Genomic DNA, 71,372 nt, shown 5'->3' on the forward strand with positions numbered 1-71,372 from the left:
TAGCCACTTCGTTCATGAGCTCATTGTCATTGGTCAGTGACAGGGGAGGCTAGAGAAAGAAGCTGACTGGTGGATCCAGAGTGGGTCATCCTATCTACTTGATTATTGCAATCCTCCTCTGCTGAGGTCCCCCTTTGGTGAGCATTCACATGGGGCACACATATCTTCCTGTATTTTTTACCCATTCAGTTGAGGTCCATCTATATACCGCTCTCCCAAATTTCCTTGTCACCAATTTTCCAATAATGATCTTCCAAGTCTCTGTTATCAGCCAAACCATTGTCCACAGCCCATGAATTGGTATATAATTACATGTTTGGCCATTTCTCCTTCTAAGCAAAGTGGACCACTAGGTGTACTGTTTGATATTCTACATACTGGGAGGATTTCCCTTCACTACTGTCCAGGGATGTCCCAGGAAAGGGCTTTAGTGCTACAGCTCTCTACTTTCAGGTGCAGAACCATCTGTAAACTAAGCCCAATCTTCTCTTTCTCTGTCAGCTGATCATGGGGAACCCCCCATGAGACCACAAGTGCAAGCTGGGAAAGAGAAGGCAGCACAGGGACAGTGGGCACTATGCGCATTTGGGCCACTTCTTCATGTAACTTACTTGTGCCTTCAGGGCCGACTTAACCTGTCATATATATACAACTTCTGTTCGATGATGGAATACAGCTGTGCACACCCATCTTTACGGCTTGTGGGTCAGATAACACCCACTAGATCATGATGGGCAGCTCAGGTCACATGGTAGCTTGGTGGCCCATGGTTAAATGTTTAGACTTTTCTAAGGCCCAGTAGCAGACCAAGAGTCATTCCTTTTTAATATATTTTTTATTGCCCTGGCTGGTTTGGCTCAGCAGATGGAGCATCGGCCTGCAGACCAGAGAGTCCTGGGTTTGGTTCCCGCTAGGGACAGGTACCAAAATAAAATAAAATAAAATAAAAATAAATAAATAAAATATATTTTTTATTTATTGATTTTAGAGGGAGAGAGAGAGAGACATAGAAACATCGATCAGAGAGAACATCGATGGGCTGCCTCCTGCATGCCCCCTACTGGGTATTGGGCCCACAACCTGGGCATGTGCCCGGGAATCGAACCAGCGACCTCTTGTGCATAGGTTGATGGTCAACCAGTGAGCCACACCAGCTGGGCCCAAGAGCCATTTCTTAATAGGAGAATGGTCATCTGCAGAGAATGGCAGGGATTGGCCCCCAAATCCTAATGCCCTGCACGGTGATTCACCTAGAGGTTCCGAACAGCATCCCTGTCTGCTGGTGACACTTCAAGCACCACCGGATCTGCTGGATCGCATGGCCCATGTCAGAGCAGCTTACACAGCAGCCTAGACCTGCTGGGAAGCCTTCTTTTGTTCTAGGCCTCACTCAAAGCCAGCAGCTCTTCGGGTCACTTGCTGGGCTAGAGTAACACACCCAAATGAAGAACATGTTGACTCCAAAACTCAAAGAGGCTCACTTGGTGTTATGCCTCTTTTTTGGTTGTAGTAGGAGCTGGATGCAACAGTGTATTCTTCACCTTAGAAGGGCTATTTCTCCTGTCTGATCTTTTATTTATTTCCTTCCCCAGTACCATGGACTCCTCCATCTTTTTACCCCACACCCTTCCCTCAAAGTCCTAATTCTTTCTCAGCTTAGCCTCGAGCTTCAGCTGTCGGTGATCACACTGCTGTAGAAGATGAAGGAAGACTGCCCTTCCCATGACTCTCTGGACCTTAACTTTCTCAAATGAAAAAAAGAGCCCTGGCTGGTTTTCTCAGTGGTTAGAGCATCGGCCTGTGGACCACTTGATGTGTTTCTCTCACACATCGAAGTTTCTCTCTCTCCCTCTCTCCCTCCCGCTCTATCTGAAGATAAATGCAAAAATGTCCTCTGGGTGAGGATAAAAAAAAAAAGGTTGTATGGTTTTTCATAGTGAGGAGTAGTGAATACTAACTGGTAGCTCAGAGCGATGACCAAACTGAGGCCCACAGTCATTTTGTATCATGGTAGGAGAGTCAAGATTTTGTAAAACATTTCACTGTGAAACAGAGACTCCTTCCTCATCCTGCCACCATCCTGGGCCATGAGATTGAGGTCAAACACGGAGGAGTGACCAAGTAGAAGGACCTTGACTTTGCACCAATCCCGGATTGCCTACCTAGACTTTAATTTGTGAAATAAATAAACTTTTTTTTTTATCCTCACCCGAGGACATTTTTTTTTTTCATTTATCTCAGAGCAGGAGGGAGAGAGGGAGAAAGAGAGAGAGAAAAATATTGATGTGAGAGAGACACATTGACTTGTTGCCACCCACATGACACCAACCGGTGCTGGGGACAAACTGCAACCGAGGTACGTGCCCTTAGCGGGAACTGAACCCAGGACTCTCTGGTCCATGGGCCGACACTCTAACCACTGAACCAAACCAGCCAGGGCGAAATAATTTTTTTTTATCCTCACCTGAGGACATTTTTCCACTTTTTGTTCAGATAGAGTGGGAGGGAGAGAGAGGAAGAGAGAGAGAAAGAGAAACATCAATGTGAAAGGGACACATCGAGTGGTTGCCACCCGCATGACCCAACCAAGGCCGGGGACAAACTGCAAGCGAGGTACGTGCCCTTAGCGGGAACCAAACCCGGGTCTCTCTGGACCGAACGCTCCAACTGCCGAACCAAACCGGCCAGGGCCAAAATAATTTTTTTTATCATATTTAAGCCACTCTTATTTTTTATCATGTCCAGCTGATCATTACCCTCATGAATACACTATGCAACAGATGAGGAAACTGAGGCCCAGAGAAGTAAAGTGACTTGTGATCTATAATGCAGGAGTGGTCTCTCCATACGTATTCTTCACTGAAGAAAAACTAAGATTAAGCAAAACAAGAGAAACAAAACCAAACCACAACTCATAACAGTAACAACAATAACAATAAGAAACACAGGTGCATAGAAAAAGGAAAATTTATAGAACACAGATTTCTCTGTTGTAAAATCACGGAGGATTGACTAATCCTTCAGACAGGCTCAGTAAAGCCCTTCCCTGGGATTCTTTTCTGGTGACACGGTAGGCAGCTCCGTTTCCTGCTTTCCCTTGCAGGCGTGTTGGTCATATGGCTAAGTTCCAACAAATGGAATTTGAATGGAAGTGATGAAGTGATCTGAACCCCTTCCAAACCTGTTCCCTTCCCACACCTCCAGTGCCTGTCCTCCATGCTCCTTACCCATCCAGCAACTGGCCATAAAGGACTCGAAGGTACTAGGCAAGGGTGGAGCCAGCTCATAAGTGAGCCTGGGTCCCTGAATCACCCTATGGAAAGCCACCGGCTGCCCAGAGCACCCCCACTGGACTGTTATGTGGGTGAGAAATAGGCTCAGGGTTTGGAACTTGCTTGTTAATGACTACTTAATGTAGTCTCTTTTCCTGCTCTTAGCCTCTGCTCCATCTGGGTTAGAAGCTGGACTGTGCTGGGTAGACTTTGAGCCAAAGGCACACTTTCATTGAACAGCTACCTGGTATAGTGGTATTTTCAGTCTTTTCTGGGCTCAAGTTTGGTGCCCAACACATCCCAGTTGCCTGTGGGGGATGTGGCACTACCTGTTTATGGCTCCTGGCCCCTTTTTGTTCCTGGTCACAGGGAAGGTGGCACTGCTCACTGACCTGTTTAACCCCTGAAACTATGTCTTGGCTCCAGCCATTCTGAACATTTAACCTTTCTCTGAAGTCTTGTCTTCATTCCTACCCTAGTCCTCATTTCTTCCTATTTAGTATTATCTGTCTTCAGGGTGACTGCTCAGCTTACTCCTTTAGAGAATAATAAGTAAATGATAAAGTGAATCTTGACTTCTTCATCTGCATCTCTGAACTGACAGCAGGGTCTAGCCTTTCAGAGTAAGCAGAAGTCTTGAGTTTCTTCCCATTTCCTCCAATTAAAAAACCTACAGCCCTTTGGGGACCACCACACAATTCTTAATCACTTTCTGAGGAAGTCTCTGGCTCCAACTCATTTGCTGGGAGCCTTAATGGACTGGTTCTTAGCCCAATAAGAAAGCAAAGCTTGCCCTGGCCAGTTTGGCTCAGGGGTTGGAGCCTTGGCCCACAGACCAGAGAGACCAGGTTTTGGTTCCCGCAAAGGGCATGTACCTTGGTTGCAGTTTGTCCCCGGCCTGGTTGGAGTCATGTGGGTGGTGGCCACTGGATGTGTCTCTCTCACATCGATGTTTCTCTTTCTCTCTCCCTCCCTCTGTCCCTCCCACTATATCTGAGGATAAATGCAAAAGTGTCCTAGGGTGAGGATTAAAAAAAAGAGAGAGAGCAAATCTCTAGTTCTCAGCTCTGCCCACTTCCCCAGGCTTCCTTTGAATGGAAATGGCCTGTCTCAGCCATTCCTTTAGTGATTCCAGGGATAGGCTGTTCTGACTTTGAGCTACGTTTACTTCAAGTCTCTGCAGCAGTATCTAGATCTCCATGATGGCTGCCATCTCTCTGCAAATTTTCCCCCAACCTCAGGGGAACAATCTTTACTCTCTGGGCTGATTTGGTTTCTGTTATTACCCCAAACTCACCAAGTCACCTCAGCAATACAGTGTAGAGGAAAGAGTCTCCACTAACTCTGGGACTTCAGGAAAGTCACATATAACAACATCCTGAGTCTCACATCCTCATCTGTCAAATGGGGGAAGAATTCTCTCCTGCCTGCCCTACATAATTGTGAATATTAAGTGATAGGAGGTTTGTGAAACCATTGACTCTGCAGAGTGCCATACAAATGCTAGGAATTATGTATTTCATTATGTATTTTGCTTTTAAGAAGTTGTTCAGCTTCAGCTTTCCTGTTTCTAATTCCCTCCAGCCCCCAGCTCCCTTCCCCTTGGGGCTGGGAGGAAAAGGGAGTGACTCACACTTCCTGGTCCGCCTCCTTAATTAAGCTTCACTTGAGCCTCCGCCCACTCAGTGGCTTATCCTTAGGCTTGGACCAGTGACGTCCCTCATGATTTCAGGTGTCTCAGGGCAGCTTCCCAGAGTTGCCAATGGCTCTGCCTCTGGACAGTAGGGCATTTCACACACCTTATCTTGAAACTGGCAGAATCAACTCGCTCAGGTGGAATCAAAGTCCTTGCACCACCACCATCTCCATGGGCAGATAAACAGACAAGCTTCCAGTGGGGCCCAAATGGGGTGTGGGGGGGGGGCGGGGGTGAGGACAGGGGTGAGGACAGGGATGGGCCCAGTTTGTTCTGGTCTTTGAAGAGCAGAGTCTGGGTTCCCCTTGCCTTATGGACCTCCTTGAACCCCAGCCACAAACTCGTGCTAGTGGAATGGTTTTAAAAGACTGGCCCTCCGCAGTCTTGTCCCTGACCGACCAGCGCAGGATTAATTGCAGGGGGCGGGGTGGGGAGGGGGGGGGACAGAAAGCATCCCACCAAGTGCTCGTCTCAGCCCTCAGAGTCCGGGGAATCATCCTCATCTTGCGAAGCAGAAAGGCGGAGATGGGGCTGGAGTAGCAGGAGGAGGGAGAAGAGGGAGACAGCAGCCGGCTGACTCCAGGGTCCCAAGGTTCCATGTTTACTCCAGAATGACCAGCATTGGTTGAAACCCCTCTGTAGTCCTCAACGGTGTGTCCTGTCAACATAGTGAGGGCAAGTGAGGACACTGGGTAATTAATTACCCCGACTCTTGAGATCACCTCCCTCACCTGACTTAAGCGTTACGGAGGCCGTGGGCTCCGCTGCGACAGCCCCTCCTGGAGCCAGTCCTCGGGCGGTGTTCTCAGGCGCGGGCGCTGCGGAGGCCGCCTCTGCGCCCGCGGACCCACGTGCGCCTGCCCCTGCCCCGGGACCCGCAGCCCTCCAATCGCCCGTAGCGCGCTCGCTGCAGTGGATTCCCTGGCAAGAACGCGCGGCGCGGACTCGCAGAGACCAGGTTCTCATGCCCGTCCTGTAATGTGTGTGGCTCTGGGCAAGCTCCTGAACCTGGAGTCTCAGTTTCATCTACCAGTAAGAATAACTTCTTTGTGTGGCCACTGTGAGAATTAAACAGATACCAGGTGTGTAAAGTGCCTGCCGCGTAGTAAGCCTTCAAGAAATGGCAGTTATGACCTGTTACTCTGGGGAGCAAGAGGTCACCATCGAGCTGCGTCTCTAGGGCCCAAAGTAATCAATTTACCGGAATAATTCTAGCAGCAATGAGCTTTTGAGCAGTGATAGCCTGGCTGGGCAGACCGGCAGGGCCCTTGGGAAAGCCCCGAAGAAAGGGAATCCAGGGCTCACGGCTCTGCGAGGTCCGCTCCTGCTGCTGCTCTGCCTTCCTGTTCGATCTGTCTTTCTCTTTCCAGGACCTCAGGTGACTCAAGTCTGGTTCCGGGGCCAGGTCGACTGAGATTGCGCCCCGCGGTGATTCTGCGGAGTCCTGGGCGTGGACCGTCGGGCCTGCTGTTCTGGACCTCAGAGGTAGAGTTCTGTTGAGCCAGGATGGCTACCGGGGATGACAGTTGCATATGGCGTTGTAGGAGCTGGTGCTTCCCAAGCATCCGGCTCCTTTCCAGCTCCTCTGTCCAGCCGCCCCGGAGCCTCATGATACCCGGAGCAGCGCAGGCTACTCGCTCCAGAAGGAGGGCCAAGCCGGCCCGTCACTGAGTGCGCGGTCAGGACTGTGGGGCTGCGGCTGCCGGCGGCAGGCGGAGCCATGGGGTTTCTCCCAGCAGCTCACCAGAGTCCGCGCCGGTCCGCTCCTCAGTGAGCGAGGGTGCGCCTGGCACTCCAGGAGGGCTGGTATTTCTCGATTCAGCCCTGGCAGGGCTAGAGCGGCTGACGTCCTAAAGAAGGCCTGTCCCTACATGCCCACCCTGCGCCAGCCTCGGGTCTGTGGGTCCGTCCAAGAAAGGGAGTCTTTGGGGCAACCAGGGACACCTGTCGGACGTTGCCAGGCGCCTTTGGGCACATTCACACGGCGTTACTGAGACTCTGGATTTCGGGCGACTGGCTCTACCTGGAGGGGGAGCAAGCCCTGCTGTTGAGACTGTAGGGAAACAGAGTGGAAAACTCACCCCGTTGGAGGGCACCCAATCTCATTCTCTCCCCTCTAATTCCACCCCGCAAACCTAGAAGACCATTCCGAGTTCCAGCCGCATAGGGACCCGCGGAGTTCCAGAAAGAGATTCGCCCCGGCGGCGAAGCAGCCCTCGAGGCCTTAACCCTGACACCAGGACTCCGGGTCTTTCCAGCCCAGGCTCCACTCCACTGCTTTGACCCCGCAGCCGCAACCCAGAGGTCCTCCTTCTCTTCTCTCTCACCCGCCCGCGGTCAGCAGAGGATCCAGGAATCAAAATCAGCTCACGCTGGGTTGTGCTCTGGCTGCGCGAGAGGAACGGCTGGTTCTCCTGCAGCCCCAGGCGCCTCTGCTTTCGAGCTGCAGCGCTCAGGACTGGCCTGACTTTTCCAGCTGCCCAGAATGCCCTGGGAGGGCACTGCCTCACCCGCTCACCTGCAGAGTCCTAAGGCGGGGACTTTCCCATCTATGCACACCGTGGCGATTTATCACCCTGTTGCCCGCACACTCTCTCCCATGCTATATCCCGGTACATCCTCACTCTCTGGTTCGCACTGGTTTGAGTCCCATTCCAGCGTCCCTAAGCAGCTTTGAACGTTCAGGGGACCGAAGCCATAGCATTGGGATGGGGACCACACACAAAAAAGAAAGGGGTCCAAGTCGTCTCTAACCCAAGTTCCTCTCGATCCTTCTCACCTGCCATTCAACACGGAAACATTTATATTTTTCCTTTCCGGGGCCCGGCGGTTTGCTGGCAAGACGTGAGCGTTGGGGAGGTCATGGAGGCTGAATTCCCAGCGTCCAGACTCTGGCGCTCCAACTCAGCGGGTCCATGCTCTTCTCAGGAGCCCAGATGGTGTTTCCTACAAGGACTGAGGAGCCCGGTGTCTCTCCTCAGATCTCCCTGGCTCTGTTTAACCTTTGCATGCGTGGCATGCCATCACTACCTGTCCCCCAGGTGGACCCCAGGAGACGCGCTTCAGGGCAGAGAAACCGGTCCCGGCCTGACCTGAGTCCTGGTGACGGCCGCCTTGCGGAGCGTGTAGCGGCTGGGAGGGGCAGGGAGGGGAGGACACTTCCGAGGAAGCAGGGAGAGCCCCCACCTTCCCTCTGCTCTCAGGAGCCCTTGGCTTTTACTCCCCAAGCAGATGAGCTGGCCAGCTGCCCGCGAAGGCTGGGTTCTGCCTTCTCCATTCGGTTTCACCTTCGAGGGTTGTGTGGGCATAGGACCTGGGAACAAAAAAGGCGAACGCGGTCACAGGAGCAGAGAAAGAAAACTCACGCTTCCAGCTGGTGCGTCCCTTCGGGTCTCCGGAGTAAAACGCCTGATTTCCGTGCTGCCACTGGAGCGCTGGGCAAAAGGGAGGGGGTGACAAGCCACTGTTTAGTGGACTGCGACGGGGAGTGGTTGTATTCACCTGGCTACATCTGTGCAAAGTTACCTCCTGAAGGTCTGGCTTGAAGAGATTTATACAGTAGGCGAGTAGCTACTTCGCTTTATTTTTAGAACGTCTGCATAGTTTCCCCATTTAAATACCTGTTTTCGGGGTTAGCTTTCCAAGGGGAATGCTGGAGGGAAGTTGCAGCAAGTATCGGGGTCTATATGCCAGAGTTGGCTTTACTGAATAAAGCTGGAGGACAGGCACCTCGCCCCCTACTGGTCAGTGAGAGCTTTGGGCAAACTCCAGAGATAGGGTGCCGGAGACCAGATGGGATCCCTGACCTTGCTGCCTGGGGCTAGAACCATCTCTATCTCTGGGGCTCAAAACCTGGTACTGAGCCCTGCCCAAAAGCTTTGCTGCAAGGCGGGCCCTGGCCCCAGCAAGTGGGTGGGCTGGGCTGGCTGCAGGCAGGGGCACCAGTGCATGGATTGTGTGCTTCTGGGGACAAGCATGATGTATCTTTGTGATTGTGTGTGTGAGCACATGTACTTGGGAGGGGCTCATTTGTGTGTGTATCTCCCGATATCAGGTGATAATGTTTTGCCTGAGAACGTTAGTGTTTGTAAAAATGGGTTGTGGGTCTGTGTGTGTTTGCTTCTCTCTGTGTATGTGTGACAGTCTGTGTGTCCCTGTGTGGCTACTGCGTGTGAGGGGGTGAGTGTTTTTGGTGCCATCCACAGTTCCTGATACATAACAAGCTCTCAATCCCAGTGAATCAAATTATAAATGTGTATGCTTGTGCCCTTGTGGAAGTTGGTACACAGCCTGTTTGCCTGTGTATCTGGAAAATAGGGGGCAGGTAGGACTGATGCGGGCTCCATGGGCTATTGTGCTCCCCCCCTTTCCAGAAGTAAGCTGGAGTCTGCCAGCTAGGCTTCCTGCATCCTGTGAGCATCTCTGTGCCCTCAGGCAGTAGCTGGCTCTTCACCCCAACAGTCAGCAGAGGTCGGGCCACTCTGGCCCTATAAGTATGAATCAGATCCCCAGAGGATGAGTGTCCCCTGACAGCAGAGCCTCCAAGAGAGGACAAGGGAATTGCCAGGGCTGGAATTCCTTTTGGAGTGCCAAGGCTTGGGAGTACTTGATGCAGCCCCAGGGGGGCGCAGTCTGAAATTCCCTGGGGATTCATTCTCTTGACCTCCAGGTCTGCACAGAGTGAAGGCAGAGGCATAGCCTCTTCACCAAGGTAGTCCACCCAGTGACCACGTCTGCTAGGGTATTGACTGCAAAAGAATACTTGATACTTAGAAAGTGCCCGAGAAACCATTTTTGGTGAGCACTGATTTCACCAGAAAGGAAAGTCCGAAGAAGTTCCCGGACTCGAGGATCACCCTGCAGGAAGAGTGCCTCATGTCGCCCTTCCCTTCCCATTCGGCAGGCAGGTTTGGCCCTAAACATCCTGGTCACTTAGGTGGGACCTGTCTGGTACTTACAGCAACTGTAAACTAAAGAGTATCTATTTCCTCCTCTAGGAGCCCTGCACACACACCCCCATGCACCCCCACCCAGTGTTGCTTAATGAGTGGCAGGGGCTCGAACCCCAGAGGGGAGGGACTGCTGCAGGTTTTTAGTCACAGAGGCACCTAGGGCACACAACACTTGGAGGTGCCCTCTAGGCTGGCCAGCCAAGACCCGGTGCCCTCTTGCTTCCATTTAGAACACACGCCCGGGAGACCAACCTCCCAGAGTCTTCTCTGACTTCTATCCCCCCACCCCGCCTTCATCTCCACTCCAAAACGGCAGATTTCTGAACTTGGAGACTTTTGCTCTACTGCCACACACACACAAGGCTGGGGCTTCCCGGCTGGAAGAGCAGCTGCCCTTGGGGCCAGCGAATCTGTTCAGTGGGTTCCGTCTGGTTCTGGGGACTTCGATCATCACTAAGGAGTACACCCTTCAGGAAACCTCCACAGCTGATTTGTTCCCCAGCCTTGGTATCTCCCAACACAGCTACCCATGCTCTGCACACAGCCTCCCATTTCCTACCGGAGTCCCCGAGGTGAAGAAAGAGGTAGTGAGGGCACTGTTGGCTGGTGGGGGAAGAGGAGCCCCCAAGAAGAGCAGGCTGCCCCCCCCCACTCCCGCCTGGAGCCTCCTGGATGAGAAAAGGAACAGAGGACTTTGGAGCAGGTTTCCGCGGTTTCGACTTAATACGTGTTATGTATGTGCAAAGGTGTCTCTGAGTTTTGGGACTCATGGGGCTCGCTGCCCAGAACGGTCCACGGGAGTGTCGAGTCCCTGTAGGGAAATCAGACACTGTTGCACTCATGGCTCACAGGCCTCGTGGTATATATCCATATATATTTATCATTTCTAATTTTATTATAAAATAAAAGCAGAAATATTTCCCGAAGAACATTCACATGAGGGCACAACAGGGAGACGGCAAGTCCGTGGCTCCGGAGACATGCTCTACCGGGAGCGCTGTGGCCACAGTCCCGGAGGAAGAGGAGAGCAAACAGCACGACAGCGGGGCCTCACGGAGAAGGAGCAGCCAGCGAAAGGGGCCTGCAGGGGCTTCTCGCCGCCACCCTTTCTCTTTCACTTGTTACTAGGGCAGAGCTGACACCTGTAGCCCCAATGACCCCGGAGGAGGGCCTCTGGAGATGGCCTGGGTTCAAGGGCTCTGTTTCTCCATTGCTTTTCCTCCTCCCGCTCCCCACCCCAGGAAAGCAAGGGACGGGCGGTGGAACGGAAGGTCAGGCAGTAGGGAAAAGACTGAGGGGCACAGACCCGGGGCCAGGATACATGAGGCTGGCAGAGAGGAGAGACAATCAGAGAGGGAGAGAGAAACAGAAACCTAGCGAGAGACGGCAAGCCAGAAATATAGAGGGAAACAGAGACAGTAAAGAAGGGGAATGCAAGAAAGGGAGAGAAAGAACAGAGAAGGAAGAGAAAGAAAAAGGAAGAGCAAGGAAGGGGAGGGAAGGGAAGCGAGAACAGGAAAGAGCAGAGAGAAGGTAAGGAGAGAGTATCAGAACGTTGTATAATTTATTCCTTTCCCTGGTTCAAAACCTGGTCCCAGGCCTCCAAAGGATCTCAAAAGCAACTTGTTGAAAAAACAAAAATTTCCAACAAAGACCAAACCAGAGGGCCGTCTGCAACGCCGGGCCGGCGGTTCTGCCGCTCACTTGCGGGTCTTTCAGTACCTGGTGGGGCCCGCCGGCCCCGGAAGCCCTCCCGACTCGGTGTCTCTCAGGTCCCCAGCGCCAAGCCCAGAAGGCCGGCGCGTCGAGGCAGGCGGGGCTCTAGGAGCCCAGGTCCACGAGGTTGGCTGACATGGGGTTGAGAATGGAGTCCTGCAGGCCGTGGTGGTGCTGCAGCGGGTCCGCGCCGCCTCCACCCGGCACGGGCACGGGCACGGGCACCGGCACGGCGCTGGGGCCCGGAGGGTGGCCCAAGCTGTGCAGGGGCGGCAGCCCAGGTGGCGGTGGCGGGCTGAGCAGCAGCGCGGGACTGGACGACGAGTGGTCTGGCGTCCCCGACGGCGTCTTCTCGTCCTCCGAGCTGCCTAGCACCGACTTGCCGCTGCCGTTCAGCGACGCCGCCAGCGGGTTGTGGCTGTTGGAGTTGGAGTTCTCGCTGTTCTCCCTGCAAGTGCAGGAGCAAAGTAGCCGGGTCAGCGGGGAAACAGAGGCCGCTCAGCGTTGCGACACCTGGAGCCTGAGCCTGTAGTCCTCCTCGGAGCAGGAGCCACCGGGCGCTGCCATGAGTGTTCAGTTTCTACCATCTTATTTTTGGCCTGGCCTGGGGCTCTCATTCTTTGCCAGTTCTCAATCTCTCACCACGGATTTCTCTCTTATCCTTCTCCCTGTATCGTCTCTATCTCCCCACCTCTCATGCTCTCAATCTCATGAAAATCTTTCCTGTTCTCTGTATGTTTCTCCCCACCCCCCTCACTGACTTGCTAACATTTCTTTCTCAGAGCAGAGGGGTAGGGAAGTGCGGCTCCCTGGAGCTGGGTGGGCAGCCAGGACACCGAGGAAGAGATGTCTGGCTTTTCTGATCACTCTTAGCTCTTCTATCAAGGGTTGGCTGGGTAGAAGTGGGGCTAGGAGAGTGAGACACCCTAGACACGAGGCACAGGGCCTCACTTAAAGTTGGGGATCTCAGAGGCCTTCATCTGCTTTTCCTTTTCTCTACTTAAGGGAAATCCCTGACTGCAGGGAAGGTTCCTGGACCTAATGGTCCTTTCCCTCTATCTTCTAACTGGCAGGCCTGGTGAGGACTCTCCTTGCTGGGCCTAGAGACAAGGCCCCACAGATGAAGGACTCCCTCTCCCTGGAAGCAAGCAAAAACTTTATCTAGGGGACTGGAAACCGGGGATTTGGAGAATGGTGAAAGGAGAATGAAGGGGCCTCCTAATCCTGGCCTAGACTTTCCAGTCACACAAGCAAAGGAGGAACTCTGCAGCCCTCACCTGGGGCCTGGCCTGAGAACCAAGTTCTTCAGGAGTCTGGACGCATGCCAGTCCGGGTGGAAGGGGACCCCAGCAGGGAGAACCCACCTCCTGCCCTTCCTTTGATTGACAACCCTGCCAGATTTGGAGATTTGAAGTCTTGGGTAGATTTTCTTCACTGGCTTCCGAAGGCCTTTTCTTCCTGTTTTCCTGGAAGGGAACTTCCACAGGGCTGGCAGCTGAGACTTCACTCTAACCTCATGGTTTCAGAGACTAGGGTCCACCTGAAGCTCTCCCCCTCCGGAGATCTGGTTCCACTGTTCAGTACCCGCACCTAACCCTAATCGTGCAAACTCTGGGTTGCATACACCGTATACCACCAACCTCAGGTATCTCTCATTTTGCTGTTGCCCTCAGTCTGGATTCTGCTTCCACAATCAGTTTTTCTCCCATTTCCCCATCCCGATTTGGGTTTCTGATGGGCAAGAGGGCTGGCAGCGACCAGGGTGTAAGGTCACCATTAGGCTAGTTCAAGAAGTTTTGGTTTTCCTGAGGACAAGTAACTCCCAGCCTTCCTGCTCCTCTCAGCTCACCCCAGACCTATCCACCTACCCACTAACTAGGGTAGGACTTGAGAAGTGAGGGCTCTTAGGCCTGGCAGACCCGGGAAGAGCTGCTGGGTCCAACAAGGTAGAAAAAGGGGCATGTGTTTCTCTTCTTCCCTCCCAGAGCTGACACTTCCTTCCCAAGCTTTTTGCCTCTTGGTCCTTTCTACGTGGGATAACAGATTCTATCAATTCCTATATCCAAACAAGGAAAATTCTTGCCCGGGCCCTTCCACATTCAGGTGATACCAAGGAAGTTCCAGTCCCAGTCCTGACCCCTAATCACACTTTGGCCTAAAACTGAGTCAGGCCGACGGCAAGTTCGGGAACTGCTAGTGAATTCGCACAGGCCGCCTGAAACCCGCAACCCCAACAGTCCTAGGCCAAACCCACTCAGTCCTTCGTAGGACTGTCAGGCTCTGCCTGCTGAGCCTCGCTTGCAGGCGATCTAGGACCACTGTCTTGCCTTTGCCCGGAAGCTCACTGCTTCTCCATTTTTTGTCCACAGGCGACCAGGGCGTTAATCAAGAACTTTGGCAACTGCTTTCCCCGCTTTAGACAAATCCCTGCCCTCAGAGTCTCCCAAAAGACCCGAGCGCCCTCTGGGTCAGACCAGGATTCACTTGGGTGGTGGCTTTGACTAGGGGCCCAGTTTAGGCTTCTCCTGGGGGGTAAAGCCGAGGCCATGCGACCCTCTCCTTGGAACCCACGGGGAGCTGGCGCCGGAGGTCTACTTACTCGTACCTTTCCTTGGCCTCGGCTGCTCGGTCACGCTGTCGCCGGTTCTTGAACCAGTTGCTGACCTGTGTAGTGGTGAGACCTGTGGCCTCAGCCAGCTCTCGCTTCTCACGGGGTGAGGGGTAGGGGTTGTGTGCGTACCACTCGCGCAGCACACTGCGACTCTTTTCCTTGAAACAGTAGCTGGTCTCCTCGCCGTCCCAGATGGAGCGCGGCAGTGGAAACTTGCGGCGCACGCGGTACTTGCCCACGGCACCCAGGGGTCGGCCGCGCAGCTTCTCTGCCTCGATGTAGTGCGCTTTGAGCCACAGTTGCTGCAGCTTTGCGTGGTTGTGCGGCGAGAACTGGTGGCTCTCCAGAATCTTGTAGAGCTCGCGGAAGTTGCCGCGGTGGAAGGCCACCACCGCCTTGGCCTTGAGCACACTTTCATTCTTGTGGAGGTGCTCGCAGGCGGGCAGCGACCACAGAAAGCGGCCCAGCCGCTCGATGTTGCCGCCCTGTTGCAGCACCTCGCACACGCACGCCACTTGCTCCTGCGTGAAGCCGAAGGTAGGCAGCATGGACATGGTGCCGGTTGCGCCCCCGCCCGCCCGCGCGCGCCCTCACCGCGCTGCGCGGTCCGGCATGGGCGCCTCCCCGCCGGGCGGTCCGGGCCGAGAGGCGGGCGGGGCGGGCTCCCTGGCCCGGCGCTGGCTCTCGGCGAACTCCGAGTCACTGCAGTAGGTCCCTGCGCCGGCCACGGCTCCCGCGCAGCTCTGCGCTCCGGTCGCCTGCACGCTTCGCCTGCGCCCTCGTCCAAGCCCGGGGGCCGCCCGGGGCGCCGCTCGGCATGCTCTGAGTCCACCCGCCTGCCGCTCCCTCGCTCGCTTCTCACTCGGTCTCCCTCCCGTCCAGCTCGCTCGCTGCTTTTTTAATAATATTATTCTAAGCGGGCATGAGGCGCGGCGGCCCGAGCCCTGATTGGTCTGGTTATCTGACCCGGGCCCTGCCCGCGCCAGACAATAGTCGGAGTCAAATTATTCGCCATGGAGACGCTGTCAGTCACTGGTAACCCGAGCCCCGGCGGGCCGGGCGGCTCCCCCCGGCTGGCTCCGCTGACAGATCGCCGGGCTCCGCGCGAAGCGGAGGGCGGCCCGAGACAGGAGCCGGAGGCGCTCCTAGAACTTGGGAGGCGGAGAAGGCAGGGCAGGGGCCCGCGGCGGCGGTGATTGACGGAGCGGACGCCCAAAGAGCAAGGGAGGAGACGGACACGGGAGGGGGGCGGAGTGGAGACGCGCTGAGAAGAAAAGGGGAGGACGGAGCGGGGGGGTGTAGGAGAGGGGAGAAGGGGAAGCGGAGGACTGTTTAAGGGGGTGCCGGGAGGAAGGGAAGAGACGGGTGGAGGAAGACTCGAGGGGGAAGAAACTTTGGGCAGCCTTTAGCAGGCTCCGCGGGATGCCTCCGCCCCACTCCGGGTCACCACGCCCCTCCTGGGGCCACTGTTTGCCGGGGTAGATTCTGCCCAGAAGACGGCCAGTGGGATGGGAAACTTTGGACTTGTTCGGACGCCCCTCAAAGATTTGGCTTTTCCTGCTGACCGCGCCCCACCCCCATCCTAGGAACTCCGGACCGGAGCGGTCCTCGAGGGAAAGGAGGAGGGAGTAGGGAGTAGGGAGAGAAGTGGGGAAGATTTGGCAGTGACCGCAAGGCGGACGCCTGAGAATCTACTTCTTGGAGGATCCCGCCTTTCTTCCCTCTCCTAACCCGGCCGGCTGCCCCGAAGCCGATACCGCCCCGGCTCGGCGCTCTCTGTCCTTGCAGGGCGGGGACTCAGACTTAACCCCACGGGTCCCACGGGTCGCGCAGCCGAGAAGCGCTCAGCACTTCCGTGTGGCTTTTACGGAAGTTAACTCTGGTCAGCAGCGCCCACAGTCTGCCCACGGGGAGGCGAGGGACTGGAGAGACTAGGACGGTGGTGCTTGCCCTGTGGCTAGTTCCGGAGGACAGAGTGGAGGCAAGAACCCCCCCACCCCCACCCCTGCCTCAACTTGGAATGGGCTCCCACCACTTCCAGCTTGGGAACCCCGTCGCTGAGCTCAGGAATTAGGGGCTTAAAAAGGGGGTCCTGTTTTTTGCTTCTTTGTCAGGACGGTGTGGAAACACGTGTTACTGGTTCTCTGGGAGAAGGGCTGCTGATGTTATCTACGTTTTGAAAAGCCAGGGCTGAGTTCCTTCCCCGACTGGTCCTTTCCACTTCGTTTCCCCTCTTGGCTATGAGTTGTTGCAGGCCTGAGCCATCTGGCTCCTGGTGCCAGGACCCAAGCCAACACAAAGCCCGGGCTCTGTCCTCAGCTTAAGATTGGAACCTGTGTACAGGCAACATTTCTTCATTCCCACCCTTGCTTTAAGCTTCCTTGGAAGTGTGTGCTAGGAGCACTGGAATGGGAATCTAGAGCCATGGGTTCGAGTTACGACTTTACTTGTCTATGAACAAGGCTCCTATTCCTCCAAGTGCCCCCCCCCCAAGTTTTCTCCCTGCTCTTGCATTCTAGAAGTCTTTGGGTGGAGGAGTGTTTGCATGCATGAAATAATGGAACCCTGGGACTGTCCCTAAGACTTTTGCCACTGGAGGCCTGCCCTGGTGTGTTGAGACCACAGGGCTATCAAAGTATGTGCTCAGCCAGTGCCAGGGACAGCTCCCTGCAGAAATCCAGGTGGCATCCAGGAGTGTGCGTCTGTGGGCTGAGAGGAGCCCTGCTATATCCAGGCCCCTCTATTCAGAGTCCTGTGTGCTACTAAACAGGGTTCACTACAGACTTGGTTTTTGAGGACTCTGGGACACATAAGAATTTACTTACCCTTGGATACACTGAGTTTCAGAGCCCACCTTGCAGACCCTCAAGAAGGGGCAACCTATGATTCTCTAGACCTCTACATTAGCCACATGGTTAATGACTGGTAGTTGGTCCCAGCTCTACCCATGTCCATTTTACATCCTGGCAACGTCAGGCCAGGGCGGTGAGGGAGCACCTCGCTGGTACAGGCGAATGGGACTAGGCAGTCACTTCCTGGTGTTAAACTTTGGGCCGGTTTGTGGTCTGCTCCACCTTATTCTCTTCCACGATTAGATGAGGCCTCAGTGATCTTTCAGGTCCCTTGCTGGTTCTGGGCTGGGGTGAGTCTAAGAATAGTAACCTTGAAAAAGCAGGTAATCTTTGAAACCTTAGCCATAGCTTCCACCGTGAATTTGCCCCTCTCTGGACCCCTGGAGTTTGAAGATTAAACTTCCACCAGAACTGGGTCCTCCCCATGTTCAGCTAAGGCAGATTTTCTGGAGCTGCAGACCATCATCCCTTCCAAGTTGCCCTCTTTGCGACCCCTGGGTGCTAAGCCTAAGAATCAGCCCTGCCAGGAGAACAGACGTGGGAACTGCCACCTTGGATAATATAATGTGTGCCATATGAAAAGTCATTACAGAGCAAGCACAGAAAACCTGTAACCCCATTTGCCCAATGTATGGGTGTGTGTCCATATGCCCTACTTCTCCCCTCCCCCCATATTTGCAGGAAACCAACCGGTTTTAGCAGGTCTGGGCTAGAACCTCTTGCCAGCAGCAGCAGCAGCCGAGTGCCTGCTAACCTAAAAAGGTTACAAGCTCAGCTAGTGTTTCTTTGCTCTGAAGCCCCTTCCCTGACAATCTTTGCTACAGGACAGAGGACTTGGGAGATGCCTAGGTGAGGATTTAATGGACTGCCAGCCTGATCCTAAGGCAATCTCAGCTCCTAGTTCCAGTGCCCAGAGCAGCTGCTGGAGAGGCCTGCGGGTGCCAGGCACCTAGGACTTTCCCCACCCCAATCTACGGAATCCCATACTCCTTCCTCCCTTAAGGCATGCTTGAGAGGCCTGCACTTACTGTTTCATCAAGCACAAATAGAAGCTCCATGGCTGGGGAGAAAAAACTTTTGTAGACCAGTGGAAATCTGGGCTTCATTGAATTGTCTCCTTTCACCTTCAGCATGTGCTGGGAGCCCTGGGATCGGACTTTCTGGAAGACAGCAGCAGGGCTGCCTTGGATGGGTGTGCTTCAATGAGCTCACACGGAGAGAATGCCTTTGCCTCTGCCTCTTGGTCAGAGATAGTCTGGGGCCTTTGGGTTTGGAACTGGGACCGAAGCTTCCCAGAGCACGCTGAATGGCCCCCACAGATGCACCATTGCCCTGCTCAGGGCGGGCACATCGTCACTCCAGGGACTTTTGGGGAAAGGAGGAAAGCATCTGCACCAGCCTCCCAAGGGCTTCCCTGACTTTGGATTGGGGCTATTTCAGAAAGAAGGGGAGATCTAAGTAGAAAGAGTTCCTTGCGGGCTATTTCCAACGCCAGCAGAGAAGGGGGAGGGGCTCGGTGCCAAACCAGAGGACCAGAAGCTTTTTAAATAAAATCTTTATTTTTCCAGTCTAAAAAGGCTGCAGAAATCCCCTAGACAGACTCTGGCCCAGGCGCTGCTCTGTTCGTCTCAGGCCCTCCCCATAGCTCCGCACTCCGGGTTCAGAGCTCTGGAGCGTCCCGGGGGTAGGGGAAGGGAGTCGTCTGCCCTCCCGGAGCCCGGGGTGGACCGGCCGCGGTCCCGGAGCCCTTTCTTCCCGCCAGGCCTCGCGCTTGGGCCTCAGAGGAGCGTTTCGTTGAAAGCGGACAAGCCGCGCCAGGCGGGTGTGCGCCGAGACTCGGCGCCTCCCCACTGCCTCCGCCTGTCCCCTTGTACCCATTGGTTTCTTTGCGGCCGGGTGGACGCAGCGGGGTATTTGCAAACCCGCACACCTCACGGGTTTCTGTGGTGCCCAACGTTTGGGGCAGGTCAAGGCGCGGGATTCCACGCGCACGAGATCTCCGTTTCGGGCGATGCCAGGTTGCAGAGCACTGGGCTGGGGTGGCCGCCCTCCAAAACGGCGCGAAACGGCGTGTCGCCCGCGTCGCACGTGGCTGGCACGGTCACAGGCCCCCAAGGGCCAAAGTAGCGGTGTCCCCCTGTGGCCACTGCTGTCCCTCCGCCTTTCGGGCCTGTTGCTTCCGACTTATGTGGCGGCCTGGAGGATCATCACGGGAAAAACGGTTTGGAGGCCGCGGGCTCACGGGGGCTCTTGTTCAAACGAAAAGAGCGAGAACGAGGGCTCCGGGGCAGCCTGGAGGCGCGCCAGGGCCGAGCGGGACTTGCGGCGCGTACCCAGGCCCAAGGCGCAGCCCGCCCTCCTGCGACGCTCGTCCCGGCCCGCGGTCACAGCCCAGACCTGGAGTCCCTGCCCCCCCGCGACGCACTCCCTTCCGGGCCGCCAGGGGATGCCTGGCCCCATCGCCCGGCGTGGGACGGGGCGCGGGCGCGGCGGGCAGAGCATCCCAGTGAAGGGCCCGGCTCTCGGCTTTGGGTTCGAGAAGCCAAGTTCTGGTCAGTTTGAGTTCATTGGAGCACACCCAAAACCCCTGCTGCCGCCTTCTAGAAAGTTCGCCGCCGGCTTTTTCCGGCGGAGCGGTAGAGGGCCTGCCGGTGCGTCCCTGACCTGCCGCCAGCCCGCTCTGCCCGCGAGCGCCCCCACGCGGCAGTCCTGGAGTCCAAGTCCGTGAGTCGGTCCAGTTCCCTAACCTCCGCCGCAGGCTTACTGCGGAGGGAACGGGCGCCGGGATGCCCCCTGGTTCCTCCCTCCTCCCCCTCCCCCACCCCCGCACTAACCGGCCTTGTGCGCGGGCCCAGGGGGCACCATAACTGGGGCGCGTCCGCGAAGCGCACTCCTCCGAGACAGACACACAGAAGGCTTGAGGGCATTAGGTTGCCAGGGTCTGATCACGCCATCCGTGTGAGACAGACACCGGCTTTTCACTCTCGCGTGTCCCCTCTGGAGAGTCTGTATCTGCCTTGCACACATTGGGTACCCAGGAAATGTCTGAACGGATGCCTGAATGACCAATGGGATTTGACTGACAGCAACACCTGGGAAGTACCAGGTCCATAGGAGAATGGCCCTCTTCCTCCTCATGCATCCTGTTCTTCCCTCCCGGTCCCCTTCTTGCCCTCCTCTTCTTTGTAGGGGAAGGCTCAGAGCCGTGATGGCTCGCCCCGGTCAGTACTGTACTGGGTGCTGGAGTCGCCACAGGGCTACGTAGGAGCTGCAGACTGACTGCGCTGCTCTCAGAAATCCCAGGGCTAACTGCCTATACCCCTATTGGATTCCCTTGGGTTGCAGGAAAGAAAGTTTTCTAAGTGAAGTTATTCTAATTTTCGTGGGGCTGCTGTTTTTAGTTGCATTTTCTTAGTTACTTTACAAAAATCCTCTGTAGGCAATGTGCAGATCAGGTTTCCTATAAGAACTGACTTTTTTCTTCTTCTTTCCATTACCTGGGAGAAATTCTATCTGGGAGTAGGGATTCCTGGCTTGGCACTTCTCTCTCCTGCAGTATCTATTTTTATTACCATTAATTACAATGCATCAGTCCCACTCATCACTGATACCCCCTCCCTTGGCTGGTGATTGCTCTTGGCTCTCTGCATTTGGGTAGTGCCTGGGCAAGAGGGCACTCCCACCCAGCCATTTGAAGGCAACCACGTAGGGGTTTCCACCCAGTTCTGCATTTTTCAAAGGAAACCTGGAAAAAGCCAGGATTGTTCTTAACTTGGAAATCCAATACTTTATTTTGTTGTCTCTGTGAGTTAAGGCTAAAATCCAGGGGTTGTTTCTTATAGAAGAATGTGCTAATTAATTTATGCACAGTGCTGTGAGAACACTTTAATCAAGTAGGTAGAAACAAGATACTGTGCTGCTGGGGAGGGCACATAGCTCAGGGAAACACGGGCATGAGTTTGCTGCAGAGGGACCAGGTCAATTTTAGCTCAAATGAATGTCCTCTGGTAGTAGCGTGGCATTCTGGTTTGTGACTCTGGCGATTACCATCTTTATTCTAACCATTCGAATACAGTTGCACTGTTAGTAATGGCTCACACATGGGGAAGGTTGGGTGGGTAGAGCAGAGGATGTGGGCTTTGGCATCAAATAGGCCTGGGTCCTTGGTCCAGACCCACCACTTTAGTAAGTCAATCTTGGAGTCTTATTTTGCTCATTTGTAAACTGAGGACAATAACCCAGTGCTTGCCACACAATAAGCATGGAACAATTGCTTATTGCATTGAATACAATTGCATTGGAGATTAGAGACAAAGTTTATGAAACATCTGGCTCACCATTGGTGCCCAATAATTAAAGCTATTGGTGTCATCAGGATATGATGGGATAGTGTGTTTACATAATTGCATATCATTATTGTTATTTCAGAAAGCACCAGACTTAAGTGTCAAAAGGCAGATTTAGTTTCCAGGTGACAAATATTACCAAGTTTCTGTTGTATGCCCAGGGCGAGGCACTGTGGGAAATGCTCAGATATGTGAATGGAGGAGCCAGAACAGTTGGAAAAATGGGAACTTGTACACATGAGGCTACCTTGGTTTCTGCCGTTCACCATCCACAGCAGCCTTGGAGAGAGTGTGGGCTTTGGACTCAGGTTATCTGGGTTAAATCCTGCCTCTGCCACTTAGTAACAGTGTGACTAAGGCCAAGCCACTTAATCTTATGGAGTCAATTTCCCAGTCTAGTAAGAGTAAAAAGCTGGTGTAATAAACACCTTGCTCCCAGGGTTTTGGGACGAGAAAATGAGCTAATGTATGTGAGAAGGCTGAGTCCCTGTTTGGAGATGAACAGGAGAACATCAGTTGCCATAATGTTTTGCCTTATCTTATGGTGTTTTGGAGATATGTCTTGTAGCCTCAGCAAGGTTCCTGTTCAAAGGGTATATGGAGGAACACACGCAGAATCAAATAGGAATGTACATATACACATATATAAATAAAATGTATATATAAGCAAATACCTGTCCCCACACATACACATGTGAACACATACAAACACAAATATACTTATATTCATAGGAAATTATGGCCTTACCCATCCATACTCACATGAGGAAATAATTCCTGAAGTCATGGAAACAATTTCACTCTCAATGCACTGCATGCTTTTCGGGTCACCCCAACCAGTCCTCTATGAGTTTAGTCGCAATTTGGGGGTGTTGGAGGGGAAGGAAACTTAGGTGGTAAGAGGAGTAGAAGTTGAAACTAGAAAATGTAAGTACATTAATTTACTCTTTCTCCCCTTCTGAATAGTAAGCATTCTTAACGGAAAAAGTTTTGATACTCAACGTGTTATAAACTTTGTGGCTACTTAGCACATGGCTGGGGATGGGGGCATTCTTTTTTTTTTTTTTTAATGTTTTTTTTTCTTTATTTTTATTAATTTCTAGAGAGAGAGGAAGGGAGAGGGAGAGAGACATAGAAATATTGATAAGAGAGAATATCGATTGGTCTCCTCCTGCATGACCCCCACTGGGGATCAGGCCCACAACCCGGGCATGTGCCCTGACTGAGAATTGAACTGGCGACCTCTTGGTGCATGGGTCGATGCTCAACCACTGAGCCACACCGGCCAGGCTGGGATGGGGGCATTCTTAAGGAATCTACAGGTTCTACTATCTTTTTCTATTTCTAGCTTGTATTTAATCTGAGGAGTTTCTAGAAGGTCAAATGTCACCCACATCAGCACTGACAATGCCCACTAGTAATTCAATTCAATCTCATTCCATTCAGGTCAATGAAACAAAGATACTTAGTTTCCTGAAGTATTGGTCTAAGGAGTATTTAAAGTGCTTCTCCTCTATGTCCAACTCTGTGCTAGGCTCTGTCAGTGGCGGAAGAGACACTATTCTGCTCTCTAGAAGTTTATAGACCAGTTGGGCAGAAGAACCAACCTGTTCAAAGCAGAACAAAACAAGTCCACACACCACTACCTATCACCGTGACTGAGGCACAGAGGTCAAGAGGAAAGAAATATTGTGTGCCTGGGTGGGCAAGGAAGGCTTCTTGGAAAAGGTGGTCTTGATCTGGACTTTGAACAACAGGAAGAGTTAGGATAGAGTGAGAGGCATGAGTGGGACTAACTGAAGTCTGGACGCGTGCAGGGCTGAGGGCTGCTTTCCTGACCTACCTTCACAACACCTGAGAAGGCCTTGTGGTCATCGCTTCTTTCCCTCGAGCTCTCCAAAGTGAGAGAGTGAGATTTCTGGGAAAAGTCAAAATATGTAGAAATAACAGAATCCGCCAATGCACATTTATTCTGGCCCTATCAGGTGACAGCCCTGGATGGTCAATGCAGTCTTGTTGCAGAGAAAGGACGGGTGTTCACAGTGTAGTCTGAGAACCGTGCAAGATGAGATTGAAGCTAATCTGAAAAGCAGTGGTTCTTTTATTTATTTATTTATTTATTTATTTATTTATTTATTTATTTATTGGGTACATGTCCCTAGCAGGAACCGAACCCGGGACTCTCTGGTCCACAGGTCGACGCTCCAACTGCTGAGCCAAACGGGCTAGGGCAGAGCAGTAGTTCCTAACTTTGGGAGTCAGAGACCCCACTGGAGAGGTGAGGAAAGTCCTCTCTGGGAGAAAATGCTCCCGGGGGCATACACACAGGCATTTAATTGCAGAGGTCCACAGATCCCGCCCCCCAGCCCTGAGCTCACCCCTGGATCTGTGGCGTGCACAGAAGCAGGCTGGAAGGGCTGCTGGGGCACAGCCAAGTGCTGGAGGCCTCGTGTTTCCTGGGAGTCTCTAGCCCCTATTTGGATCAAGGACAGGGCTTTCGTCTCCCTTCACAGCCACTAGCCTGACAAAGCACAAGAGTGGATTGAAGCATCTTTGCACTCACCTACCCCATCCAGGGGCCTCCTGTCTCATCCAGGGCGGGTACCATTTTTACCCTTTAGTCTACACAGCCAGTTTCCTCAGACACCAAATAGCTTTCCTTTCCTATAACTGTTCAGAATTAACTGGATTGAATGATTTCTCCCTTGCAGCCCTTGCCCGTCCCTGAACATGAAAACGGCCCAGCACCCAGCATGGTACCTTTTCGAGCAAGAGTTCAAAAACAGACTTTTGTTAATGTATAAATGATAGCTATTTTTTACTGAATGCTTACAATGTGCAGGATCTCATGGATTCCTCTGATTACTCCATGAGGTGGATACTATTATTAGTTCCATTTTACAGATGGTAAAGTGGATGGTCATGCACAGAAGTTAAATTAGTGAAGCGGTAGAGGAGGCAGTTAAATCAAGGTCTGCTTGCAGAGTCTGGGCATATAACCACTATCCTATATTGCTGAGCAGTATACTGTTCAGTTTATGTTGAATACACTGACCATGATTTGGCAGGGGCAAAAGAAAGGGGACCCACAGACCAGCCCAGATGCCAGGCAGGTTAATCGATGCCGGGACAACTGAGCACTGCTGCAAGGCCAGGGCCCTCTGCCCCTCCTCCAGGCAGGCCCCGGAGCAACCTGAGCTGGATGCAAGGACAAGCCAGTGCAACAACACCTCACGGGTGTTTTATTTCAGCGATTGCCCGGGCAGGAGGGAAACCACCTCATTGAAAGAATTGGCTCATTCTAGAATGGAGATTCATTTCCGACTGCCCCCTCCCACGTCTCGCGAGCTGGCTGGTGTCAGAAGGAGGATATTTTCATAAGGATGAACTGTTCTTGAACGTTTCCTGCCACTGCACAGGTCTCCCTTCAGCAGTCACAGGGCCTGTTATCTAACACCTCCCTCTGCTTCCAAACATATTCAAAGGAAAATAAAGCCTCTCTATGAAAAGCCGGGAGCTTTCGGGAATGAGCTGGTCTGAACTGGCCGCAGGAGCCGGCACGGCGTACTATCTCCACTCCCTGCCGTGGTGGGAAGGCTGAGAAGTATTTGGTTCAATTCAGTGCACATTTTCTCAAGTGTCTGGAAGTGTGCTGGGCAGTAGGTTTGGGGTAGGAAGACGTCAGGCTTGCCTAGGATCTCACCATTAAGTAAGTATCCACTTTGTGAAAATGCTTAGTTAGCATTCCAGTGGACAGCATTCAGAGTGTCTATGAACTTGAATGGGAAAAAAATCGCATCTTTATTTTCACTAACCTCTAACTGAAATGTAGCAGTTCCTTCAAGAATGTAGCCATAAACCAGAACGGTATTGGGCAATACCTATGCCTTCCTCACCAGCAAAACCACAGATATTGTCACATCACATGAGACTTGATGCACACATCTTGAAATACTTATGCTCATCACGACCTAGAAATTATGGTACTTATTAGACCCTGCTGCTAGATCTTGCAATGTCAAATGTTAATAAAGAAGCACATATATTACTACATCACTTTTAAAAATTATTTTTATACATTTATTTTTAACATAATCGGGTGTTTTTTGCAATCATGAATACTTTATTTTGTGCATTAGAAAATATTATTCTGAGAAGGATTCACCAGATGCCAAAGGTACCAAATTCGGCTGAAGACTCCTGTGAAACCGATGTCACTGAGAGGCTCCTCCTCCAGGACAGGGCTGCAGCCCCTGTGAAGGATTCATTCCTCACCTTTCACCTGCTCAGAGTGCTCTGGCCAGACATCAAGGAGAAGGAGGAACAACCTGGGGTACCCTGAAGAGGTTTTGACCTGGGTAGGCCTCATTTTTCCCATCTATAAAATGGGGTGGCCAAGCCCGTCTGTAGGAGGTGCTCTTTCCCTATTCCTGACAGGTTAGGAGGTTGGCAGAGCAGTTCAAGCTTCAGGTGCCCGGATTTGACACAGCTGGGCACCAAGCCAGGCCTGGTGGCTTCACAAAGTCAGCTGGACCCTCTGCGCCTCCTGCGTGCCAGGACGAAAACAGTTTTGTTTTGTTTTTCCACTGGGGATCCAAGATGCTGAGTCACTGACTAGCTCAGAAGAGTAGTTTTTGTTGTAAAACTGTCCAAGAGGCCCCTGCCCACTCCCTGCCCAGCACACTGCTAGGCCTCAACCCAGTTCTCATTCTGAGGGGGTGCTTCCAGGAACCCCTGGAGGAGTGGAGGGGTGGCGCTGTATGAAGCAGGGTCTAGGAGGAAAGTCCAGGTTTCTGAGTTTCCTGGGGAGAGCTCAAGCCAGATACTTGTTCTGGGGTCCTCCTCCATTTACTTTGTCCAGAGTCTGTATTATTCCTAAAGTCTCTGTTGATCATGCTGCAGTCTGTGGGGGTCCTGAAGGACGTGACAGCTTAGCTGGGGGTGGGAGAGTCTGTCTAGCTCACCAGAAATAGCACATCTCCCAGGGGAGGTTCAGCCGTCACAGGCAGGTCCCGAGGAGAGGCCTGCAGTGAGCAAGGGGTGCTAAAGAGAGGGAGAGGGGCCGGACAAAGAGGCAGAGGGCACAGGGCAGGGCATTCTAGGAAGGGGTCAACCTGAGTGCAGGAGCAGTAGAGATTTCCGTGGTGGTGGTGGCACTGTGATGAGCTTGACTGGGAGTGAAGTAAAAGGCAAGTACTGGAGCAGCATCAGCTATGGGAGGTAGGGTATACATTATGGAGGACTTCCAGGGAAGTTGTTTTGAGCAGGAGAATTGATTCTGTCTGTGTTGCAAGCTTGCAGGGATGGTAAGACTCCAGATTTCTGAGTCCAGGCCCTAACTTATTCCTGAATTATTGCTCTCCTTTCTTTCTAAATGTAGCAGCCACCATCTATTCACTTGTTGTCCATCCATTAATCACCCATCCATTCATTTATCCACCCATCTGTCTTCCTTCTCACACCTCTGCATGGGAGCTCCCTCACTAGTCCAGAGACTGTGTTCTTTGCTGTGTTCCTGGTTTCCAGTATAGTTCCTGGAACAGAGTCGGCCCTCAATAAATATTTTTGAATAAATTCTTTCCCTGAGATCTACCTAGCCATCCACACTTTACACAGGATGCTTCTCCTAGAATATTGAGTCCATTTGTCTCTGCTCATTGCTGAAGGCACACCTGGTTATTTGAAGGGACACCCTCACTATCCCAAGTGAGCCTCAGAGTCTCCTTCCCCTGTAGTTTACCCAAGCACCTGGTCCCAGATCTGCAAAGACAAGGTGTGTAGCCTTGGGCACTATATTCTGTTTCCTTGGCAGAGAGATGACAAGCTTGAGCTAGGAGACCTCGGAGATTCTTTACACTCTGATGGGCTCTGATTCTATAACCTTAAGTCATTCCACCGTAGGGCAAGTAAAACCATGTTAAAAACTGCTTGAATTCAATCAGAGGGGAGTTTCCCCAGAGTCAGTGATTTAAAGTACATTTCTCAGCAATAGACTTCCCCTAGCTGAGCAGCTAACCATTCCTTAGCCCTAGGAAGCCATTCTTTTCTGATAGTCCCATTATGAGCACATTACCCGCCTCTTAATGGGGAGGATCCAGGAGTGCCCAGAAAGGGACTTAATTGCTCAGAGATTGCGTTACTTTCCTGATTAAGTCACTTAATAAATGACCACATCAAGTAGCCTGAAGCGAGGCATTTCCTAAGAGGATCTAAATCACTTTTAATTTTCAGGGTTGTGTGTTTTCCTTTTGCAGCCTGGAGCTGCTGTGCCCAGCCTGCCATCTGAGAAACATTTCTTCAAGGTGTCAAAAGGACGTGTCATGCATTTGGAATGAGGGCTAAATTAAAAAGCCATACAACACATAGTTATATAAATAGTGAGATATTCCGGGCTGTTTCCAGTATAAACTACCCGTTTGGCAGCCTTTCCTTGAGCAGAAACAGCATGTAGCGGGACACTTGCCTGACATTTACATCCTCACAAGCGCTTACATTCACAAGAACACACACATGTACATATATGCACAAGCACACACGTGATGTCAGGAAGGGGGGTGCAGGGTTGGACATTCCCCATTAGCACAAGGATTTTGTTACTACAGGAAGGTGGGCAGATCTCACTGGAGACTTGGTGCCTCTCGTTTTCATGCCTGTTCTGAATGGCCCTGGACTCTTGTCTCCTTGCTTCTTGAGAGAGTGACTTGAGCTCTGGGATGAACACATATAACATGTTATCTTTCTTAACTCAGAGGTGAGAGGAAACCTTGAGTAGTTTTATCCAATTACCTCAATTTTAACACCAGGAAACCAGTGCCCAGAGAGGTCTGGGGACTTGCCCAAAGACACACAGCCAGAGAAAGGCAGACCGGTAAAGATCCAGGTTTCTTGGTTCTTTGTACCACACAGCCCTACCCTCTGAGGTTTAGTGGGCATCATTTATACCAGTGAGCAAAGTAGCTGTCCTGTCACTTCTGTTTCTGCTCTGCCTGGAAGCTTGTCTGATGGACAGCCCCCCCCCCCCAGATGGTATTGTCCCACCCCAGCCCCAGCCACACAGTAAGGACACAGTGTCTGCTAGTTCTCCCAAAATGCTCCCCCCCCCCCCCTCCATGAACCTTGCCTCCCACAATTCACACCCCTGTGCAGTCTCTCTGGCCCTGAATCTTGGCAGGCTCCTTTAATCATTAGAGTACAGTGGAAGTAACACTGTTTGACTTATGAGACTAGGTCAAAGAAAGCTTTGCAGCTCCGTCTTAGACTCTGGAAAACACGATCTGAAGTATTTGCTACGGTGTAAGAAGTCCACTACTGTGAGACCACCAGTAGCGAAGGCGCCGAGCTAGCCGCCTAGTGAGAATGTGCGGACGCCATCCCCCAGCTGTTCCTACCATCTGGGCCCGGGCGCCAGACACATGCATGAAGTGCTCCTGGACGGCTGGTCAAGGCTCCGCTGCCCCCAGCTCCTGCTGCCGGCCGAGTGCGCCTGCACCACAGACCCGGAGGGAGCGCTGCCCAGCTGAGCCCAGTCAACCCACAGAAACCGTGAGGACTGAAAAGAAATTGTTTTCATTTTCATGTCTGAAGCCCCTTTGTGTTTGTTACGCAGCCACGGATAACGAGCACAAACACGTCATAGTTTCTTCCAGCTCTGCCCTGCCGCTAGCCAAGGCCCCCTTTGCCCCTTGCCCTCTGTCCCCAGGCCCCCTCTCCCTCACTCTGAAAGTCATCCCACCTCAGATAAGCCACAGGCAGATAATTGAGAGCAGACCGGCTAGGCTACCGATTTTACCCGGGGAGAAAACAAACGCTTCTTGCCAGCAAAACGTCCCAGCTGCTCACAGCATGTAGTGGAGCTGCGGATGCTGGAGAAGCTGTTGGCTTGAGTTCTACTTTGAGCCATTTAAAAGACCATTTCCAGTACCTGCCAGGGGCGTTCAGGTATTTTGCCATGCTCATTTCTGCTCTTTAGCCTTGAGATTTCTTTTGCTTTTCATAGAAAAAAAAAAAAATAGTCACCTTTTCTTCCAGTTACACTCTGACTGGGTGGGATAGCCCAAGGCCAGCCCTTCCAAGACAAATGAGGGTGAATGAGCTTCTGAGCTCAACTTGGTTCAGCTCCCACCACAGGAATGAGCGAGCTTCTGGGAAGCAAACCTAAGCCCTCCTGGGTCCTTTCCCCAGACTCAGTGACATGCTGCATCAACCTCTTCCTGGCCACCTGGGGCTCAGGGACCATCTAGAGTAAATGGACCAGAACTTGTCTTCCAGAAAACCTGGGGGGGTGGGGGTGGGGGTGGGATGAGAAGGCAAGGCGGTTTTCCAGAAAACTAGACTCAAGCAAAATCTACCATTGCCAGGTACTGAGCTAGACACTTTCTCATTGGGTATTTTACTAAAACCTCCTGAGACCCAGGAGCCCCTGGCCTGGGGTTTAGCCCAGGCTGAGCTCTGGAATGTGGTAATCACTCATTATACCCTTGGGGGTCCATCACTGTCTCTCATCCATCCCTTCTAGCCCTGGCCCATGGAGAAGCTGAGGTCCAGAGAGACCACTCGGTGACAGAGCCCTGGGACTCTGGGAAGTCCATCCTGGCTCCCATTCCTGTGTGGCCTGGAGTGTGGCCAGAGTTAACAAATAGAAAGACAGGACAGCCAGTTACATTTGAATTTCAGATAAACAACAAATATTTTTTAGTGTAAGTACATCCTGTGCTCTTTGGGATATTATCTATGTTAAAAATGATTCATTGTTTATTTGAAATTCAAATTTAATTGAGTATCCAATCTTGTACCTGGGAATCCTAACCTATAGGGCTCTGGATAATTCTGCATTTGACTAAAAGAGTTTGCCATAGAGGAGAAATGTTTTCAAGTGATTCCCCCTCTCCCCCAGGGAACCAGTGCTCAGTCAGGACTGAGCTCACCTGTGGCAGGTCTTGGCGCCAATGTTACCATCTCAACGGGACTGTCCCTAATCACCCACTTAACATTGCACATCTCTCACCCCTGGGAAGCTTTCCCATTTCATTTTTCCCCATATTCTATGTTTTATTTACTTTTTTCTTTTATTGCCTCTCTCTGTCTACTAGAATGTACACTCCATGAGGGCAAGGATCTTGCTGGTGTTGTTCACATCTCTGTTCGCGGTGCCTAAAAGTCACCTGGCATTGGTTGGCTGGCAGTAAACAGCTGGTGAGTGGACGAACAGAAGCCTTCAGGACTCATGGCTCACAGTCAGGAGCTCTCTCCCCACAACCCTCTGCTTTCCCTGTCATCTCCTGACTGCCCTGCGTCTCCTGGGAGCCAGGGGGTTTATGCAACAGCTGCCTGGGGGACATGTGAGAACACACTTAGGGGTGGGCTTGGTTGGGGAGGCTGCCCTTGGAGGTTTGCCCTTAAATCCCAGCCACTCCTGCCATCCTGCTGGGTGTCAGCAGCTGCTGGTGTCAGGCAGGGGGGTGAATGGACTGCTACCAGGAGGGGAGCATGCTGGGAGTTGTGCTCAGAGCAGGGTTCCCTGCAATGAGGAGAACGTAGCTGACCACAGCTGCTTTTGCTAACAGCGCTGTCCTCTGCTAAGGGTGTAAAGGCCAAGGTGTCCTGGAAAGAGGTCTGGTTTTAGTGACTCAGTGTGGCAGAGCATCTCCATCTTCTCTATCTGTCATCACCTGCTGGGGTCAGTGGGTGGACGGGGAGCTGCCCTTTCCATCTCCTGCTGTGAGTCCCTGCTGGGCTGGCAGCCTTCTGAGCAGGCACCTGAGCACCGCACTGTGGTCCACTGCATGGAACCACGCTGAGCACTGAGCCTCAATGAGAGATCACCTCACCGAGAGACCCCACGCCACGTGGGGTGGATGGTCACGGGAAGAAGCCTGACCCAGAGACATATCAAAGCCCCAGTCCAACTGGTACAAATTTCTTCCTTTCAGAGGAATGTCAAACACCACTGCTGTGTGTTTGACTTTGTAAAAATAATCAAATGAAAGATTCTGGAGGAGATAACAACAAAAATCATATATAACGGGGGAGCACAAGGGACCTTGGAGATCCTCTAATCAGCCTCCATTTACTGATTAGGAAACTAAGGCTAGAGAAGCTGCGATGGGCCCAGTTCATTAGGTGACTCGGAGGAGGTCAGAGGTGCTGGGGCCTGAGCCAGGGTTAGGTTTCCTTCCCCTCATCTTGCCACCTACACAGATGTGGAAGTTAATGTTGTTGGGTGAATTTGAAACTGGGTCTCAAAGAGTCAGGTCTATTGTTTGGGGAGTTCAACGGCTTCTGCGGGCTCAGGGTCTGCAGAACCGGGAATCTCAAGGGTTCATGGCGAAGGTTTCTCCAGGCAGAGCCTTGTCACAAAGCTGGCTGGGGCTTGGGGATTTACATGCTCTTTTCTGTGACCTTGGGTAGACCTTGTTAAATAGATGAGATCCTTGGCTTTCAGAAGTCTCCATCACTCAACTTGGTGGGCATGAAGTCTTGGGTGAGCTCCCAGCATATGTAAAGGAGCCAAGACTAGGGGGCTAGCGCCTCACTCCGTTACAGTAGAGGAGAGGTCTGGGAGGGCCCGGTAAGCAGAGGGCCCAGGGAGCTTCATCCACAGAAGGAGCTGGAGGGCTGGAGAGGGGACGGGCTGCCCGAGCTTTCACAGCCAGAGAGGTCCCATCTCCTTCCTTTAGCCCCCCTTCCTGGACTCAATGACCATGACACCAGCTTCTCCCTTTACGGAGTCCTGACTCATGCCAGCCAGAGTGCTAAGCAGGTTCAGGTGCAATTCCAACAGCAACAGGAGGTTGATACAATATATCCCATTTAATAAGTGAGGAAACAGACTCAGAGAGATCAAGTCTCTTGCCCAGAGTCACCCAGCTAAGAAGCTGCACAGGAAGAATGAAGAATGAAAACCCTCACACCTAACTGCTTTTGTGGGAAGGGCTTGCCCTTAGGGGCAGGGGGAGAACTCCACACATTTTCTCTCTGCTCAAGGGCCCAGCTGTGCCTTTGTGCAGCCTTCCAAATGCTAGCCCCATTGACGTAGTATGAAAACAGATGCCCCCTGAGCCTTGCAAGCCAGGGGTCCTGATTTATCTTGTTAATGATTCTTTTTATCAGTAGCTTCGGTAACATGTTCTCTGAGTGTTTAGATTAGAAAGTTTATGAAGAATTGTATTCTTAATTGAAACTTGTCAGATTACAGTGAGAGTCAGTTAATTATCTTTCCTTTCTGAGTGGAAATTGACCTTAATTGTGAAATATTAATCCACACATTTTATACATTACACAAAACCCCCATTTTTTGACACAGAGAGCAAGGAAGGCAGGTCTGCGGTTACATAATTGTTTTTAATGTAAGTGCATCAGTTAATTAATACTTGTAAAAAAACCCAAGGTTTTTCAGGAAACTTACAATTACAATCAATTTAAATGTACAGCTACATTAATATGGTGACAAGTCCAATAATAAAACTTAACTGATTGCAGGCAAGTGCTGAACAGATGTGTGAATAGCATGCAGGCTTTGGGTTGCGTGTCAGATCATATTGGAAAATGGGGCAGTCAAACCCCCACACCTGAGCCCCAGCCCCAGCCCCCAGTCTTCATCCTCAGCCCCAGCCCCCAGTCTCCAGCCCCAGCCTCCCATCTTCGGCCCCAGCCCCCAGTCTTCAGCCCCAGCCCCAGCCCCAGCCCCAGCCCCAGCCCCCAGTCTTCAGCCCCAGCCCCCAGTCTCCAGCCCCAACCCCCCATCTTCAGCCCCAGCCCCCAGTCTTCATCCCCAGCCACAGCCCCAGCTCCAGCCCCCAGTCTTCAGCCCCAGCCCCAGCCCCCAGTATCCAGCCCCAGCCCCCCATCTTCAGCCCGAGCCCCCAGTCTTTATCCCCAGCCCCAGTTCCAGCCTTCAGTCTTCATCCTCAGCCCCAGCCCCCAGTCTTCATTCCCAGCCCCAGCTCCAGCCCCCAGTGTTTTGTCTCCAACCCAGACTTTAGCTTCAGCCCCCTTTGTGTGATTGTATAGCTGGGCCCCTGAAATAGGCCACAGACAGATCTGCTCTGATCCATACACAACACACACATCTGGCACTGATGTCCTCAGTTAGTCTGTTTCCCAGCTATCAAAGAGAGTTATTTCTCAGCACAGAGAAAGTGGACACCTCAAACTGGTTAGAGTCTAAAATGGTTAACAGAGCCCAAGGAACTCCCAGAGCAGAGAAGACACAGACCAGGAAGGGTCCAGAGAGACCACTGACCCTTGTCCTTCTTTCTCTGCTCCTTCTTGTCCCTGCTGTCACCTTCCCTCATACCTAACCCAGTAATGTATCACCCAGTAGATGCCAGGAAGGATCACGACAGGGTTCTGGAGATGCCTTGAACTCTGTTTTCCACTCAGCTGAATGACTTTGGGCAAGCCCACTTACCATTTCGAAGCCTCAATTTTTCCATCTGTCCAATGGAGAACTGTGGCAATTTAAAGACATGGTGGGCAATTTCTTTGACATTCCTGCCATTGAGAGGTAGGACCCTATGTCCCTTACCCTTGAATCTGGGCCAATCTTAGTGACGCACTTGTAACTACTTACAAGTTACTCACTTGTAACTTACAGCTTTTGCCTGGTTCTTCTGGGACAGTTGGGTCGAAAGTTCAGTTACCCTGAGGCTGCCATGCCGTGAGGAAGCCCAAGTCACAAGGAGAGGGCACATGCAGGTGCTCCGGCTCCCAGCCACAGCTGAGCCTCGGGACAGCCAGCACCAACCAGACAGCACGTGGCAAAGTCAGAAGCATAAATGAAATAACACACACACAAAAAAAAGCCTTTTCTGTTGTGAATCTTCACCCGAGGATATTTTTCCATTGACTTTTAGATAGAGTGGAAGGGAGGGGAGGGAGAGAGAAACATCCATGTAAGAGAGACACACCTCCTGCACAACCCCAACCACCCCAACCAGGGATGGGGATCGAACAACAACCCAGGTATGTGCTCTTGACCGAGAATTGAGCCTGAGGATGGCTGACACTCTTAACGGCTGAGCCAAACCAGCCAGGGCAAAAAGACCCTTTTTCTTGTTGTTAAGCCTCACCAGAGGAGATATATATATATCTATATATCTATATATAGATATATAGATATAGATATAGATATAGATATAGATATAGATATAGATATAGATATAGATATATATTCCTCACTGATTTTTAAAGAGAGTATAGAGAAACATCGATGTGAAAGAGACACATCAATTGGTTGCCTCCTGCTTGGGGACTGACCTGTAACCCAGGTACATGCCCTTGACTGGAATCAAACCCTGGACCCTTCATTCTGCAGGCCGATACTCTAACCACTGAACCAAACCAGCCAGGGTACAAAAAAAGCCTTTTTAAAAGCTATATAAATATAGCTATTATCTGTGGTTATTTTCATGATCATGTTCAGTCCTATACTAGGTTATATAAAGCGAACATAAGAAATCAAGAAAATAGGTCTCTGCTCTCAAACAGAATATTTCAGTTGGCAGAGAGAAGACCAAGAAACCGAAGTGGACAGCAGAAAAAGCAAATACAGAGCGGGCCGAAACAATGAGGTGTGAGGCAGGGCAGTGGGGCAGGGGAATGAGGGGCTTAACGGGCATGAAAGGCTTCTTGAAGGATGTGGGACTTACCTTGAAGGATGGGGAGGAGCTGGGTTGCTGGGAGGAGGTGAAGGGAATGAACGAGGTGTGGAAAAACTAACAGCAAAGGCACTGATAAGGTGAGGGAGGGACTGGAGGCAGAGGGAGCCCACCTGGTAAGGATGGATAGGGTCAGATGGGTATATCTCAAGGGGGCCCAAGTGCCAGCCAGGAGTCAGGTAAGATGTTCATGTTTTCTGAATCCCTATAAGGAGGAAATTTCATGGTCCCTCTTGGTCACTCCTCCTGATACCAGTATTGACCTTGTTGGAAGCAGAGAAGCAGCTTCTTGGCCCACAAGGACCCTCCTTCTCTAGAAACTTCTTCCCCTGCCCCTTCCTAGCATCCTGAGTCAGCTGCTGCCCTCACCCGCTGGCCAAAGCTCACGAGCCCAGCATGTGCACCTGACCAAGCTGCAATCATCTGACTTCTTTTTTCTAGGAGTTTTGTAACTCTGAACCCCCGAAGAAGAGAGTTGGCACTGAGTCCCCTGGAGAGAACAGCTCGGACCCCAGCTGCTCTGCTTCCTCCCTGCCTGGGGAGCAGCAGTCTGTGGGTTCTCGGAGCTCTTCCAGAAGTCTTCCAGGAAATGCGAAGCCCTCTTCTTACCCCTTACTTATTTAGCCAGCCACTGTGGCGTCTGGGACCAGCGACCACAAGAAATGGAACGAATACCAGCCACTACTGAAGTGTGGCTTCGTGGTGAAGGACACGCCTGTGCCTGCAGCTGGCCTGCCCCACTCTCCAGCTGTGTGACTCTGGGCAGATCACGTTCGCTGAGTCTCTGTGTCCTTCTCAGAACGAGGAAAATAAGACCGAATGTAGATTTACTGTGAAGGTTCAGTGAGATAACCTATGTTAGGTTCTGAAAACAAACCTGTTAGCTGCTGTGTTTATTACAACTTGAGCTTAAAGAGTTGGAACTATGACTCCATTCACCACGCTTAGTGTAGCCCACAGATAACAAACACAGATGACAAAGGGGCTGCACTGACCTTTAAGTGGCTCTTTTGACGTGCAGTGGAAGGCACTTGACCCCCCGACAGCAAGTTCACTTCTAGAGCAGGGGCCCTGCGTAGGTGTCCAGTCACGATTTCCAGCTCCTTGTGTCACAGAGAGGAATCACGGGCCGGCTTGCTCTGGTGACTGGAGCCTAGTCGGAGACGATGAGGCCAACCTTTGGCCACAGAAGCCAGAGAAAGGCTTTTCCAGGCCACAGGCTGTACCCTTACTTCAGCCAGCAGCCAGGGAGAGAGTGTAGCCCGGCACCATTGTAGCCTGTCCCCATTGCTGGAACCGACGGGAGTACCAGGGACCTGGGTATCGAGGGTGTGAGACTTGGAAAGAGCGTGAGAGAATTCTGCCTCCTGAAATAAAATAAAACTCCAAATGGATTTAGCTCTGGAAGGTGATTCTTGGGGTGGGGGACATAGTTGGAGCAGGAGGCCCTGGTCTGTCAATGTGGTCCCCCCAGGGCGCTCCCGCCCTGACCCCCGCTGCTCCTGCCTTGTGGGCCCCAGGAGCAGGGCACAGACCCTGTCTCTGAACTCCCCTTGGCTCAGCTGGAATTTCTGACCGGGCTTCTGTAAATCTCAAGGGAGGCAAAAGGGAAGTAAAGCCAGAAAATAAGAGGAAAACCAGGTGGCTTCAAGAGGACAGGAGCCTGGAGCCCTGTCTCCTTCCCGGGAGGGTCTCCAGGTGAGATGCCTGTCTTTGTCCTCACCGCAAGGGTTGGGGCACCTCTGCGGGCGCCTGCCGGCCTTGCTTAGCACCATCCCCATCCCTTCCCCGCCAGGAGCGCCCTGCTGCACACCGCAGGCTCCCCTGGCTCCGCCAGAACTCCGCAGGCTCTTATGGCTCTGCGGGCGAGGCCCCGGGCAGAACCCGGCTGCCCCAGACGGCCTCAGCTGGCACAGAACCCGGCTGCCCGAGCGGCCTCAGCTGGCACGGCATGAAGCAGCTCCAGCCCCGGGCAGCGTCTTCACAATGGTCGCCCACCAACACATCTGGAGGGGTGTTTTCTCACAAACATGCTTCATTTCACAGGCGAGAAAACGAAAATTTCAACGAGGTTCAATGACATGCTCAGGGTCGCTGATTCATGCTAAGGTCAGGGTTCAGCTTATGTCCCCTGATGCCGGACTGCCTTCTCTTTGTACACACAGCCTGCTCTTTGTTCTTTTCTTTTTTTCCTTGTTTTTCAATTACAGTTGACATTCAATGTTATGTTAGTTTTAGCTGTATAGCATGGATAGTGGTTAGACAGTTGTATAATTTACAAAGTGACTGCCACCCCAATAAGTCTACTATATGACACCATACACAGTCATTATAGTATTATTGGCTATATTCCCTATGCTGTATTTTACATTCCTGTGACTACTTTGTAACTGCCAATTTGTACTTCTTAATTTCCCCTTTTTTAAAAAATCCTCACCTGAGGATATTTTTTTATTGATTTTTAGATAGAATAAAGGGGCGGGGGAGAAACATCGATGTGAGAGGGATACATCAATTGGTTGCCTCCTGCACAACCCAGACTGGGACTGGGTTTCGAACCTGCAACCAAGGTATGTGCTCTTGACAGGGAATTGAATTCATAACTCTTGGGTCTACAGGCCGATGCTCTAACCGCTGAGCCAAATCGGCCAGGGCTGTACTTTTAAATTTCTTTACCTCTTTTACCCAACCTCCCAGTCCCCCTCCCATCTGGCCACCAACAGTTTGTTCTCTTTATCTGAGTTTATTTCTGTTTTGTTTATTTATTTTGCATTTTAGATTTCACATATAAATGAAATCATATGGTATTTGTCTTTCTCTGTTTGACTTATTTCACTTAGCATAATGTCCTCTAGGTTCATCTATTTTGTTGCAGATGGTAAGATTTTATTCTTTTTTCATGGTCAAGTAATATTCCATTGTATGTATGTACCACATCTTCTTTATTCAATTGTCTATTAGTAGACATATAGGTTGCTCTGATATCTTGGTTATTGTAAAAATGCTACAGTGAACATAGGGATGCATATAGCTTTTTGAATTAGTGTTTTGGATTTCTTAGGATAAATACCCAGAAGTGGGATTACTCGGTCATATGGTAGGTAGTTCTAGCTTTAATTTTTTGAGGAATCTCCACACTATTTTTCATAGTGGCTGCACCAATTTACAATCGCACCAACAGTGCACAAGTGTTCCCTTTTCTCCACAATCTCACCAACACTTGTTATTTGATTTATCGATGACAGCCATTCTGACAGGTGTGAGGTTATATATCATTGTGGTTTTAATTTGCATTTCTCTGCTCATTAGTGACATTGCACATCTTTTCATATGTCTATTAATCATCTGTATATCCTTTTTGGAGAAATGTCCATTCAGGTCGTTAGCTAATTTTTAAATTGGATTGTGTTTTTTCTTTTTCTTTTTTGATGTTAAGTTATATGTGTTCTTTATATATTTTGGGTATTAATACCTTATTGACAAATATCTTCTTCCATTCAGTGAGTTGTCTTTTCATTTTGTTGATGGTTTCCTTTGCCGTGCAAAACCTTTTTAGTTTGATGTTGTCCCATTTGTTGTTTTTTTTGTTTGTTTGTTTCTCTTGTCTGAGAAGACATATCCAAACAAAATTACTAAAAGCAATGTCGAAGACTTTATTACCTATGTTTTCTTCTAGGAGTTTTATGGCTTCAGGTCTTATATTTAAGTCCTTAATCCATTTTGAGCTCATTCTTGTATATGATGTAAGAAAGTGGTCTGGTTTCTTTTCTTTTCTTTTTCTTTTGCATGTACCTGTCCAGTGTTCTCAACACCACTTACTGAAGAGACCGTCTTTACCCCGTTGTATGTTCTCGCCTCCTTTGCAGAGATGCACCGACCATACACACCTGCTCTTTCACTGCTTCATGCCTTCCTTCCCACTCCTCTCCGCCCCAGAACTCACTGTCGCATGACCGAAGTTGTGAAGTGGCTTTGATTTACAGATGGAGGAAATGTTTACAGAAAGTCAGTGGACACTCAATAAGTCTTGGTTGAATTACGTTGACAGAAGGAGTTGTTGATAAGCATAGTGATAATAATGAAACTAAACGATCCATTTTGCACGGGGAAAAAACGTGCTGAAAGGAGATAAACAGAGCGGTGACTTCAAATCCAGTGATTTAGCAGGGCCAGGGTCCTTATTTCCTGGCATTACATTTCGGTCCCTGCGTGGGCTTTGGTAGGGGGCTATACCTGTTTCAGAAGCACGTGGGGTATAACATAACAATTAACATTAAATGTTTTTCTTCGAAGGTTCGACAATCGAATAACTGGAAACAGCAGGGGTTTAGTGTGAGAAGCCAGGGAAACGTGGCCATAGGAATAACGTTCATATTTAATTCATTTAAATGACAGCCTCAAATACAATGCGATTAAAAAAAATAAAACAAACATGTGGTGGAGTTTAGAGCATCTGGGTCTGTTTAAATTGCTCTTGTTTTTCAAGATCAAAGGTATTATTGATAAAAACAAAAATCTTTGTAATCACTAAATTTAATCCAACTAACGATGATGAGAAGACCATTGTAAACATGAAACATAACTTGGGAACCAAATCTTCCATATTTTCCTCGTTGGGAAAGGCATGTTTTCAGTCATTTGCATTGGCGAGAGCTGCAGAACCAGCCAGGCAGGGACGTGGACTAATCAGTTGCCAGAGAGAGCCCCCCAACCAGCTGGCACTTTGCAAGGATGGAACTGTCAGCCACGGGAAAACTGAGCAGTGGCAGGGAAGACCTTTGGCTTCATACTGCCTGTAGGAGGGAGAGAAGCAAGCACGCAGTGAATGAGGAAGAAATTGAAAATCGATGGAAGCAAAAATGCCCCCTGGAAAGAAACATTGCCGAAGAACAAATATGCACCTGTCTATGCTTGGTCTAGCTCTTCAGGACTTCGGTCTAGTTTTAAATTTGTATTCCTTCTTGATCCTTGGGGAACCTGCCCCATCGACATTTCGGTTTAATTAACGCATGCCGACTGAGTGCATGTTCCCGGGCACCGCGGGCGTTAGAATGTGACTGCTCTTCTTGCCCGTGTAAATGGTGGTGCACGCATGAGGGAGTAGGCACTGCTCTGGGGCCATCTGAGGCACCTTTTTGTCCTCTCTGGGCATCCGCAGGGTGACAGCTATTGGTTGGTCATCTCTATTCCTGCCTCTAAATTCACACACATATTTTTTCCCTAATTCAATAAAGGATTCTTGGGACTTGGTAAGGACAGCAAAGGATTAATTGAGAAGACCCAAACTCACACAATGGAATAAATACAGTTTACTAAACTGCTAACCCAAGGCCCTGGCTGGGTAGCTCAGTTGGTTAGTGTGTTGTCCTGATAACTCCAAGGTTGCAGGTTCTAACCCCAGTCAGGGCACATACAAGAAGCAACAAATAAATACATAAATAAGTAGAACAACAAACACCAGTCTCTCTCTCTCTCTCTCTCTCTTTCTCTCTCTCTTTCTCTCTCTCATCCTCTCACTCTCTAAAAATAAAAATAAAAATCAATTAAACTGCTAACCCAAGCACATCAATAGAAGCGGTAAATTACATATCATGGACATGCATGACAGCACGCGAGCTCTGATGGTTCATACCGCCTCCCCAAAGCCCAGTATAGATATAACCCTCTAAAGAGGGCATGTCCAAGGCAACATCTGTCCCAATTTTCTGTCATCATCCAGTCTGCTTCTGTGTCACTAGCTGGTGTCCATGTTGAACTTCTTCCTTGAATTTGAGATAATATATTTTTATAAAACTTTCTTATTGTTGATGTCTCTAATGTTCAAGTTCAGTCTTTTAAACAGTATGAACTGTGTTTCTGTTGTATGAACTATGCACCTAGCCACCATGCGGATCCATGGAGTACATAACTGCTGGAAATGGTCTGGCTTTCTGCATACACTAAACAGATCTGGAACGTTTCTTAGCACACACTTCTGCATATCACTTTTAAATGCTATCTTCTTATAAGTAGGGGGAAAAATTCTACCAACTCGTTAGAAAAATGGGAAAGGAACATTTATAGAAATTCACAAAAAAAGTCATAAAAGGTAAATTACAAATGTTCATATCATACAAAAAGATGCTCAGTCTCCCCAATAGTAAATAAGGCAAATTAGAAAAATGGCAGCTTTTAAATGTTCCTATCAGAGTAGAAAAGAGGACAACTATTGCTAACACCCAGTTTGGCAAAAGTGTGGGCAAAACAGATGCTTCATGCTGGGGGTGCAAGAGTCAGCTGGCCCGGCACATTTAGAGAGCAGTTAGCATTGTCTCTAAAAACTAGGACGTCTGTATCTTTTGAACTAGCATGTTCATGTATAGGAATTTATCCTGTGGAAATACATATTGTGGAAGAAATAGATATCCTCCCTACATTAATTATAAAGTTGGAAACCCCCTAACTGTCCATCAACTGGGAATTAGTTAAATCAACTACAGTAATCTTGGAATGCACACAGTGGAACACTGTGTGACTATTGGGAAAGATGAAATGGATCTATACATACCCATCTGGGGAAGGGTACACAATACACTCAATTAAAAAAACAAGTTGCCCATCAGTGTGTATACTTTGATCTTTTTCTTTTTTTCTTGAAAGAATTTTCTTATGCATAGACCATATGGAAAAAAATATATATATAGTGTTTCCCTTTAGGGTGGGAGGATTTATGGCACATTTCCCCTTTTTACTCTATAGATTTTTGTCTTATTTGGATCCTTTAAAAAAAGAAAACACAAGGAAGCTTTTATTTATAAAATCAGAAAACCCACAAATAATTTAAAAATAAAAGTGTACTGGGGCTGCTTTGAAGTGAGTTTAAGAGAATGTATGAATCTTGGTGGGAAACAGTAATATTGAGACTATTACCCATGATCCTCTGTCACTGCTCAGGAGCGTTGTCTGGGCCTCATCCTGTCCTCCCCATCATCACCCGTTGCTCCCACTCCCTGCTCCAAATTCCACGGAGCAGGACGAGGTTAATAGATACCTGATGGCTGGCTCTGTGATTCAGTCGTCTGACCTCCATCACACAAGGGCCTTCTTGCATTTTCCCTCCTTCCTCTTTCCTAGCTCCTTCCAACTTCGTCTGCTCAAGTCTTTCTCAAACAACTGCCCTTTTCCTGCCCTTTCTTTCCCACCGTTCCAACAGCTGGCTCCTGGGCAGCAGCTGGCACTCTGTTCCGCCCTGTCATTGAGACGCTCTCCTGTCCCCGGGTCCTCTCCACTCCACCTTACTCAGTGCACTTGCACATTCTCCTGCCGGCTCTGTGGCCCCCACTTCCCCCTTCCCTCTCTCTGATCAGTTCTTCTGGCCAGGTAGCATTCCCATCTTCTTCCTGGGTTTCACTTCTCTGCAGATGTCTCCCTCCTCCAGGTTCCTGATGTGCCTTCCCTCCTCAATCCCAGATTCACATTTCTGACTGTGTGGTGGGTGTCTCCTCTGGGATGTGCTCTGCTGCTAGTGTCCCAAATCCAATACACCAAGCATGGAACTCGACAACTTCTTGCCACCTCCCAGTGTAGGGGAGGGGAACGTTTTCCTCCATCCTCCTAGGGTCCCTGGCTGGGTCTGAATATTAAACTGACAAAGACGATTAACAAGAGAAATTTTATTATATATTATTAAATTATTACAAATTTTATTACATTTTTACATGCACACAGGTGTCTTCACAAAAGAATGGAGACCTGAAAAAGTGACCAGTGCAGGAAGATTTTATATCTTTTAGACAAAGAAACAATACATTTGTGACAAATTGTCAAGAGAGAGGGGTTTGGACTGGAGGTGGTAAAGGTGAAGAAGTAACCAGGAAAAAAGGATTCGTTTAACAAGGTTTGTTTTGACAGATTCCTGGACCCCAAATTCTCTGTCTCTGGTGAAAGAATGCCTTCCTTCCCCCTGGTACAGGGAGGGGACCTATCACATGGGAGTTTTATGACCTGTTTCAAGGCAGAAGGACAAGGGGGTAGGTCAGGGTGACCTTCCTGCTTTTGCTATTTTTTTTCAACTTTATTTACAGTAAGATATTTGATGTTTCAATGTGCCATACTTTGGGGTAATGTGTCATGAACCTCATTACCAACATCTTCTTTCTTATATTGACAATGTCACTTACAATCTCAGTATTATCCTTCATCTTTCTCATGCCTCATATCCAGTTGCCAAACTCTGCAAGAGCAACCTGCATGCATTATTTACAATAGCCAAGACATGGAAATAACCCAGGTGTCCTTCAGCAAATGACTGGATAAAGAGCATGTGGTACATATATGCAATGGAATATTACTCAGCCACAAAAAAGATGAAATATTGCCATTTGCGACAACATAGATGGATCTTGAGAGTATTATGCTAAGTGAAATAAATCAGATTGAATAGGAGAAGAACCACATAATTTCACTCATATGCAGGACATGAAACCAAAAGCAACAAGTTAATAAAAAAAAACAACCAAGTGACCAACCAAACAAATGGAAAACAGTCTTATAGATACAGACAACAGAATGGTGGTTACTGGAGGGAAGAGGTAGGGGAAGAATGGAGCAGGTAAAGAGGTGCAAATACAAGGTGATGGAAGGACACTAGATGTTGGGTGGTGAGCACACAATAGGGTAAGCAGTTGTTGTATTATAAAGTTGTACACTTGAAATTTATATGTTCTTAACCAATATTATTTAAGAAAAATACATTTAATAAATGTAATAAAAAATATGAAAAATGAGCAACCTGCACAATATTTCTTACATCTCTCCTTTGCATCCCCAATAAAGTTTAGCAGCCTTTCCTGAACCCCACATCCTAATATAACAATTTCTGAAACATTGTGATTCCCTTTCTGACACACATACCTGTTCAGATGTGTATTGACTTAATTGTGTGCATTTCCCACACCCTCCCACCCTGTTTAGATCACAACCTCCTTGAAATCAAGGGTTTCCTCACTTACCTTTATCTCTGCAAATCTTGCACAGGCCCTCACAGTGGTAGGTGTTCCATTACATGTTTGTTGGATTAACTTGGGTCCCAGAGCCCAAGTGCAGGGCGTTGACTTGCCTTGAACTGGTCCCTGCTACTGCCTGTGGTCTGGAGGACCCTGCTAGACCTGGCTCACGAATTCAGGAGAGACCGAAGCAACAGGAAGGTGCTACTCAGGTTATGGTGGTTGTAAGAAACAGAGACTTACTCAAGTTACCTCGGGAGAAAAGATTTATCTTAAGGACACTCATGGTCTAGACTAGAATATGGTCTAGAACAGTGGGAGCTGGCACAGGGTTCCCGCCCACAAACGGCCTGGTCACTGTCTCACTGTGCTTCTGTATCTTTTGGTGTGTCTTCTCCATTTTCCTCTTGGTAACTCTTTGGGTCTGGCTTCTGTTACTTATAATTTCTATTCCCACGTAACTTTGGTTTATATTACATTATCATGGCTTCTGTTGTTTCTTCTTAAATCACAAACTTTGATTTAGCCTTATTGTTAATTACATCCTTCACTTGGCTGGCATTCTTGGTCCAAATGCTTTAGAAAGAGAATCACAGCCCATCTTTGGGTTGGCTGCCCTTGATCAGGTGTCTACCCCTGGTCAAATGAGCTCTCCCCGTGCTAGAGAAGTGGGACTGGTAGGTCACCGAGGCCCAAACATGGCAACTTAAAGACTACCCGTAGCATGGGTGTCTGTCAGGACACTGAGGCTGGGTCTGTCCGGTTTAGGAATGTCATCCGGTGCTGTATCTAGCTATGGCATGTGGAACCAGGAACCTGACTAAATATAGGAATGGTTAAGAGAAAGAAACTTCTAGAGGTCTGCAATCTCAGTCCTCTCTCAATATGGCCTCCCCTTTTCCAAACACAGCCTCTTGCCAGACACTGGGAACGTTTCCTGCCATGAGATGAATAAAGGTAGACAAGCTAGAAGGAGCTCGGCAGACAAAGCAGTTCTAATGCCAATACGAGGAAATGCTGTGAATTTTACAAGGGAGAACACTGATCTCCACCAGGAAGATCACAAGAAGAGAAAAAGACGATAGATCCAACAGAGAACTTGATACCCAGCCAATTTAGAGGATGAAATAAACCAGGCCCTCAGGATGCTGAAATGAGAATCTAATAAAACAGCAATTGATGTAATCAAGACTAACGGCAGGTCGAGATGTGAGAATGAATTTTAAAGGATTGAGTATTGATTCTCCAATGCTAGTATAGTGTTGACCAACAAAGAGGGCACATCCTAGCCTCTTTGTTTACAACTTCAAGTGAATTTCAGAAATTGCCAACAGATTTGTCTTTTCTGCACTGCAGGAATTTCTCTCGGTGAGTATATGAAGATATATATAAAAAAAAATTAGCTAGCTATAGATCAATCTATGTCCCATATTTAGAGGCTACTGTAAAATCTTCCCTTCCTGCCTCCCTTCTTTCCTTCTTTCCAGCAATATTGATGAACATCTCTTTTGTACAAGGCATAATATGCACAGTTTTTTATTCAACAGCATGAGAAATACAAATATATACAGTACAAAAAAGGTCTATCATTGATCAAATATGTATTATTTATTAGGTACTATTCTAAGCTCTTTACACATACCAATTAATCAATGGCCTTAAAAGGTAGGTGCAAATATTATCCTCACGTGTAAAATGAAGAAACTGAGACACAGCGGTTCACACTCAGACGTTGGGAAACGAAGCAATCGGCCGAGTGCGGGTAGGCCCATCGGCAGTGTTAGTGGACCACTCCGGCAACTGCAGGATGTGGAAGCAGAGCTCAGTAGGAAAAGGAGGAGTCTGCTTGTCAGCTCACAGCCGACTCCCTTCCCCGCAGGATGGTTTTCTGGAGGGGAAGTTTGAGGGGAGAGGAGGACTGGAGGGGTGGCCTAGCACAAGTGCAGTCAGAGTCATCAATAACAGGGGAGCAGGTGCTGGGGAGAGCCCCGAAACAGAAGTCCTGGACTTGAACCCTGCTTGACCTTGGGCCAGTTTTATACCCTTTCTCTCCATAGCTATGATCAGCTGAGGAGGCATTTTTTAATACTGTGAAGTGCCATGTGGTACATTTACACAATGGAACTCTATGCAGCTATAAAAAAGAAGGCTCTCGTACCCTTTGAGACAGCATGGAGGGACCTGGAGAGTATTATGCTAAGTGAAATAAGCCAGTCAGAGAGAGACACATATCACATGATCTCAGTTATTTGTGGAGTCTAATGAACAAAATACACTGATGAACAAAATAGATCCAGAGACACGGAAGCAGGGAACAGACTGAGGAACCTCAGAGGGAAGGAGGGAGGTGGGGCGGGAAGAGAGAAGCCATGGAACTTACATGCTTATGTGTATAACCCACAACACAGACCGTCGTGTGCTGGAGGTAGGGGGTCCGGAGCGGGGAGGACGGGCTCAGTGGGGGACAAAGGGGTGGGATGTCTATAACAATTTCAACACTAAAGACAAATTTAAAAAAAAGAATAAATAGTAGATACCCCCTAAATAAACACATAAGGAAATAGTTGCTGTGGAGTGTCGTAGCTCAGTGGGCCATGCTGGAGCCAGCTGGTTTCTGGGGCAGTGGGAGCCCGTGCTCTGACCTGTGGGCACGGGCTGGATCCAGAGCCCTCGGGGAAATGCGTGCACTTGCGCTGACCTGTCCCTTCAGTGAAGATGAGTCCCAAGGAGGGCATGGGGTCTGGAGGGGCTGCCCTGAGACACACTCAAGAAGACAAAGGCCACTGGCTTTTCTCAGGAGAGTTCGCTCCAGGATTTTTATCGTCTTTCTCAGACTCGCAGCTTCTACACCTTCATAAAAGTTGCTGAGACAAGTCTGCTTGTGGCGAGATAAAAGGGTAGAGGAGCCAGACAAAAAAGGCCACATACTGCAGCCTTCCATTTACATAAAGTGTCCTGAATAGGCAGAAAATAGATGAGTGGTCGCCAGGGGCTTTGAGAGATTGGGGAATGGGGAGTGACTGCTGATGGGTATGGGGTTCTTTTTGGGGTGACAAAATGTTTTGGAATTTGATACTGGAGATAGTTGCACAATCTGTGAATTTACTACAAACCATTGAATAGTACCCTTAAGTGGGTGGATTTTATAATATGTAAATTAAATCTCAATTTAAAAAAAGATAAAGTTAAGCCCTGGACAGTTTAGCTCAGTAGTTGGAGCGTTGGCCTGAGGACCAGAGAGTCCCGGGTTCAATTCCCGCTAGGGACATGTACCAAAAAAAAAAAGAGAGAGAAAGTTAAGAGAGGAGGCTCCCAGCAAGGTTCTCATTGTTCTGGAAGATTTCCTCACTGGACGTCTCTCTGAGTGGAGGGGAAGCCTTAAGGACCCAGAGCTTCCGAGGAAGTAACTCACTGCGGGGCCTGAGTAACTCCTTGGGGTGCTTGAGGAGGACAGTCACAGGCTGGCCCCAGCACAGAGCCAACAGAGAGACGCAGGCAGGCCCCGACCCCTTTCTCACTGTTGCTCCACGGAGAGGACCAGGTGGAAGTTCTGTCTTTGAAAGTGTGCTCCAAGCACCGCAGGATGGTCACTGGAGAGGGGCCATCCCCAGCCTGGGACGAGTGTCGCGGACCGGTGGATCCGGGGCACTGCGCCCCATGTCAGTGTCAGTCTGAGACTGAAGAGTTGAAGGACCCCCGACTCTGCACTTCCCCTGTGGCTCCCCTCAAACACGTGCACACTCTCCTCCCTTTGGAGGAGGCTTTGGAAGGATAATTTGTTTTTGTTTTTTTAATGAAGAAAATATAGCAAGTATTCATCTTGGTCTGCAAACCCAGGTATATACACACACTCAAATCACTTTAAATATTTTCTTTAAATCAACTTAATTCCTACTCTAAGTTCCCGGCATTCAGTGGGCTGGTAGGAGACACAATCATTGCTGGATTCACCTACCACCTGGCCCCGGGCAGCACCGGGAGCTGGGTTCACATGGTGCTGGAGAAGGGGAAGGTGCCCCAACGCTTAGTGAGTCAGAATCCAGTCCTCCCCACTGAGGTCTACCATCTCCCCGGGAAGCTGCCCTGTTCTGTGGGGATCCTTGCTCCTGCAAGACCCAGAACGGATCTTATCCACTCGATATTATCGTCCAAGGGCTTTTCAAGGGCTCAGAACATGTCTAATTATTGGAATTAAGTCCATGGGCCCCAAGATACAAAAAAAAAAACCACACACACCAAAAAACTCAGAAACTGAACCGAATAAATACGTGTGTTCACAAAATCTAATATTGTCATCTTCATTCATTGTTAAAATTAATATGCACAAACACGTCATTCTACTTAAAAAGAGTTTGTTAGTTAGACTCTCTCATTCAGCAAAAATTCCTAAGTATAATAATGTTTGCTAAGTCATCCTTGGTCAGGAAAGAAAAACAAACTAGTGGCACCAGGGAACAACTCTGGAACAACCAAGAAGTGACATTCACGTCACACCCGGTCCCTTAAAGCTGGGCTTCTCAAACATTCACGTGGCTGTGGGTCACTTAGCGGTGCCGTCCAATGCAGTTCTGATTCGGTAGGTCTGGGGTGGGACTGAGGTTGGGCTCTCCTAAACGTGCTCCCAGAGTGGGTAAAGCTGATGCCGGTGGTCCCCAGGCCGCTCCTGTGTAGCCGAGCCCTGAAACATGCTTCCATTTATTGCTTCTTGTTCCAGAGCTTCAGTACCCTCCGCTGACTCAGGGTCACGTCCACAGCCCTCCGTCTCCATCAGGTATGGGCACTTAGATACTAACCCCTCTCTCCAGCTGGGGTCCCCCTGGATTCTGTGTGTGGGAAATGCTGATGCCAGCTCTCAGGCCTTTGCTTGAGCTGTTTCTGGCCTGTAATACGCGCCCCCCTTCCGGTCTCTGCCAAGGGAGATCCTTTGCACACTTAGCATCCAACTTAACTGCTGCTTCCTTTGTTAAATCTGCCCCAAACTTGCCAGCTAGTATTGCTTCCTTCCTTCCCTGAATTCAGTTTTCATAACCTTCAGTTTGGCTCTGATTATATCCTCTGTCATGTTATTAGCTAACTCTTTTGAAGATGTCTGTCTTATTTCTCCAACTAGGCTGTAAGGCCCTGGCGGACGTTGCTAAGGTTTCCCATTTTTTCCCCCGCAGTCTAGACTTGGCTCTGCCATTAATTAACCACATGATCTTAGAAAAATCACTTTATTTCTCTGAGCCTGGGGTCCCTCATTTGTAAAATGAGGAGTTGAACTAGCTCAGAGACTGCCGATAGCCTGTCTGCCTCTACAGTTCCTTGGTTCCATATGGTGCTGACTACCCTACGCTGCCTAGGACATGGTTGACATCCAAGAACACACCTAGTGGATTTAATTAAATTGAAATTTTAAGCAAGGAAAGGCTATATGTCCCCAGAGAGGCCGTGGATAAATGGCCCTGGGGCAACGCAACAAATCACCGCTGTAGGAGAGATTCTTCTTCCTGCGCCTCCCCCACCACTTGGAGGCCTCTCCTCCGCGTCTGGAATTCGCCGTCTCTTCTCTTCTCGGCGCTAGGTGCTTCTCTCCTTCCGTTCTTTACCAAGACCACAGAGAAAATAAAAAACAAGGAGAGAAATGCATGTGTAGGGGTGTGAGAGAGAAACAGGAAAGGAAAGGGTGGGAAAGAGGGGGTGGGGGAGGGAAAAGGGCGGTGGAGGAAGAGTGGAACATGAGGTCATAATCTAAAGGGACCAGACTTTTCAGAAATCATCTGTCACAGCAACCTAGCCAGTAGAAGATGTAAATAAATTAAGATGGTAATTCCATCTCAGATTTGTGGTGTTGTGAACAGCCCTTCCAAGCTCAGCTCTCACGGTGTGTGATGTCACCCACATGCCTTGATGGAATTAGAGCCCTAATTTATTTATGGTTGGGGATATGCTATTCCTTATGGCATTGCAGTTGTCTTTATTTTATAGGCTGCTTGAGGCAATTCAATATGGTTGGGTCCCACAGAGGATGCATACCAGCAGCAACGCAACAAGTGAGAGCTGGTTGGCCGGAGACACCACGGGTCTGCCTCCGCGTGGACAGCCAGCCGCCCGGAGCCATGGACGGCCTGCCAAAACATGGGGCTTCAGATTTTTTCATCTTCCTCTGGAGACCGGGACCTCTCCAGTGTGATAATCAGGAGCCGTCCTAGGAGGTGTCATCTTCTCAGAGACCGGGCCAAGCAGGGTCAAATAGGGGCCGAGTTTAAGAGGAAAATCGCTCCATGCTGGGAGTTGAAGCAGGACGTTGTTCCAAACGCTCCACACTGAGTATGGAAGGGCCTGGGCCAGCAAACAGTGTGAGAATTGGGAGTTAGAAGTCCTGTGTGTAAACCTGGGCTCTGCCACTATCTGTTGTTCTGGGCATTTCTCTTAATGAAACTTCAGTCCTTACAGGTGAAATGGAAATCATATTTTCTACCTGTGAAAGTTGTTGAGATGACCAAAGGCCATTAGGTAATCTCTGACTGTAGCTCCAACCTGGGGAGGCGACATGCAGGTCATCTCATTACAGCACAAGCCCTCCTCTGGAAGCTCCTGAACTCTCAAGGGACCCAAATCTCAGGACAGCAAAGCCACCTCCTGATACCCTGTGTCCCCCACCCTGTGACCAACCCTTAGCTTCAGACTGACTGAGTCCTCTCTTGTTAAAGTACCCAGACGTTAGACTTCTCTGGGCTGCAATGCTGGCGGGCTTCAGATTCTTATGATCAGGGGTCCCTTTTCCCTTGTCACCTCTCCTCTTATCCCTCTTCTGTGGGCATCATACACACGCTTGCTCATTTGATAGTTTTAGACATTAACATGTCTTTCTTGAGTGTATTTTAAGCACTCATTGTATCCTGGAGCAATGTATTTCTTCTTTTTCAGTTTCAAGATTCTAGAATGTTCTGGGGTCTCACTTGAAGAAACAGCTAGGTGCAGAAAGAAACTGTAGTTGACAACATATAACTTACTATATCCTAATTCCTATGGAATATAGCTATATGTATTTAAAGATATAGTCAAATGATGATAGAAAGAAAAAGGAAGCCCAGCTGGTGTGGCTCAGTGGTTGAGCATCAACCCATGCACCAAGAGGTTGCCAGTTCGATTCCCAGTCAGGGCGCATGCCCAGGTTGTGGGCCAAATCCCTAGTGGGGGGCATGCAGGAGGCAGCCAATTAATGTTCTCTCTCATCAGTGTTTCTATCGCTCTCTCCCTCTCCCTTCCTCTCTCTCTAAAACTCAATAAAGAAAAAAAAAAAAAAGAAGGGAGGGAGGGAGGGAGGAAGATTAGTTTTACATAACTGTCCATCTTAGCATATACTGCAATGTCCTCACCTATGAAATGAGGAATCTTCACCAAATGATTCTGGTAGTCACATCCAGTTAATAATATCCTGTACATCTATAGTTTATTCCATTAACATTACATAGGGTTCACCACTCATAGTAGACACCATTAATTAATCACAGCACTATTCCATGTGCTCCAAACAGTCCCTTCCCAAATCATGTTACCACACAAGATGAAGCCCATTTGCCTCTGGGGTTTGCTCATTTAATCATAAAACTACTGTTGAATAACCATTCTTTTTCTACTTAAAAATGTATTTTTCTACCTTCTCTATTCCCTTAGCTCCCTCAGAGATCGTTAACCATGAGAGAAATCCTATTAAATGATACAAAATGCAGTGGATGAAATGATTTTTAGATAAAGCAATGAGGAGTGGCATCATGGAAGAAGTAACACTTGAAATACTATTAAAACTACAACACTAATAACCACTACCATTTAGCAGAGGACCTGATATATGACAGGCATTGAGGTTTTTCCATGATCTTACCAATTCTAACAATACTTTGAGATATTTGTTATTCTTCTCATCTTATAGATATGGAAACTGAGGTTCAGAGGAGTTAACCATTTGCCCAGGGTCACACAGCATACAAAAGTCAGTGCTGGGGTTCAGCAGTGAAGTCTACCCACTGTGGGTAGACTTTTCAGAGGAAGAAATAGAGGAGGAGACAGAAGAGGCTCTGTTTAGCACCCCCTAAAGTGAAATATTTAGGTATAACTCTAACAAAATATGTACAAAGTTTCTATTAGAAAAACTACAAAACTTTGATGAAAGATGTCAAACCCTGACAAAGGTATTTCCATTAAGTGAATGGAGAGAGATGTTCACGGATAGGAAGACTCAATATTGTCAAGATATCAGTTCTTTCCAGCTTCATCTATAGATCTGATGCAACCCCGATCAAATTCACAGCAAGTTATTCATGGATATGGACAAACTGGTTCTAAAGTTTATGTGGGGAGGCAAGAGACCTGGAACAGCCAATATTGATAGAGAATAACAAAGTTGGAAGACCGGTACTACCAAATGTCGAGACTTACAAAGAAGCTACAGTAATCAAGACAATGTGGTATTGGGAAAAGAGCAGACAAATAGGCTAATAGAACAGAATAGAGGGCCCAGTAACAGACCCACATAAATGTAGTCATCTGACTTTTGACAGAGGAACAAAGGGAGCCTTTTTGACAAATGGTGCTAGAACAACTGGACATCCACATGCAAAAAAGTGAATCTAGACACAGACCTTATACCCTTCATAGGTGGAACTAGAGGGGAGAGGACAGAAGAGGCCCTTGGAAAAGGAAGTTGGATGACTGTTTGGAACACATCGCAATTAACATGCAAATGGCCTGGGCATAGTGAGATCATAGAAGATGAGCACACACGGAAAGCTGGGTCACTTGAAGGCAGGTGGTGCATCCCAGAGCAGGCAGAGCCCCCAAGGTCCCTGAGTGCTCACCTGGGCCCAGGGGCAGAAGCAGTGAATCCACTAGGAAATGTTTGCGGACTGGGGAGCCCTGAGCCTTATTCCTGCACTCCTGTTGCAGGAGGGGGCAGGCGTCCGTGCGGGCTGGTGTGGTTTCTCTTTGGGAGGGCTTGGAGGATGGGCAGTGACTGGATGGACAGGATCCGGGGTGGAAACCTGGAAGATAATGTGTGTGTATGCTGCAAAATAACTTCCCGAGGCAGCTACAAACCTTGGGTGGGGGACAGTGTGAGATTCGGAGTGGAAAACGACAGGATAGGACAACCCCTGAGGCCCTCTTCCAATAACCTGAGCAGGTAGTGGGGTACCATGAGGAGGAAGGAAAGAAACCGGAGGCCAGTTCCAGACCTGATGTTAACAGAATTTTGAGGCTTTCCTGATGAGGGCACTAGTTTCGGAATGGTTGTTCGGGGTGATGGCCGGTGCCCTTTTGGGGGGCAGGGGAGAGCTGAGGGTAACCGGGCTCTCCTTCGGTGAAAGAGACCTGGGAGGACGCTCAGCCAGTGAGCATGCTCACAGTCAGGGGGCTTCTCTCTCGTTTCCCATTCCTGGGCCTCAGTTTCCTCGTGTTTAAATGATACACTTGGATTAGATGACTGCCCATGTGCTTCCAACTATACGTTCTGTCTGAGAAGACACAGAAAGCCAGTGTTCAGGAACGTCGAGTGGAGACAAGGAGGTTCAGACAGCGTGGGAGTGGATTGCTCGGACAGCGAATGTGGGGACGAGGGGTGAGCTGGGAAGCTGGTTGGTGCTCGGGGAAGCTCAGAGCTATGGGCGGGGGCACAGAACCGAAGCCTCTGATGGGGACACAGGTCAGACACTGGCTGTGGCGGTGACAGCAGGCCCACAGCTGTTCAGGTCTCTCCCCATCCTCACAGTGGCACCAGGGACCCAGGTTGGGAGCTGCAGCCTCAGAGACCCTGCTCCTTTTCAGCTCAGTGGCTGCCCTGCCTCTTCGGGCCACTGAGACGCTAACCTGCGGGCCCTCAGAGGCGGCTCAGCGAGCATCTTGAACTCATTTTCCAGCACGAGGGGGTCTGGTTTTATGTCACAGTCCAAGGCACGTGTTTACTCAGCTTCTCTGCTCCCCAGCCCAAGGAAAGATAACTGAACTTGATGGATAACCACTAATTGGATCATTACCTTCATTTCGAAATGATTGCCCCTAGCCCCGGGGGCATTAGTTCTGAGCTGGGGCCCCAATCCGGCCCAAGGCGGGCTGTGGAGCAGAGGACGGCTGCATCACGCAGACCCGGAGTACTGTGACCCCAGGAGGGCTCCCAGCTGTGCTCCTGCCAAACAGGCCCCTCGCCAGTCCCTCCCGACTCCTGTGCCCAGCCAGTCATGGTGTGCCTTGCTCCCGCTGACACCCCTGGAGTGCCCTCTCGTCCTGGTTCCCCGGGCTCCCAGGGAGCCCCAGCTCCCACACTCCTCTCTGCCCTTCTGAGGACCCCTCCCTCGGTGCACCACGCCCCGGTTCTGACCGTACACAGCTGACTCCCCCAGATAGAAAGCAGGGTCCTCGAAGGCAGGTCCACCTCTCTTTTCCAAGGTGCCCTTGTGTTGCTGGCACCAGGCTGGGCACACTGCGGTGGCTCGTTGGTTGATTGATGTTACAGGGCAGGAGGAACGGGCAGGAAGGAAGGGCGATTGGTTCCAGCTGAGGAAGGAGGGCGGCAGGCACAGGCTGAGGGTAATGGATGCCGGGGTGGTGGGGCAGGCGGGTCAGGAGCTCTGAAGGAGCCCCCGCCCCTCTGCCCTGGCGGCTTGGACCTGTGAGCCTGGGTGGACAAAAGTCTTTTACAGAAGAAATCCCTCTAAGAGTGATTAAATAAATGACCATAACTCCTGGGATGAAATATGACAGCCATTAAAAATGCTTTGTAGACTATTTAATGATATAGGGAAATGTTCACGCCAAATGAGTGAAAAACCAAAAACAAAACAAGTCACAAAAGATAATGCACAATATGATGCATTAAACATGTTGAAACATACATACAGGATAATGGTAGCTGACTCGTCCCGGGCCCTGACGGCATGCCCTGCCTCGTGCTGGGGCTTCCCACCGTCATCTTCCCATCACTCCCAGGAGCTAGGTCTGGCTCATTTTACACAACTCCATTTACATATGTGGAGACTGAGACACAGACATGGAGTGCCTTCCCCCACTTTCTATCTTGAAGCATCTAGAGCGCTGAGTTTCTTATGGTGCCTGGAGGGTCCTCACACAGAAAAGTCAGGTCAAGACTGTCCAAAGCTTTGTTCTATGGAGATGTTGGAGGTCTGTTATGTGGAAGAAGGGTCAGCTGTGTTGCCCGGCTGGTGTGGCTCAGGGGGCTGAGCATCGTCCCATGGACTGAGAGGTCTCGGTTCGATTCCTGGTCAGGGCACATGCTGGGGTTGCAGTTTTGATCCCCAGTAGGGGGCGTGCAGAAGGCAGCCCATTGATATTTCTCTTACATCGATGTTTCTCTCTCTCTCCCTTCCTCGCTCTCTCTCTCTCTCTCTTTTTTTTTAAGAAGGGTCAGCTGTGCTTGGTGTGTCTGCAGGTTGGGGACAAGGAGGCTGACTGGGGCCGAGTAGGAGGAGGAAGGACTTTCTACTTGCTGCTGGGCAAAGAGGAGGCCTGCGTCCCTGGAAATGGTCAAGAATGAGCTGGGGAGGGGATTTCCCATCGGGTGACCTCTCAGGACTTCTAATTTCCACAGTCTCTGAGGAGTGCCAGCCTGGGAATGAAATCCAGGGCTTTCCCTGGCCGGGTACTTGGGCAGAGAGTCCAGGGGCTCAGGAGCTGCTGTTCCACCCCTACTATGGACTGAACACTTGGGTCCTCCCAATCCGTATGTTCAAACCCCACCCCTCAATGTGATGGTTTTAGGAGATGGAGGGCTTTTGAGAGATGATTTAAATTAGATGAGGGTGGGGATCTCATGGCTGGAATTAGTGCCCTTATGAGAGTCAGGAGCGAGCTTGCTTCCTCTCTCACCCTCTCCTCCTTGTGAGGATACTAGAAAGCAGCCGTTACAAGTACACCACTGTGCCGGCTTCCTCATCTTGTCCTTCTAGCCTCCAGAACAGTGAGAAATAAATGTCTCTTCTTTAAGCCCCCTAGTCTCCGGTACTTGATTACAGCAGCCCGAGCTGACTAAGAGCCCCCTCTGGCCCTGGCCAGCTTGGCTCCATGGTTAGAATGTCGGCCCGAGGACCAGAGAGGCCCGGGTTTGGTTCCCGCTAAGGGCATGTACCTCGGTTGCAGTTTGTCCCCACCCCCTGTTGGGGTTATGTGGGTGGCAATCAATCGATGTATTTCTCTCACATCAATGTTTCTCTTCTTTTTCCCTTTCTCCCTCCTGCTCTTTCTGAAGATCAATGCAAAAATGTCCTTGGGTGAGGATAAAAAAAATTAAAAAGCCCCCCTAGGAGAGAGGTACCGTATCCAGGCATCCCTCCAGATTTCCGTGTGCTAGAGGTCCTGGGGCCCAAGGTCACGTTTTCAGCGTTTCTTACATTGGGGCACCAGGGGAAGCGTGGGCAGTGAAACTGAACATGTTAGAGAAAGGCCAAGCCAGCCTGCCAACTGTCATCCTGCACAGAAGGCTTAGCACAGGGAGACTGCGTCTCTTCTTGCCTTAGGTGGCCTCCTGGAGTGTTACATAAGTCTGGCCAGTCTGGGCCTGGGAGGTCTGAGAGGTGTGTGTTTAGTGGAATGGGGGTGGGGACGCATCACCTGACTGAGACTGCAGAGTCCACTCACACATTTCTGAGCGGTGTCCTGACCTTTCAAAAGGACACTGGGCTGAGCAATTCAAGCTGACATCATCCTGTTATCTCACAGTGCCCACCGGTGTTGATGGTGGTGTTTGGTGATCAATCGATCAGCCTCTCTTTATTGCCTGGTAGTTGTGTATCTGGCCTTGCATGTGTGTGTGTGCACATGTGTGTGGGTGCACGTGTACATGCTTGTGTGTGTGTTTGAGGGGCTGAGGCATGAAGAGAAGGCATAACCCTGCTTGGGGAGTAAGACAGACCCTTCCCTCTGAGGTTGTCAGTCAGTTCCCTACTTTTGGAGAACTTCTGATAGAACAAGGTGGCAATACAAAGCACTGTCCGAGCCCTGGAATGCTTGCCCTTTCTCACCGACCCTGGCACAGACTGGCCAGGTGGGCATGCAGCCTGATATCCGACTCATTCTCTGCTCTTCCTTCACAGAAAGCTGACCTCCTCCCCTGAGTGCCCCCGTACTCCGGGCTGTCTACCCAGGCTGTGCTGACCTGGCAGTGGTCTCTTTTCCCGCTGAGACGTTGCCCAGGTCATATAACAGACTTGCATCTTATTGGTCATGGCACATGATAAGGTTGCATCCGATTGGTTAGTTCTTGGTACCAGAAATCCTTGTATATAAGTATATTCACCTGATTTTTAAAAAAGTCACTTTGGAGCAAAAAGGGTAGGTAATTACTGTTAGCATTAGTATTAGTATTATTTGTAAACCCATCAAAATTACCTTTTTTTTTCAGATCAGCAAAAATTTATTTTTTGGTGTGGTGCAGAATTTTAGTGGTTAGTTTACGTGTGCCATGAGATGAGAAAGGTTGGAAGTCGCTGCCCTAATCCAATGGCTGGGGTCCTTATAAGAAGAGGACACTTAGGGACACGGGGAGAATCCCACGTGTAGATGGAGGCAGAGACTGGAGTGAGACCTCTACAGACCGAACACTGGATGAGCATCGTGGGGGGAGACGTGAGCACATTCTCACCCGGAACACCCAGATGGCACCACCCCTGCTAATACCTTGATTTGGGATTTCTACCGTCCTGAACTGGAAGAAGACACATTTCTGTTGTTTCACAGACATTTATTAGAGCAGCCCTAGGAGGAATGTACGCTTCTTACATTTCAGTCCCAGCCCAGAATGCCTCTTTTTTCCGGCCTAAAACCAGTGGACTTCGTCAGAACTCACTCTCAGAATCCTCCTTTCTGGGGTCAGCCCAAACCTGGCTAAGAGACTTATTGCATGAGTATCTGGGAGCTGCCTCAGGAGGTGATAGAGGCCAGCGGGCGAGTGAACAGCTCACTCTTGGGGTCCCCAGAGACGGCTCTGCGGAGGCAGAGGCCTGATAGAGGGCAGACACTGGAGATGTAGGGTAAAGAGCTAATTTGAGTGGGAACAGAGAGCGGTGCATGCAAAAGCACCTGGCACGATAAGGCGTGGTGTTTATTACATCGTAGGTGGTCAATTAATGCTAGTAAAGAAAATGAAAGCGTTCAAGACGTCTTGGAAGCAGTTGAAACCGGGCATGAACCACTTGATAATTTGCTGGGTACAGGTTTTAGGCAAGAGCCTAGTTAACTACACTGATTTGAGTGAGTTGTCTAAGGCAATGGGGGAAACCCAGCCTTGGGCCTCAAAAGTCATGGATTTTGGCTTTGACTCTGCTGCTTCCTAGCTTTTGTGAAGTTGGGAAAGTCATTTCTCTCTCTGAGCCTCAGTTTCCTCAACTGTAAAGTGGAGATGATAAATGTCCCTTAGCTTACAAAGCTATAAAGATGGAATGGCAAAGAACTTGAAAGTGCTTTATAAACTGCAAAACACAATATGAACATCAAATTTTATTCATCTTATTATTGACTGGCTAATCTCTTTACTGTGTTGTGAATGCCCCATACCCATTGATGCCTCTGAGTCTTTGTTCATGGTCTTTTTGCCCACTTGGAAGTCCCTCTGGGCTGGTTAGGATTAGAGTTGGATACAAGTAACAGAAAAGTCAAGGCAATAGTGGTATGTTTCTCTCAGGTAATAGTCTGCAGGCTTCCAGTTGGATGACTTAGGACCTTTCCATTTTGTTGCTCTGCTGTGTCTGGTTGCCAGTTCCAAGGTCACCTTATAGCCCAAAATAGCTGCTGAAGCTCCAGCATACATCCACAGGCTTCCGTCTTTCTCTAAAAGTTGCATATGCCCCTTTTTAATATATTCCATTGGCCAGAACTTAATCACATGGATACATTTATCTTCTGGAGAAACTAAAAAATGTGGTTTTTATTCTGGGTGGTCATGTGCCCAGCTGAAGCTCAGAGTTCGACCATCATTGAAGAAGGAAAGTGGAACATTTAGGAAGAACTAGCATCTCTATCATTCCATTCATTTTTCCTCCTTGGGCCTATATTTCATCATTCAAGATCAAGTCAAGTTCATCTCCAAATGAGGGGTTTGGGTCATCGGGGAGATACCTAGCTACTCCACAGGCAGGCAGTGAGCTCAGAGATTTCCACAGATCACCCCATTTGCCCCGCCGCCCAGCCCTGTGGGCTGGCACCATCACTGCCTCAGTGTTACAGATGAGGACCTGGGGCTCGGGGAGCCGTGCAGTGTCATAGGTTAGGTTTCCTGGAATACAGACGCTGAGATGGAGAGCCGCAATTAGTGGGCAGGACATGCATCAGAGAGTGCTTCTGGGGCTCAGGCCTGTGGAAGGAAGGGAGAGGGTGGAGGCAGGATCGGGCAGAGGGAAAGTTGGGCTGTGTAGTTCCAATAAAGGTCTCAGCTGGCTCCCCAGGGAACTCTGGAGCTGGGAGAGTCCTGCAGAACTCTTCCAAGTTGGCACTGGGGGACAGGCCTTTAGACACTAATGCTGGTCACTCAGTGAATGCAGGCTGCCCCAGGAAGAGGGCCTGGCATTGGGCAAATCAGTCCCTTCAGCTAAAGCAGTCTCTGAGGAGGCTGAAAGCCAGTGGCTGCAAGTGTAATCCCTCCCTTCTTTTCATCTTTGTTATTGAAAGTATTGCAGATGTTCCCCTCTTCGTCCCCCACTGATCCCCTCCTCTCTGCTCCCACGCCACTCCTGCCTTACCCACTCTATTGTCTGTGTGCATTGGTTATGCATATATGCATATTAGTCCTTGGGTTACTTCTTCCCACTCCCTCCATCCTCCTTCCCTCTGAGGTTTGTCAGTCTGTTCCCTACTTCCATGACTCTGGATCTATTTTGATTGATAGCTTATTTTGTTCATTATATTCCACAAATAAATGAGATCATGTGATACTTGTCTCTCTCTCTCTCTGGCTGTCTTATGTCACTTAGCATAATATTTTCCAGGTCTCTCCATGTTGTCTCAAAGGGTAAGAGATCTTTTTTTCTTACAGCTGCATAGTACTCCATTGTGTATATGTACCACAGCTTTTTTATCCATTCGTCTACTGATGGCCACTTGGGCTGTTTCCAGATCATAGTTATTATAAATAGTGTTGCTATGAACATGGGGGTACATATATTCTTTCTGAACGATGTTTCAGGTTTCTTAGGATCGATTCCTAGTAGTGGGATCACTGGGTCAAATGGCAGGTCCATTTTCAATTTTTTGAAGTAACACCACATTGTTTTCCATAGTGGCTGCACCAGTCTGCATTCCCCCCAGCAGTATACTAGAGTCCTCTTTTCTCCACACCCTCGCCAGCACTTGTTGTTTGATGATTTGTTGATGGCGGCCATTCTGGCAGATGTGAGGCGATGTCTCATAGTCATTTTAATTTGCGTCTCTCTGATGATTAGAGATGTTGAGCATCTTTTTATATGTCTTCTGGCCATTTGTATGTCCTACTTGGAGAAGTGTCTATTCAGGTCCTCTGCCCATTTTATTTGGATTATTTGTCTTCCTTTTGTTGAGTTTTTTGAGTACTCTATATATTTTGGATATTAACCCCTTATCCAAAGTATCATTGGCAAATATGTTCTCCCATATAGTGGGTTCCCTTTTCATTTTAATGCTGGTTTCTTTTTGCTGTGCAGAATCTCTTTAGCTTGATGTAGTCCAATTTATTAATTTTTTCCTTTGTTTCTCTTGCCCCATGCAATGCATCGGTAAAATTTCTGCTACATGTGATGTCTGAGATCTTGCTGCCTACATTTTCTTCTAGGATTTTTATGGTTTCACAGCTTACTTTTAAGTCTTTTATCCATTTTGAGTTTCTTCTTGTATATGGTGTAAATTAGTGGTCTAGTTTCATTTTTTTTTTTTTTTTTGCATGTACCTGTCCAATTTTCCCAACACCATTTATTGAAGAGACTGCCTTATCTGCATTGTATGCTCTTGCCCCCTTTGTCGAATATTAATTGCACATAATGTCTTGCTGATTTCTGGATTCTCTGTTCTGTTCCACAGGTCTATATGCCTGTTCTTGTGCCCGTACCAGGCTGTTTTGATTATGATGGCTTTGTATTATAACCTAATATCTGGTATTGTGATCCCTCCTACCTTGTACTTCTTTTTCAAGATTGCTATGGCTATTTGGGTTCTTTTTGGTTCCATATATACTATTGGAATATTTGTTCTAGATCTGTGAAATATGTCATTGGTACTCTAAAAGGGATTTCATTGAACCTATAGATTGCTTTGGGTAGTATGGACATTTTAATATTGTTGATTCCTCCCACCCATAAACATGGTATATGCTTCTACTTTTTTATATCTTCCTCTATTTCTTTTTTCAGTGTCTCATAGTTTTCTGAGAACAGGTCTTTTACTTTCTTGGTTAAGTTTATTCCTGGGTATCTTAATTTTTTTGTTGCAATGGTAAATGGGATTTTTTTTTTTAGTTTCCCTTTCTGAGTAATCATTATTGGTGCATACAAATGCCATCAATTTCTGGATGTTCATTTTATATCCTGTTACTTTGCCAAATTCAATTATTAAATCTAGTAGTTTTTTAATGGAATATTTAAGGTTTATCATGTCATCTATGAATAATGACTATTTCACTTCCTCCTTTCCAGTTTGGATCCCTTTTATTTTTTCTTCATGTCTGATTGCTGTGGCTAAGACTTCCAGTACTATGTTGAATAAGAGTGGTAAAAGTGGCCATCCTGTCTTGTTCCTGTTCTTAAGGGAAATGCTTTTAGTTTTTGCCCATTGAGTATGATGTTGGCTGTAGGTTTTTATATATGATCTTTATAGTCTTTTCTTCTTAAAGCAGGACCCTGGAGGGATCAGAGTCCCCCACATAAAGCCACCAGACTAAGCCTGCACTACGCAGCCAGTGACAGAGATGGGACTGGTACCAGGACTTCTGACTCCAGCAGTTGGGCTTTCATAGTTAAATGGTTTGCTCAAAGTCACAGCTAGAGGAAATGCCCACACTCAAGCACCCTCATCCACATACCAAATCAGTTTGCTGTACTGCCTCTTTAGAGTCTCTGCTGGTACCTTCTGGAAACTTTACCTCCACATTTCCTATGTGCCGTGTTCTTTCTTCTCTCCGAAAAAACTCCGGTAGTTAATAGTACTCCGGCTGAACTATACTGAGTCATTCAAAGCCGTGGTTTGTTGACAAAGTCTCTTGGGGGCTCAGCCTTCTGCCAGGTGGAAGTAGACTCTGAAGACAGAACCCTGCCCCAGCAGACTTGCAGGATGCCTGGAGAGCCAAGGCCACCACCCTTGGAGGTGTTGGTGACTGTGGCAGGAAGAGTGGCCCTGAGTGCTGCCCCATGAGTCCTGCCTGTCAGCGCTTTCAGAGGAAGGGAGGGTTAGCCTGAGCTGGGTCAGAGGACCTGCGCCCATGCCTCCTCTGTCCTCCCTACCCATCACAGCCTCCAGGGGGCTGGGGCCAGATTTTCTCCCCTTTTGGAACTCATCAGGTGCTCAGGAAGTGCGAAGGGACATTAGAACCATAGGACTGGAGGAAGACAGTCTCATTTCTTCTCAGAGATGAGAAAACAGGCATAGCAGGCAGCATGACCTGCTCAAGGTGACACAGCCAGGTGGCAGTAGCATGGCTGGAGTGAGAACCCAGGTTTCCTGACTCCTAGCCTAGCCCGTCTCCGAGCTTTCCCTGCTAAATGACAGCGAAGGTACTGGGTGCAGACTTCAGGCTGGTCCCTGGCTCCTGGCATTCCCAGCAAAGCATTCAGGACTGTCGCTGTCACAATGAAGAGAGATACAAAGCATCAGATTGGGAAGAGCGGGCCCATGGAAACACCCAAGAACTCTATAGCTGATGTCCACCAGGCCCAGCTCCCTCCTCACTAGGCCCAGGCGGTTGCTCCAAGAAAGGGGGTGGGGAGAAGAGAGCACAAATGTTCTTTATCTCTTGGCTTAGCACCTGGGACTGGGGCAATGCCCAGTCGGCTGAGAAGATTTAGGAGTGGTTCTGTAGGAAGCCAGAGCGTAACAAGCTTTAGATCAATGGTTCAATATGCAGAAAGCTCTTGCCCACCGCCCAAGAGGCTCCCTAACACACTGGTACCTGCACCTTCCCCCTGAAACATCTTAGCTCCATGAAGCAATAAAACAGTCTGGCCTAAGTTACCGAACTTCTTTGAAGTCCTGGAGAGGCCCATAAATAAGGTAGGTACTTTGGAGGGGGGGACATTCATTTTGAGGGATCCCCATACAACTCTTTCAGAGCCACATTGATTTGTAGCTGCCTCTAAGTCAATTTCCTGGGGCTCATAAATCTTGGTTCAAGCAAAACTGAAACGTCATCAATATTTATTTGATGCATTTCTTACCATTTCGTAGGAAAGGAAGATGAAAAAAATGTCAGCATTCTCACCCGCCACCCTGGAACAGGCATAGGACATGGTTGTTCCCCGCTCCTCGAAGACCACTCCGTCGTGAACCATAAACCCTGGGTAACAAATGTTCCATTTCATGGTCAGCAAGAGTGGTAACTGTCACTGGAGACATAAAATTGAGTTATTGTTTCCAGTTTCAAAAGAACAGCAACAAGTATAAAAAAAAAAAAAAAAACTGTATGCGATCCCTGTCCTCTTCCCCTCAGACACCTGCAGCCATCTAATGTTTCACTGAATCCTGCCACATAAATGCATAGCTTCACTCACTAATCCATATGGCTCCAGAGACCACGGTTACATGAGAACTTAAACTGATGGGGCCAGGCAGCCCAGGGCAGCTTAATCTTTTTTAATTCAAATCGACTGAGTCCCATGTGGCCCGGAGATGATACCCTATATGCTGCAATCAGACTGACCTAGACTTCTCGTGCTCTAAATGATTAATGAAACTGCCTCGAGTTTGTTTCTATGGTGATTGGAAACCCGACCTGGACAGAGGAATCTGCCATTCACGGTGAAGGAACGGAAAGGGGGGCACTGGGGACCCTGGCCGCCGGTGGTGGAGCGAAGATGCCCAAATGCTTCGAGTTCCTCTCCCTGGCCTGTGGCTGGCCTCGGAGAGTGGAGGGAGGGGACAGGAAGAAAATGGCCCTCTTAGGGAAGTTTTAATTCAACTAAACTGCGGAATTGTTTTTTCTCCTCAAAGAATCTAAAAATGCTTACGTATTCCTAAAGCAAGTGACTGGAGGGTTGAGGAGAGATAGCATTTAACTCATCTTTGGTTTCCTAAAATAAGTACGTGAATAAATAAAATAAACCCATGAGCCCTGGCTGGTTTTGCTCAGTGGTTAGAGAGTCGGCCTGCGGTCTGGAGAGACCCAGGTTCGGTTCCCGCTAAGGGCGCGTACCTTGGTTGCAGTTTGTCCCCGGCCCTGGTTGGTCGTGTGGGTGGCAGCCACTTGATGTGTCCCTTTCACAACGATGTTTCACTCTCTCTCCCTCCCACTCTATATGTACAAAAAAGTGGAAAAATGTCCTCAGGCGAGGATAAAAAAATAAAAATAAATAAACCCGTAAAACCCTAGATTCCGTCTTTGGAGTGAATGGTTTTGCCCTTGCGGAGCGTTACGAAACCAGCTGAGTACCTCATATTACCTGCTTACTCTTAGGTCATGTGTGGCTTTGGTTTTGGTCTTCATATGAAATAGGTCATATTTGGGCTTCACCCGGCAAAGCTTTGCTGTCAGAACTGGCAGAGGCAGGCAGGGTGCTGCTGGTAGAGAAGCCATGGGCGTGAATGGTTAGTGCCAATGATCTGCCTGGCAGAACAGTTGGGTCCTGTTTCAGGATGGAGCCCATCCTGACTTTCCTATCAGAGCCCCGCACCCTGCCCAGGTGCCCCAGCTTTACGAAATCCTGAACGTTCAAGAGGTCTCACACAGGGAACACCAAAGAACATACCTTGTCATTTAAAAACCGAAGGCTTAATCCAATGTGGCTACCGACTGAGGGACGATGACTATGAAAGTTGGTGGGGGCATTGTTCCCCTTCTTTCATTCTTTCCCTACTGCCCACTACCTTTCTCACACGGTCACTGGCCACCTCCTTAAACACACTGTCCCTTGCCTCTGAACTTTTGATGGCCCGTGTTCCCAAACTTGACTCAGACATGCAGAGCCCTCGGAGGTTTCTTCCCGCCCGCCCATTGCAGCTCTGTCTCCCAGTCATCTCTGCCAGCTGTTCTCTGCTGTCCTCCATGAATGTCCCACTCGCTGCCTTTGCTTTGCTCTTGCCTTTGTCTGGGATGCCCTTCCCAACTCCATGTGTTAGAATAATCCTCTCTGTGCCCCAAGACCCAGCTCACATGCCACCTCTGCACCTAGGTTTTCCTTCCCCGTGTTGTGCCTCTTATAACAGTGTGTCTCAGGCTCTGCCTTGTGTGGCGGGACATCTTCCTCCAGTTGCAGAGCTCGGCACATGGTGTGTGCTGAGCCTGTGTTTGTTCGATTGGATTTCTTCTTCCACACCCACTCCTTGGTCCCTGGCTCCACCGACTGCTGGGCGGGAAGTTCATCTGGCCATTGTACCTGTTGTCCCCCTGACGGTCACTGCTAGTTGTCCCTGGGTGAGCAAAGGATTTATGACCTTGTGGTTCAGCAAACACTCAGGAACACTGGGAAAGCAACCTAGATTGGCTCGAAGCTGCTCTTCCGACCAAGTTGGAGCTCATCTGGCCCAAGTTTCTCCAAAATGAAACCTTCCCTGTTGAAAGCCTGAGCTTGTTCCCACCAGGCTGAGTGCTGTTGAGAGGGTCTGTATGAACCCAGCTCCCTCCCTCACCTGTTTATGGAGACCTGGCCCTGCTGGGGTGCACCTGCCAGGCAGCACCCTCCCCCGCCTTTGGCAGGAGGAGAACCCGAGGAAGGAGCCTCGGCCAGCCTCTCACCCATCCGGTGAGACGTACTCACAAATTACCCGCTGGTAAGCAATCCCTTGGCCTTATCTGACTCTCCCACAGAGGGGGATATCATGTGTGCCTGTTTTATTCTCTGGGGACACAGGTGGCAATACTGGGGTGTGGGGCCCTGGCAGGAGGCAGTGGTATCCAGATGCCTAGGAATAGATATTTGGGTGAGCAGAGACAGGGTGACCGCTTCTCCGGGCAAGTGATAAGCCCGAATGAGTTGTTTCCCAGCCTCATCTCCATTCACCAAATTCCCCGCCCAGTTTCTCCTGTGGAGTCCCCCATGCCCCTGCCCGGAGCTCGGCTGGCCCTCCTGGCTCGCCAGTCCCAGCCTCTGCTTCCTCATTCGTTCGGTGGACGAGGTCACCATCCTTGAGTCTCTGTAAGGTCAAGAATATCTCTCCCCTGTTCCTCTCCTCTCCCCTGCTCCCCCACATCCAACCAAAATGTTATTTGTCATGCTGTACATTTTTTAAAATCACATTTAATTTGAGGGGTTCAGAAAAAGTCCCGTTGCCTCCATTCAGAAGGTTCTCCCTGGATGACATGAGCACCCCGCCAGTGCCGGGGCCAGGCCGGGCGGGTGGGGGTGACTGCTCTGTCAGGACCTGGGGACAGAGTCAGCTGCTGAGGTGAGGAATGTGAGATGCAAGAGACATGGCGGGAGGAAAGTGAAGTCATGAATATTTAGAAGCGGGGGAGAGTAGAATTCAATCTGACACTGATACACTGGGGGATTGGATTGATAGCAATAATCTAAAATTAGAAGCAGTCTGTCATGGGAATTTGGAGCTCAGGCCCTAGAGACAGACTCAGTTCAAAATCCCACATTTGCCACTTACCAGCTGAGTGACCTTGGGCAAGTAACATCACCTCTCTGTGCCCTCGGCTTCCTCATCTGTAAAGTAGAGATAATAAAGTCCTTCCTTTATGAGACTGTTGTGATGATTGAGTTCATGCAACTGTGCTTAGCACATTGTATGAACTAGCTGCGTTTATAATTGAATAAAGGTCAGTGTCATGTCCTTCCTGGAGGCTGTCTGGTTCTTTCCTTCTCCTAGAGTTCCTTCCCCTGTGTTCCAAAATCTCCCCTTTTAATTTCTTTTGGAGAAAAGAAGGGTCTAGGCCGCCACTGTCCAGTAGAAATATAATGCAAAACACATGAAATTTAAAACTTTCTAGAAGCCCCACTAAAAAAAAGTTTAACTAATATATATCATTTAACCCAACATATCTACAATATGATATATATGTATTTTTTGCATTCTAATCTTTGAAATCAAATGCATATTTTACGCCTACAGCTTGTCTCAGCTCAGGCACTCAAAGGTCCCCTGAAATACTTGATTGACTGAGGTTTCAGCAGACTGAGAGCTGCAAAGTAGCTCCACATTCCGAAGTTGTTGCAAACAACTGGATTCAGCTTTCTAATAACTGAACCCCGTATCAGTTTTTTAATTAAAATGCAATGAATATTCAATTTTCAGACGCACCGGTCGCATTTCAAGTGCTCAGGAGCTGACTGTGGCTACTGTATTGGACAGAGAAGATCTGGAAGTTGCCATGGGGAGGAGCTAAGCTTGAAGAAAGGCTACCTGGCTGCAGGCATCTCAGACCCAAGGAACCTACTGGAACAGAGACTCTGACGACATCCGGAGCTTGTTCCTGGTGGTGGGAGATGAGGAGGGTGGTGTGGGGACACAGTGTACTGGGAATTCTCTTTATTCCTTCGAGAGCCAATGCATACCGGTACCCACCATTTACCAGGTACTGCCCTTGGTGCCGGAGATGCAGTGTGAGTTCGTTCTCTGGTCTGAATTGTGGTTAAAAGCTATCTGCCATCTCCCAGTCTCTAGCCTCCTACAATTCCAGGGAGCAGTGGACTCTGAAGTGTGACCCCCACTCCCAGCCCTGCCCTAACCAGCCTGGCACAGTAATCTGACTGAAGCTCCATTTTGATAACATGCTGGTAAGTGTCTGCTGTGGGCCAGGCACCAGGCTCTCAGCTGGGATGCAGCTTGATGGGGTGACCAGCACCTTTTGGCCGATGGGGACTTCCAGCTCCCTGTTGCCTGTGTTGGAAGCCCGTGGTCCCCCCCTGCCCACTGCACCTTGTGGTTTCCCTCTGTCTCCTATTCAACCCTATACACCCCCCCTCCCCCCGTCCCCGCTCCTGTCACATCCACCTTTCACTACCCTTAATGTAAGCCTTGGGATTTAGACTCTAAACCTTTGCTAATTTCATGTTCCCTTTCTGGAATGACCTTTTTATTCATATTCCTCATCACCTCTTCAGATCCTACCTGCTATCAAGGTTCTCCTTCTCCAATCAGCCTTCCAGCCTGTGCGATCTCCTTCTCCTTGTCTTCATAGCTCTTCCTGTGTTGGTGGTTAGCTTGGAGCTGCATGGATGGCAGGCAGCATTATTTAACGTCGCACATCCATGCTTTGTCTCACGGTGCCCCTGAGAGCTGAGCTGTCTGTCATCCATTCTTCTGCGAGTCCTCCCGTTCCACCCTCCTCTCCATGCCTCTCTCCCGCACCGGACACACAGGAGGTGCTCAGGAAATACCTGCTGATGGACCGATATCCTAGCCAGGAGGGCAGCCTGTGTCTCAAAGCTTGGGAGTCCATTTTGCCAGGCAGTAACATACCCACCAAGGACCTGCCGCTTTCACTGTTATATGTTATACAACGCAGGCCACCGTTGAAACGTTTATGGGAAAATTAATTGCCCAGGAGCCAGTCTTCATTGAGTTCTCTGACAGGGAGCTGCTCTTTCTCCTGATCTTATTGAAGAAAATAAAGTGCTTTACTCCCTCAATTAAGTCTTTTTTTTTTTTTTTTTTTTATTTTTTTTTTTTTTTATCCTCACCCGAGGACATTTTTCAATTTTTTTTTGTTCAGCTAGAGCAGGAAGGAGAGAGAGGAAGAGAGAGAGAGAGAAACATCGATGTGAAGGGACACATCGAGTGGCTGCCACCCGCACGACCAACCAGGGCCGGGGACAAACTGCAACCGAGGTACATGCCCTTAGCGGGAACCGAACCCGGGTCTCTCTGGACCACAGGCCGACGCTCTAACCGCTGAGCCAAACAGGCCAGGGCTCAATTAAGTCTTTAGTCACGTGTGGAACCATTTCGCTATCGAGCAGATGAATGGTAATAGCAATAATGGTAGTGAGCATCACTAACATTTATGAATCACGTTCCATGTGCCAGACACTGTGCCAAGTGCTTCACATGTATCATTTAACTCCCACAACTACCCACCGAGGTAGATACCACTGGGACGCCTGGGGTGAGGGAAGGGGTCAAGTGCTCATGCTTTGGTAATGGGCAGCCTGGCACGCTGTTGCCAGCTGCGGGATTTGGGGTGAGTATGTTAACTTAGCTGTAAATTCTTGGGAGTTTTGGAGAGATGATGTATGCAAAGTCCTCAGAAATGCATATTCTACTTTTGCAAAATACTTGAGCTGTTATTATCATTAGTGCCCATCTTATAGATGGGGCAACTGAATTACAAAGAAATTAAGTAGGTTGCTCCAAGTCACAGTTAGTAAGTGATACATTAAGATTTAGACACTGTCTGGCCTCATAATCCTTACTTGTAACCACTGTACTACAAAAGTAAAGAGAATTAGAACAGATTGCCAACAGTTGCCAGGTTGCCAGAGGTCGGGGACTGAGTGAGGGTGTGACAGAGACAGTGGGCCAGGAGGAAGGTGGGCATGCTTATAGAAATCCAGACGGAGGGATCCTTGTGGTGCTGGATCTGTTCTGCATCTTGACTCTGGTGGTGGACACACAGCCTACGCAGGTGATAACATTTCATAGAACTAAATGCACACACGTGTACAAATGGTAACATCTGAATCACATGAGTGGACTGCATCAATGTTAGTTTCCTCCTTGTGATATCGTACCCTAGTTTTGTACTCAGGGGAAATTGGTTGAGGGATACCTGGGGTGTCTCTGAGTTATTTCTTATAACTGTGTGTGAATCTGCAATGATCTCAAAGTAAAATGTGTGCTTTCTAAGCTAGAGTAAGAATTCTAGGAGCACATTTACCATAGCCTAAATATTCTTCATTACAGTATTGCTTATAATAGCAGAAGACTGGGGGCAACTTAAATACTTAAACACCCATCAGTAGGATAAATACATTGTAGAGCATCTGCAAAATGGATGTTATACAACTTTCAAGTAAAATGAGGAAGCTCTTTATGTACTAATATAGAAAAATTCGAGGATCTGTTATTAAGTGGGGGGAAAAAAAGCAAAGTGAAGGACAGTGTGTATAGAATGATACAATTTGTATTTTAAACATAGTACTTGAGCCCTGGCCGGTTTGGCTCAGCGGTTAGAGCGTCGCCCTGCGGTCTGGAGAGACCCGGGTTCGGTTCCCGCTAAGGGCACGTACCTCGGTTGCAGTTTGTCCCCGGCCCTGGTCGGTTGTGTGGGTGGCAGCCACTCGATGTGTCCCTTCACATCGATGTTTCTCTCTCTCTCTCTCTCTCTCTCTGTTCCTCTCTCTCCCTCCCGCTCTACCTGAACAACAAAATGGAAAAATGTCCTCAGGTGAGGAAAAAAAACAAAAAAAAACAAAAAACATAGTACTTGAACCTTGACAGGTTTGGCTCAGCAGTTAGAGCATTGGCCCATGGACCAAAGGGTTGTGGGTTCGATTCCCAGTCAAGGGCACGTACCTGGGTTGCAGGTTTGATCCCTGGCCCTGGTCAACCAATCGATGTGTCTCTTTCACATCGATGTTTCTCTCTCTCTCTTCCTCCTTGCCTCCCTCCCTCCCTTCCACTCTATCTAAAAATCAATGGAAAAATATCCTTGCCCTGGCCAGTTTGGCTCAGTGGCTGGAGCGTCAGCCTGCGGAGCAGAGAGTCCTGGGTTCAGTTCCCGCTACAAGCACATACCAACAAAAAAAGAAAGAAAGAAAAATATCCTCAGGTGAGGATTAACAGCAACAATAAAAAATAGCACTTGAAATATATTTAGAAGTCTCTGGAAGTATATATGAAAAACTAATAACAGTGGTACCTAGTTTCGTTTTATTTTGTTTTTGAGGCAGGGAGCATACCTATGACAGAGGGACCAAGTGGGAACCTGAGTTCACTGTATGTCTGTGTATTTTTTGGGTTTCGAACTATTCGACTAAATTATTCAATATATTAATTTAATCCAATAATTTTACAGCTGATGACAGTTGAGGTGCAGATCTCTTCTTTATAGTTAACACAATTTGCCACGGTCCTTTGAGGTACGCTACTGAGCATGGATATTTTAACAAACATTTTCCTCTGGCAGCATAAAGCACAGGGCTATCTGTGGTGTCTGAGGCCTGCAGGTGGGGCGAGGGGGCA

At 49.3% G+C, this 71,372-nt stretch overlaps 1 protein-coding gene across 1 annotated transcript; it reads right to left on the minus strand.

The window, feature by feature from the left end:
• Positions 1-11,741: 11,741 nt before the first annotated feature.
• On the minus strand, positions 11,742-15,141 carry SIX2 (SIX homeobox 2). The gene is made up of 2 exons (XM_036263176.1): positions 14,242-15,141; positions 11,742-12,084 (listed from the first exon to the last, which is right to left on the minus strand). The coding sequence occupies exons 1-2, from the start codon at positions 14,799-14,801 to the stop codon at positions 11,742-11,744; spliced, it is 903 nt and encodes a 300-aa protein (XP_036119069.1). The 5' UTR covers positions 14,802-15,141.
• Positions 15,142-71,372: the final 56,231 nt, after the last annotated feature.

Source organism: Molossus molossus, unplaced genomic scaffold (genome assembly GCF_014108415.1).
Source record: "Molossus molossus isolate mMolMol1 unplaced genomic scaffold, mMolMol1.p scaffold_m16_p_15, whole genome shotgun sequence".
Lineage (NCBI taxonomy): Eukaryota > Metazoa > Chordata > Mammalia > Chiroptera > Molossidae > Molossus > Molossus molossus.

What these genes read in the sequence shown, in the direction of transcription:
- SIX2 (XM_036263176.1), bottom strand. Translation starts at nt 14,801, where the DNA reads ATGTCCATGCTGCCTACCTTCGGCTTCACGCAGGAGCAAGTGGCGTGC. An exon ending in GCAGCCGAGGCCAAGGAAAG is followed by an intron (nt 12,085 to 14,241) that starts GTACGAGTAAGT and finishes CTGCACTTGCAG; the next exon opens with GGAGAACAGCGAGAACTCCA.